The sequence below is a fragment of the Calypte anna genome, chromosome Z (genome assembly GCF_003957555.1).
Source record: "Calypte anna isolate BGI_N300 chromosome Z, bCalAnn1_v1.p, whole genome shotgun sequence".
Classification (NCBI taxonomy): domain Eukaryota; kingdom Metazoa; phylum Chordata; class Aves; order Apodiformes; family Trochilidae; genus Calypte; species Calypte anna.
In genome coordinates, this window is record NC_044274.1 from 43425876 (window position 1) to 43497964 (window position 72089).

Consider the following 72089-nt stretch of genomic DNA (forward strand, 5'->3'; position numbering starts at 1 on the left):
GAATAATGAAACTGGTGATTCAGATAAATGTGTGATCACAGAAAGTCAGTTACTGCAAAAAGTAATTATTCCGTTAAAAAAATCCCAAACTCTTAGTAACAAGATAAGGTAAATACTAAAAAAAAGTTTTTGTTGATTGTTTGCAGAAATCACTGCTTGTGAAGGAATGGAGCAGACCAGCTTGTTGTATTCCAAACTAAATACACTAAACAAGTATCCATTATTTGCTAGCTTGGTGGTGCCTGATTTCAGAGTTGGTGGTTTTAGCCCGTAAATATCCTGTAAATATCTCTATATCAGTCTATTTATTCCAACAGGATCATATATCAACACTGATTGTCCTTTTTCCTTTTTAGTGGTAGAAATACTTCTACTAGGCCAGGACAGCCTAGAGTGGTAATATTGGATTAGTTTGCTTAGAATGGGTGGCTCTGTGGATTACAGAGGACTCCAGATTAAGGGAAAATTCTCCACAGAATTTTTTTAAAATCATAGAAATCTGTCTGATTTGATCTGCCTTTTGTTGAACATTAATGTTTCTTTCTACAAGGAGAATGAATAATACAAAATGCAAAGAAACATATATGTAAAGCAGCATTCAAATAACTGGTTTTGTAAGCAAAGAATCAAAGTTACTTTAAAGTTATTTATGGAGGAGAAACTCTAGAGTTTATTCAGATCTTGCTTCTACACAGACTTTTGTTTCTCTGTCCTTTCACATGGCTCACATGGAGGCAAAGCATTTCATCCACATCAGTGCTCTTTCAGTGCAGTAACTGCAGTGTCCTAGATTCTGCTTCTGCCACTTTCCATGGATGCCCCACTTTTTTTATTTAAAAATGTTAGAAGAAAGGCTCTTTCATAACAGATGTAAAATTTTATCTTTTGCCTTTAGTTTTCAGCTGTGACGGTTGAATATTCTAGTCACCCCAAAGTGAAAACAGAACTCAGGCTCATTGTAGCTTTTACCCCTTTTAAGTAACTTTTATCCCAGTCAGGGTGATTATTTTTGTGCCAATGAACAGTGGATGCTATTGAGATACATTGTCCATGTAGCTATAATTTTAACCACAATATAGGGTGTTTGCATCCCTCAAACTCAGAATATACAACTCCATAGGAAAGTATAGTAAGAGTGTTTATTAATGGATATGGGGAGTCACACAAAGAGAAGGATGTCTCTTTAATCTGCTGTTCAAAGTGTGAGGTCACAATGCCTGGTGCTTATTCAGTGTGTTTATTAGAGGATTAGATGCTTCCCACACGTCTTCACCTGAGTTCACCCCACAGTCTTTCTCTCACCAGCTGTCAGGCAGAAGAGTCTGGTTACTGAGCCTGTGGCAGCTGCCTTGCTTGTGCTGCTGGTGCCTCTACTGCTACAAGTCAATAAACCGCCCCACATATTCCCACCTCACTGTCACTTTTCAGCTCTCTGAAGCCACGGCATTTCATCTCTTTCTTCCTTGTTTCTTAAATCACAGGGTATTTTATTGTTTTGTGAGTCCCAGACAACTCCTCCAGCTCTGGTTTAAGCTCAGTGCAGCAGCAACACACCCTGCTCTGTGCAGCCACAGACTAAGCTGATTTTTTAAGACAGATATTCTAGAGTGACAAAAATGAAAGTTTCCTTAACTCACTCCTTTATTTCATCTTTCTCAGATACTGGAGACTTTCCCACAGATTTAGACTGCCTTCTGAGCTATCTTGAAACTTTGCCTCTCTGTTCCAGATTTTCAATAATAAGGGAAACTGGAGACATCTGGCAAATACTACATTCTAAAAGATACCCATAAAATTCAGTTTTCTCTCAAAGTTACAATGATGAATTAACCAACTGTGTTACATACACATCATTTACAGACTGCAAAAATTCCTTTCTGTGTGGAAAATTTCATATTTTGCTCTCATGTAAATTGAAGAATCTGAAACTTAATCTGTTCAGGAGATGCAGATGTGCCAAAGAACTGGAAAAGAAAAGGGGAAAAAATGAAAAGAAAAAGGTTACAAAGCTTTCACTGTCTAATTTATTTCACATACATCTTTGACTACTGCTTTGACTGCTGTTTTGAGAAACCTGGCATCAAATTTTTCTGGTTTCCTTCTGCAAATCTCTTTGACAAACCAGTCAGACAGACATTGTAAAACTCAGGATGGATAAGCTTCTTCAGCAATGGCATTTCTGGTATTTCAGTGTTTATAGAGAAAGGACTTTCAGTCCATGTGATTCAATGGAAAAAGTATGGGGGCTGTGTGCTTTTCAGACTTCTAGTTTCCTGCACTGAGCTGAATGTTAGGTTCATAAAGGCAGAGTGTGAAAGAAGAGTCAAGACATTTATCCCAACGATGCAAGTTTTTTTCATGTTACATTGTCAAGCTATGAGGCTGTTGCACTTCCAGACAGCAAAACACAGTGGCACTTTGAAGGAATCCTTAAGAGACAATTGGTGAAGATTTATCTTCCTAAAAGTTGCTCAGTCCATTTGAATATCATTTGCATTACTTTGTGTTAGTGAAATCGTGTGTAGCTGTAGGGCTACTGAAAAGGGAGAAAAAAAAATAAATTTGCAAGAGGTGCATATGAGGGGTTCTTGAAGTCAGGTTTTGACACATGTCATGGTAAACAGATGGGCTTCAGGGGCCTGCAATGGAAAAGCTGTTCAGATGTGGTGCAAAGCTATATGTCTTGTAGGAGGGTTTTTTATTTTTTTCAAAATTAAAAGAAGCTTTGGGTGCCTTACTCTTTCCCTCCACTTATTACACAGTAATTAAAGGCCATTCCTGCGAGGTGCTCAGATCCTCAAAATCGCAGAATTGTCACAGTTGGAAAAGACGTCAATAATCACCATGTCCAAATGTCAACCAGAAAAATATCCATGTAAGCGGACAGTGACATTTTTTTAGAAGTGTTCAGGTGACCTTCAGAACAGTGTTTATGAGTAGGTTGATTTCAATATGTTCCTTAATGTCACTGAAATCTCTTAGAAATGCATAACAAGATGCTTCTCAAACTCTGGCTGAGGGCCTGGAGGGATCTTCAGATACCTAAATTCATTTTCTAAATATAAATAAATCTACTCATCTAAAATTTCCTTTCTTTTTTTCGTATAATTGAGGATAGCAAACACACATCAATGTACTGATATCGCATCAGTAATCCGTCTGTATTCCCTGTGAAAGGACACCACAATCTTCTAGGAGAGCTTACAGACAGGAGAATCCCATAATCTCTGCCACTGGTACTTGAAATCAATGTGGTTGACCCTGAAGAAACCCATAAGAATAAAAATGATTGAAAAACTTTAATATTAATATTAAGTAATTATCATTATGATTAAAGACTGTTTAAATCATAATATGGAAAAAAGAACCTTGTAGCTTTTACATACAGATCTACATCTCTATGTGGGATAAGGAGTTCTGAAAGAAAGAAATGTTTTAATAGGACCTTATACAATTTTTTCCTGATAATATGTTTGATTCTGAAGGGAATATTTCAATTATTGTTGTCTAGAGGCTTCACTGGGTGAGCTGATATGGACATAAGCAGTGGCCACACCTGGAAGTTCATGTTACAGAGGAAACAAGTGAAATTCTGGAGTATTTTAAAGCCAGATGCTTTGTTGGAGTTTACAGATGAAGGGCAGGTTACATTCTGTAAGTACTGTATCTATTAAAAGAGAAAAAATACAGTATGGATGTAAAGTAATGATTTTTGGCAGGAGTAGGAATCTGTAAAACTGCCTGAATCACAACTATTGCTTTATGGCATTAGTAGTTAGGGCAGTCATCAATTTTTGGTTGCTTTGAACATTAGTTTTCTTCTAGCTCTCCTCCTACCCATTGCTTTCAGAATTACGACCATTCCCATTTTAGTTCATTGGAGTAAATTTTATAATATCTAAAACAGCAGGTAAGGGTTACTTTCCAAGCAAGTTCATGGTGTGCCATACTTTTAAATGAATATATTTTTGATCAATGAATTAAAAAATTTACTCTATCTGCTGCTCACTAATCACTAGTGATGAGAGAAAACCTGGAAAGTGCTGTACCAAGTTAATGCTACCTCAGTGATTTACATTACTTGGCAGCCTGCAAAAAATATGACTAACTGGTAACTGGGTCTCCCATGCTAAAGGCAGAGAGTCTCAGGAAAAGCAGCAAAATTTTATTTGTGCATCCTACCCAGTTTAGATTGAGAAAAAAAATGACATCTGACAAATACCAACCTTCACTTGTTACAAAAGTGAAAATCAGGTAGGGATACAACTTGCTGTTTACAAAATTGAATTCACAAACTTGAGTTGCTTAAAAAAACCAAAAAAAACAACAACCGAAAAGACATCTTTTGCAGGAAAAATTTGCCCAGCAATGTTTCCTGGAGAATTCCTGTCCTAAACTACAATTATTTCTTTTTTAAGCCACAACTGAAATAGCCTGCCATTTCTTTTTTCAATACACAGACTGTTTTACTCAGATTCATTGCTGAAGTACAGGTCAAGGTACTCCTATTCATTCTGTAGAGGAGAATTGTGAGGCCACATCTTTATGTTACCACTGATGTTTTTGAATTTCTGAGTCTGGTGACCCAGAACTCATTATTCAAGAAACTGCAAACAGCAGAAACTAAGAAGAAAAAGGATTATACAAAAACCTTGTGAACAGAAAAACAACTCTGTCTTGCCTTGAAATGGCTAAATAACTCCTGCTTACTTTTAAAGCCTCTCATCATGTTCTTGTATGGTTGTCTTAGGAAATGTGATGCATACAGGTCTTCATAAGAAACAGACCAGACCTGTGTTTGTTGATACAACCTAGAGAGTCTTGTTAGTCTTTTAATATTTTCTATTTCAGACAAAATATTACAAGATATTACATATCATGGATATATTGCATATCATGGAATATTACATATCATGGATCTACCATGAATGGAATTTCTAACATTGTAAAATTCTTTGAATAGGTAGCGATTTATTATGCTTTACTTCTTATACTTGTACAATAGACCTATCCTTGTGAAGCATTAGAAACCTATACATTATTTGCCATTTCCCAGTGTTGGAAAAATAAACATGATTTTACACATGACAGACAGGTTACATTTGGAGATTAAAATACTGGTCTTTTCAGAGGATGATAAAAATATTATCAGTTTTAGAAATGAATTTAAAAATGCAAAATATTATAAAGATGCACTCCATGTGTTCTTAAAACAAAGATCAGTGATAACAGCAAACGCACCCCTGCATGAAAGTTACAGAGGAAACAACATTATTCAGGTTCACAAAAAAATTGTGTTACAGTTCATTGGTCTACTCAATCTATTTTTAATTAAAACTAGTTGCTACTCTAGGCTTAAGCTAATCCTCAGAATTATAGACACAGACATATAAACCAGAAGAGAGAAAAAAGGTACTGACAGCTACTTATGAAGAACAAATCTGGGCTCTTCAGGTTATCATATTGTGTTTTGAAAGTGCGAAATAAGACACGGTTGGGCACCCAAGATTTTATTTCAACCTGTAACAAAGTAACCTCAAAGCACAAAGGCCTGAAGTTTCTCTCGTCTTGATTTGAATAGTTACAGCAAACCACTAGGAGTGAGAAGGATGAGAGGCAGTGGAGGGAGGAAGACAGGAAAGAGGCAAAGGAGAGAAGGATGCTCACTTAACAGCACATTTGATCTTTGGTATTGTATTAAATATTCCTAAGCCTAAAACTAGAAAATGTCAGGTAAAACAGCTATCAAGACTAAATTGCATTTACTACATGGGTACTTTTAACCAGTTATGCCAATTCACAGCATAATGATATCTACCATAGAAAGCCTTAGTGTCTCACAAACACAGTAAGGATGATAGAACAAGAAGGTGAAAAAAAAAAAAAAAAAAGCAAGGAGGAAGTGTTAAACACTATTTATTATAAATTTTAATATCCCCAATCCTATACCAACAACTAAGATTTATGTGACTCTTCTCTGCTATTGAAAATCACAATAATATAATAGCCCTGTCCTCTTTACCAGTGACTATTAACTCTTTAACTGAAGTAAATTGGAAAAATTTGGGGACAGAGGTTGTAACTTTCAGGTCAATGAATTACTTTGTGTGCATTTTGAAAGGCTCAAATATTGTTTCTAAGAAAGATTCAGAAGAAATTTATTCATAATTTTCTCTAAGATCCATCAGTGAAGGCTTCCATTTCCTCAGAAAATGAGGAGCTTGCCTTTTAATGTTGCTCTTACTTATGGCTCTGTCTTTATTTCAAAGTGCACATCATTGAGCATACTTGCAGTATATTCTTTCCTTTTTCTTATGTTGGGATTGGAAAGGATGAGATATGTAGCACTATGTCAATGTAAGGCTGACTATAAAATCTTCATGTCACCTAGGGGCATACTCTGAGAAACATAAGGTGAATTCAGCCACAGATATGAGCACAATGGTGACCTCATTTATATGTCCACAGTATTTTGTTCCCCAGTGATTCTCATACTGACAGAGTCAACATGCACAGATTACTTCAGTGGAGAAAAAGGAATAAAGACATAAATTCATACTATTATATTTTAATAGGATAATATATTAAAATGAGGCCTTGTTCTTGATTTTAAGCTAGAAAAACTCACCATGCCTAATTCTAAAGACTAGCTGAAAACTGTACCTTTTGCTGGCAGTAGAGCATAGACCAGAGAAGAAACTGCTTTTGACAACATATCTTCATATTTTCTTCTCTTTTGTTGAAGAAAGCATTGTACACAAAGAACAGATAAATGGTGGAAAAAACCAGAGTTGTCCTTGCCTCTTTATTAGATGTTTATCAAGGAAAATCTTTTATATAAGTAAAAAGCTTTTGATTCTCCATGGATGAACAGCTTCTATAAGATGTCCTCTAAAACTTTTTTTTATTTAATTAATGTGTTGACTAAACTTGAGACTAATTGGCAGCAAAATTTTTGATGTTTGGTGCCAACATGTAGGCAAGAAACAGAAACATTTGTCACTGTAGAAGCCAAAGGAGCTGCTAAATGAAGAATTACTTCTATACTGTTTATCATGTCACACTGCCTAAGTTTTTTTTTAAAGGAAGGACAAAGTAAATCTGACATCAAATAATCAAGAGAAACAGAGAGTAAAGACAAACCTTGAAACAAGAAACATAGATGAATTAAATACCTTTATGTCCATTCCCTGCTCTGTCTTGCTTAGAATCTTTCCTTTCATAAGATCAAAAAACTCCTGAGTGGATCCTTGGAATGCAAAGCCCATCATTTGTTTAGCTTCTTCACCAGCCACTAGGATGCCAGCTTTTGATAATTATACTTTATTAACTGGAGGAAAGGTCTTCCTAATGATCCCTGATAAACAGCTGTGATAGCAGCCTTATGAGACCACTGTTGTCTGTCAGACCTTCTTTTCTGCTCTCTATGTTAATCTTGTAGGTAAAGATATGGTCTACTGACCATTGAGTAATTGTGCCTTCAAGTGCACGAATGAAAACAATATAAGAAGCAAGAGTTTATTAATAAGAAACAAATTAATAGGGAATTAATTACACTACTTTATTATTTTTAATATCCTTGTTACTGATCTGGAATACTAAACCAACACCAAGAACATCTGAAGCCATTGTCAAATAAAAATAAAATATAATTGCATGAGTTATGTCATTGGTTCCTTCACTTTCCACCATACAAATAAAATTATCTATGGAATTAAAAGCAATATGTTTTTGACAGCAATTCAGTAATTCTTGCTTGCATGAAACATTTTACTATCTCCGACTCCAAACTGTTACAAAAGAAAAATCTCATAAGCACACAAGATGAGGATTAGGACCACTTATAGATAAATACCTTAAAAAGGAGAGATATAATGTTGTTATTTTCAACATTCATTGGCAATTGAATATTACCTTTCAGAACACTATTATTATTTCTCTTTAAATTGAGTGCCTTAGAAAGACTACCTGGAAACAGATTAAAAAAATCCATGTAAAACTTATTTATAAGATTATTTGTCTAAAGGATCTGTATTTGTACAAAATGACAAGAAGAGCAGTAACTGAAGAAAGGTGTTATGGGTTAGCATCTTAGTCTTCCTAACACTTGAGATGTATGCTTTATGATCTCTAGGTTTTCTGTTGTTAAACAGATAACCTACAACAGGCAATATAGCAGCTATTCTCCTAACAGAAATGGCAGATTGTTTAGTATCAGAAATGTTTCAGAAGAAGGAAGAAATCCTCCCAGAAGCCACTCAGGACCCTACGGCTGTTAAAAAGTTGAAAAAACAACAAGCAGCTATCCATTTCTGGGGGAGTGAATAGACATTTGGGAAAGAACCAGACCCAGGGATACAACACCCCTGATACTACACAAATCATGTTTTTCAAAAAGTTCAGAGTCGCTTTTCCACAATTCCACCTCCATTAGCTCTCTTTTGGGCAAGACTGAAGTGAATTGAGAGCTGATTCTTAGGGTTGTCTCTAAGTCAAGCAAGCAAAGCCCAAATGATGTCTTACTACCCGTAGCAATTTCATACACCTTGATCAGTGACTTCTAAAATAAGGATATACCTGTTAGGTAGCACGAAAGAAGAAAAACACTCAGTGTCTGTGTCATACCTTAAGTGTTGCCTTGTAGACATCAGAAACAGCACTGTACTTGGCAAAAATTTGTAGGGCTTCTGGCCTGTGGCTATCTCATGAGTTATCTGATAAAAAAAGAAATGCCAGGAACAGGCAGAGGAGCAGGCTGAGTCCTGAAGTACAATCTGGAACTTTCCCAGTCCACATAGGAAAAATTAAGTTTTGACTAACTGCATAACACTCGTGGTTTTGCAATAAACCTATCAATTTTTTTTTTTTTTGAATTATAGTGTATCTTTTGAAAAGACAGCCTGTATTGATTTAATAGTTTCAGGTGTCATGAAAAAACTCTACTGCTAATACAGTGCTTTATTTTTAGTTTGCATTCACCTCCATGATCTTCCTTCTTCTGATTTCTTTATGCTTTTTTTCAGCTAAAATCCATAAATCTCTCCTATGTAGATACTACGAAAATGAGATCAAGGAGCTAAAGTCCTGTTGGATTATTTGATGGATTGATACCTTAAATCTTCCACAGCAGAGGGGTCTTAAATTTTACACTATATAGTCCATAATTCAGACTTCAGACCATCTCAGCAGACCATTTTCCATTTTTTTATATTACCTTTAAATATGACTGTCAGACACAGTAATAGCCTCATGGATGCTATAAAAGGTGAGAGAGTTTTCTCCTCCTTTAAATATTCTCCAACTGCTCTGTTCCCACACCATCTTTGAGGCATGTTTCTCAAGCTTCGTTTAAAATCAGATGACACATTTTTTTTTAAAAAATATTCCAATAGGGATGTAAATTTGTATGATATTTTTTTTTAAATCAGAATATGTGAATTGAGCCAAAAATGCTCCCGTTCTCACTCCCTCTAAGGTGAAGATCTCATCCTACTCTGCAGTGCTCTTTTTTAAAGTATTTTTAAATAAGCTATGAGGTCTATAAAGGACCACAGTGTTACTCTGAAGCACTTTTCACATGCAGGCTGTATGTACTTCTGCAACTCCAGACTCATGTGAACCACAGAAAGAAAGACAATGCAGTGTTTGTATTGGAGCTTTACTGAATACATACAGGCTGTTCCCTCAAGGTAGGAATGGAGATATTCCAACCAGGTATGGTTTTTAACCAGGTATTGGTATTCAAATAAAGAGGAGATGGTATGATGTCAGGAAGGTTACCTGGTGTGATTGTTCTCTCAGAATTTTTTCTCTCTGGGTGCTAAGAGAAACAGAGGAAAGCACAAAGCACTGGGCCTGAAGTTTCACACTCAGCACTATCATAGCTGAAACACCACAGAGAACAGCAGTTTGTACTTCCCTTTGCTTTGAAAATGAAAGCAGAACGACCCATACCCCATCTTGCCTTGTGAGTGGGAAGGAGGTAGCAGTTGTGCTTGTACTGTGATGCGGTGTGAGACTAAGAGCTTCCTCCCTCTGCCTACCAGAAAAAATGCGGTGGTATGTTGCACTCTCCAAGAAGGCAGTGCCTCACTACATACCTAGAAGAATGATGAAAGAACCACAGGTGTTTTATGAGACCAAGAAGAAAAAAAAAAAAAAACAAACCATGAGGAAAACTGTATGGAAAGATAGCAAAAAAGCCCTTTTTGAGTTACACAGCATAAGCGTTTTGCAGTTGTGCACTCTTGTACCACCACACTGCAGCTCTGGAGATGAAACTATGTGTCCAAGGTCTGGGAAAAAAACTCTACAAACTAAGGACAAAGCTTGCTACAGAAGCATTCAAGCTTCAGGACCTTCCTTCAGAAGCTTTCAGTAGGACTGTAAATTAATCAGATTTACTTCCCTAAGAAAAAGAAAATTGCTCTGGGATATTTGAAGAACCTGTGTTCAATGTAAATATGTAGTGTGTATGTACTAGTAGCACATTATAATTAAGTGCCCATGAATAACATCTTTCCACAAAAGAAATTTTTAACTTCCTGAAGTCCTTTTTGGCATGTTATAGGATTTTGGCAGTATCTGTGACACCTTGAATCAAATTCCACGCGAGTAGTTAAGAATGTTTTAGAACTAGCATTTTTAGATGTACAACTTTAAGTTTCCAAGGCTCTATCTTTTTTATCTTTTTTTTTTTTTTCCCCTCTGTAAAAAAACCTCACAAACCAAAGAAAAAACCTAAACTACAAACAAATCTACACTTCAAAAAGTGAGCTTTAAAGCATCACCATTTCATTTTATTTCCTAATGAAAAAAGTGGTATGTTCTATACTGATCAAGTAACCTTCTAAAAAATTTAGGAGGATATTTCTGCGTTATATTTGTAATGGAATGTCAAATAAATGTCTTCACATCTTCATCAGTACTTCTCCATTAACAACAAAGTAAAACCCAGACCTGTACTTAATAAAGCTTTCCCACATTCCAAGTAAAACTGTATCAACCACCTCTCTTTTCTTAAAAAATAACAAGTCTTTCCATGGTTATTATTCACCTACAAAGTCTTACAAGTACTGTTATTAAACTTCTTTTGATGCTTTCTCAAGTAGTGGTGATTTTGCATTGCCTGGCCTCTTTTTTGAACAAGGCAATGATTGCAGAGTAAATACTTTGAAGCAGCCCTTGGAATTAACATTCCTATGGGCAAATTACACCTTTTTGTAACATTACTCTTCTTTCTATACATGAATACATAGATTTTGCCTCATTTGGGAAATTCCATATAGTAGGAATTGAAGCTTCATCATGCTTGCATTTTCCAGGACATCTTTTTGGGCAGTTTAATTATTTCATTTTAATTAAATCATATTATCCATTCTCTCCAATGATTCCAGTTTCTATGAGAGTTACTTAGGAGGAGAGCTCCCAGTTTATTAATATGATGTAGTGGTTACAGTCCAAGCATGGCAAACCTAGGTTTCCTATTAGTCATAGCTTCAGTCTTTTGTGCCCTTGTCCTGCATTTGCATTAGGACAGTAATAATGAAAACTTAATTAAATCTGAAATTCTGAGCTTCTCATACGCAACAATAATATGTACATTTGAATTCCCAAGGTGGACTACATAGACTCAGTTGTGCCTCTAAGTTCCAAAGTAATCTGCTAATTTGAATTCTTGTTTAACCAGCTACCACAGGAAAGAAATTAGGCAAGAGGAAGATACCTGATAGCACATACTCAGAATGTGCCAAGGGTTAAAGTAAAAAGGTTAATAAACAATCCTTTCAATCACAAAATAGCCAGTGACAAAGAGAGTGATGGACACAAAAAATATCCACCCTAAATTTTATCTCATTTAATTTGCACATTGGTCAACTAAAAATGAGACATGGAATTTAAATGAGATTTATATAGAAGGCTTAGTGTGGTAAATAAAAGAACACTAAACAGAGAAGTGAATGGAGAAAGGACAGATACCTGGGAAGGAAATAAGAAAATTATGACCAGACTGGAAAATATGCAGGTTATTGCATCTAGGGGGAAAATAACCTGAAACACTGACATTTAGAAGTAATGAATCAGCAAAAATCCCCGAGGGTGACACTAGATAGCAAATTTTAAGGGAGTTTGCAAAAGAATGAAGCATCAAAAAACAGCACATAAATTTAGGATATACATGGAGAGGCACAATACTGTGAACTACAGAGAAGACAGCTCTAGCCTGTATAGTATAAAGGAGACTACACCACAGATAGTGCTTATGGTTACAAACAGCTCTGTGCCAAAATAAATTCAGCAAGCTGGAGGCAGTTCAGACAAAGAAATAGAAATAAACATGGTTGTAGGCATTAATTTATGAGGAAAGTTCAAATGAAATGAATACTTTGGTTTGGCTAAATAGTTACTAGGGGGGGATATGATTACATTCTTCAAACACTTTAGGGCTGTTATCATCAAGGAAGAAGATGAACAGGATGCATAAAAAAATCTGGCTCTGTATCTATTTTCAGAATGTCTATGTACTGAAAAAGACTTCTGTGGTGTCTTCCAGATGACCTCTTTCATTTTATTTGAAATCCTTCACAAAAATGGATGTGTTCGTATAGAGCTCAAATTGGTAAAAAATAATAATAATTTTTAGTTAAAATTGAATATTTTATCCAGATTGAGATATTGTTTAAAATTTAATTCTCTTTTAGCTTAGTCTAGAGAAGACAGGAGGATAAAGACTAGCTGTGTCATGTACCCTTAGAAATGGATGAGGTATTCTATATGAGTCTCTAAATTTGTTGTGGTGATGTGGTTCCATTTTGCAGAAAATACACGAGTTTATTGACAGAAGAACCCAAACTCAAGGAAGTACCTAGAAGCAAAGGAATTGAAATCAGAGGTAGAATGGATCTGAAGCAGTATTTTTACATCTGTATGGTAGGCTGAATAAGGGTCTTGAAGAAGAAAAAGTCTATTGGAAGAGAACTGGAATCGTTTTATTAATTGAAAAGGTGGAGCTTTGGTCCCCTTTCTAAGACTGAATTGGAAACCTGAAATAATCTGTTCACAAAAGTAAAATAAAAAATTCTTGAGATCTCCAAAATAGTTCTCCTTTCTGTTTAACCTAGGCTGTTAACTGAATTAAGGTTGGAATTATAAATAACTGAAATGTGGCAAAGTCGACATTTCTCAGCAAAGGTGACTATAAAACAAGCCAAATAGATCTCCACTATAGAACTTGTCTAGGCTTTAAATCCTTCCTCCTCTACAAATGCATTTCTCCAAGTCATATCCACAGCTTGGATAATGCTTATAAATTCCAAGTCAATTTTTAATTTGATGGAGTTAAATCATTAAGGAAGCTGTTCAAGCATGTTTATGGTTGATTGATTAATATGATGTTGATAGGCTTTCTGAACTTAGCTTCACCACTGTGGATTTAAGGCTCATAAAATTAATATGTCTTAGTGGAAAGATCTTTGATCTGAGTATGAGTCATGCAACTAGCTGCAGTTTAAAAAGTAGCCAGTCATATTAGTAGGACTACTAATGAGTCAAAATATTCAGTTTGGGAAAACAGGCATCTTGACCTGCTTTATAGAAAGCCAGTACTTCAGTATGAACACCTTATTTGTGCACTTGCTACACATTTCCAGATACAGAGAATTAAAGTTGTTAGTACCTTTCTGATGGATGTTGGAAATGCTTTCCATTAAGTAGAAAGTGTAATTGTAATAAGCATGCAGTTTCACATTGCTGCTCAGTGATTTGGGAAGCTGAACCACTTATTTGTGTTCCTAAATATAGATTTATTGCTGAGTTTTAGGCAATACAGTTTTAAGCTGTTGATCTTTGCTTAAGGATAACTTGTTCAAATCAAACGTGAACTTTCACTGAATTCAAAAGAAATAGTTAAAATCTATCTCATAATATTGAAAAAAGAACCAACAATATTCACCTGTTTCTGCTGACAGAGGAAGACAACCAACCATGTAAGAGATTCATATTGAAAAATAATTGACTGTAGTTACATAATCTTTTAAAAGCACTAGGGTACATAGCTGTGGGGAAAATATAAGTATGACCCTCAAATACAAGTATGACCCTCACACACAGAAATACCTCCAAAAAGCAGTACAAAAATGTCAGGGACACTGTTACACCTTGTTTTTTTGAGAGGATATCATAGTTCTGTTTTCTTTTTTTTTGGCCAAGCAAATTGTATTTTGTCTCTCTACACAGATATTGTTTGTGTTTCAGTCCTATACTTGGGTGGATGCCGGCCCAAAATTGTTCTGTGTTCTTCCACAGTTATCTGGAAATATTTCCTCTGTAATTAGCATGTGACCCCCTGAAGCCATTTTTCTGCATAGCTTTTCAAAGAGAAGTGAGTATAAATTGATGTTTTTGTTGAAATGCAAGCACAGACATTCCAGCTCTTGTCAGACTAGATCAGGCTCTTGTAAACATTTATACAATTCTGAAAGCATTTATACCAGATGTGTTTTTTTCCACAACGATATTATCATATTTTGACAAGAATAACTGCCTATGTATTGCTTCTCTATCTTAGTGAAAATACCAATCAGATCAGAAAACAATTCCAAGGTTTTTTTTCTACTATTGGGCTCCAGTGCCTAAATAGAACAAAGTTTCAAAAGCTTAAATACTTTCATATGCTTATAAGCTTAAACCCTGGGGATGCAATCCATTTCAATCATTCTTTTCTCAACAGCCATTGATTCCTTCTGCACTAGTCAATACCTATTTAATTCCACAGCCTATTATACAAGTTTCTTGGCTCTTGCATACTATGTGGTAGCATTACCCACTAAATGTAATCCAGCCAACAATTTGTCTGAATGTCCTTGAGCTTCACAGTGAATCAAATGAGAGTTCCCTAAACAGTCCTGCATTTCCATGGAAAAAAAAAAAAAAAACAAAGCAAAAAAGATACAGATTCTGGAAAGCATGAATCACACTTTTAATTAAAATGTCAATTATATTAAATAAACTATTATTTTGTAGCTGGAACTTTCCTTGCAAGATAGTTTTCCCTTTAAAATAAAGCAACCAATGTATAACAGAAAAATATTTGATCTGTAAATGAAGGTTTGGTTCTCCTGAGAAGACCAGTAGCTCCAAGACTGCCAGCATCCTATGGATTTAAACTATGTCCTTACACTCTCAGATTAAGGTTTGATTATCCCTATCAGGTCCATGCTTTTTGAGGGTGGCAACATGCGCATCAGTTATTCTGACTTCTAAGTCAGAATAACAGAAAACTTGAAAGTACACTTATCACACTGTGGGACCAAACTTTGGCATCTGTGTGCTGTTTATTGCCACACATAGGTAATTTTATCACAGTTCTCAGGACTGTTCGGATAAATAAATCCCAGTAAGTGTGTAGCTATTGTCAGAAAGATGGGTCTATTTTCATTAAAAATGCCAGCTACACATTTCTGCTTCCTCATTTCAAGAACTACCAAGTCTACTTATTTTCTACTTGTGGGGTCTGTGAGAGAACACAAAGATAGGACACGTTTAACTTTTTTTTTTAAGAGTCAAAACAAATCTCTTTCTGTTAATCTGTACCCAGCTCCATAGACACAATATGAAAAGTCCAGTAACATGTTTGAACTTTTTGATGCATATCGTCCACAATAGTGATACTGCTTCTTTTGTATGTTCCTAAGTAGAAGGATACCATCTGATGCATTTCTTTCAGTTTGTCTGTGACAGTCTCAAGATTTCCTAGGTTGATAGGCTTTCTGCCCATAGATAGTTAGGAGATAATTAAAAAGAAAAGGCCTCATTTCTTATTTTGTGTAGATAGACGATGATTTAACTCCAGCAGTCAAAGAAGCAGTAGCAAAAACTACAAACATAAAAAACCTTGGTCTACAGTCCTACCTAAGTTGAAATTCATGTAATGAAGATGTCAGTAAAAATGTAACAGGGACCTAGCAACAGTATTCACACACACAAGTTAGAAAAATACAAATAGATTTATCTTTCCTTTTCCTGTTCTCCCTCTCTAGATTTTAGTAAGATACAATGGTCTCAGGCTCAACATTAGAGTATGTTTTTGTTGGAAGAGTTGAGAAGTAGTCTCTATTCAGTATGATGAAACAGCTTTCCTTATCCTTAGGAAAAAAAAAAAAAAAAAAGCCGTTGATAGTTCATTTTTTCATTTTTTTTTCATGGGCTACTTTGAAGAAATCTGGCAAGCTTACAAAGAAAGTAGAAGTTGTAAATGTATTAAGCAGGTGCCATGACATAAAGTAATACTGACATAGCTGTGACTGAAAAATTATTAGCATTTTTACCTAGTCCTGGCCCTATATATATTTTACATTTTTAAAGAAAGACTGACTGAAAAACTGGCTTAGATTATTGAACTCCTTAAAGCCAGTCCTGGCTTAAAAAGTAAAACTAACTCATACTGACTGATAAACCCCTTGCTTTCTGACTGACCCTTGGTATGGTCACAACTTCAGTGTCAGAATTGTCAGAGAATACTGCTACATCCAGTAGCATCTCTGTAAAGATTAATGAGGAAACAATTGAAAGTTGAAGTATCTCCCAGTTATGTGATGATTACAGAGGCATTTCAGAAGCAGTGAAAACAATGAACTGTGGATATCAACTGAAGACCTTTTGGTAAAGTTTCATTTGGAAAGATTCAGTGCCTGCACAGAGTTGGCACTGTGCAGGCTGAAAGGATAACCAGGAAGATTTAGATCCTGATTCAGCCAGGCATTTAAGGACATAAATAGTCCCACTGAAGTCAATGAGATTACTCACTTACTTGAAGTTAACCACATACTTAAGTATCTCTCTGAAATGGACGCCCACACTTGCAGAACAGTAGCACAAAACTGGTTTGCCAGAGTCTGGCTAGAATCAGATTTGTAATGTTTGTTTGGAAAGTCTGGAAGAGCTTTCCCATGAAAAGGTACATTTCTCCACCCCACTGAACTGACAGAATAGCTAGGGGCAAGAAGGTAGAACAGATAAAATAGTCCTTTGCCTTGCTTTTTAAGAAGATTATGCTGGGGCATGGAGTAACCTCATTCCACTTTGCCTTGTGTGTCAAGAGAGCCAATTTTTTTCTGGGCTTGATTTTCTTACATTTGAATTTTAATGAGTGAGCTTATTACTGCAGCAAATCCTCCTCTTGGGAAGTACCTCTAAAATTAAATTAAAAAACAAGTGCTGATTGATTTGCAAGATTTGAAAAATGCTATTCTTATGGTTGTTTTTCAAAAAGCCCAAAATATCCCAACAGAATTGTTTCAGAAGTTCAAAAGGAAGTTCCCTATCACTATCAATGATCAGCATCTCAGATGAAAAGAAATTGAAGGTGAATGGAAAGATGAGCAACAAATTAGAGCAACAAAGAGGGAAAGCAATGTCCATGCTTTGGTGCTATGAAAACAAGATGCTTCAAAAAAAATAGATGAGTCATTCATTTAAAATTATTTTAAACACTGCAATGCCTATGAGCTTGTACACAGGAAAAGAATCTGCCTGATTTCCAAAGTAAGACTAATTATCCAAGAAATTACTATGATTTTTTAATCCGAAACAACACCCAAAACATAACTATTCTATACATAAAGGATAAAATACTTAAAACACATGAAATGCATCACTTTTTTACCCCTTAGATCATTGAAGTCTTAAGCCATGTTGGAAAATGAGAACCGAACAGCAGAGAAGAGTATTTTGTCAATAGAAAAAGTAGTACTTGATAAAGTTACATGAATTCAGGTACTCTGAACTTCACTCCAAACCGTACTTTGATCTTCCCTCATTATCAGGAAAATGTGACAAACCTTTGTACCTTACTGCTCTATATCAAAACTATAGATTTTTTTTTTCTTGATTTCTTCCTGGAAGAAGAAAGCCTAGTCTTTTTTTACCTGCTATTGCAACGTTTGGACAAAATAAAAACCCCTTTTTTATACAAGCTCTTGAAACATAAAGAGAATATAGACTGTTGTTGAAATAAGGAATTACCAGAGCTATTTTTCACCTCTCCACAACTTTTTTTGACTATTAAAGCTCTATTTACTGTACTAATTAAAACAAATTATCATCTGGCAAAGCCTGCAGTGCAGTTCTGAGAATGAAAGGTGGGTTGAGTAGTGCTCAGCTCTCTCTCTGCCAGATTCTTTCACTGAATGTTAAAAGAAACAGGTTAGAATTATAGAATCTTTCAGGTTGGAAAAGACCATTGGGATCACTGAGTCCAATCATCATCCCTACTCTACAGAAGTCTCCCCTAAATTGTATCCCTCAAATCCACATCTAAATGACCCTTAAACACATCCAGGGATGGTGACTCAACCACCTTGGCAGCCATTTCCAGTGTCTGACCACTCTTTCTCTGAATTTTTTTTCCTGATGTCCAGTCTAAACCTACCCTGCTAAGTTTCTTCCAGGTTCTTCACAAGGTGAAAAAAGAAAGTGATTTGGGGCAAGATGTAGAAAAGGCAATGAAGCTGTAGAATTTTAAGTAGCTCATGAAATTTTCCCCTTCATGTGTAGAAACAGACAGTGAAAAAGAATGTTTGCTTTTGTTTACTATACTACTATTTGCATTTTGTTTACTATAGAGTGTACACCAGAAACTGTGGGAAGGAGACAAACTGGACAAATGAGATGCAATTATTTTGCTGGTTCCTGTCTTTCGTGACTGATCATGCTCAGTGCTCTTGATTTGTCAGCACCTGTATAGAACACAACACCAGCACCTTTTGCCATTGGCTATGTTATAATTCTTTTCCCTTTGTCTCTCCAACTCATAATCTTTCTTACTAAACAGTTCTCTTCAGTGCCATACAAACGCCAAGTTTTGCATCAAATAGCTGGGCACTGGTGGAAAAGTGTGTTCCTTTCCTGGATCTGGTTGTGAGAAAACCCAGGAAAGCAAGCTGTGAGTTTGCATCTGAGAACATGGCTTCAATCCAGTAACATGTCAAGTTTGTCAAAATCGTCTGACTGAAGCCCTTTATTGTCACACTGGTGAAATGATTTGCCTGAAGGGGAAACAGAGCATTAATAAATTGAATGAATTGCACATTGTTCATGACAGACTGTGATGTTACAGTCTGTGTACTGTACATTCCGGATACCACCCCAACTCCTATCTGATTAATATTCATATTTTGAAGACCATAACAATCAACTTGGGATTGGTAGCACAAATCAGCCATTCCTAGGATGCTTCACTGAAAGCTTTTCCCAGGCTAGATCATGTGCCACCTAGTCCTAAAGCATGGCAAGATACCATGTTTACATTGTCATTGGCTTATCATTGTGATGACATGGCAAAACTGGCAATTCAGGATTTAAAAACTACTGTCAAAATATCAAGATTAACATCCACTTAGATATGTGTAGTAAACTAAATTCATAGCTTTTGTTGCACTGATTGCCATGGTAAAGGATATGAGGACATGGTTGCAAGTCCTATACAACTTTTTAACTCCTTGAGAAAACACACAGTAAATCTCTTTGTCTTTCTAAATAATTGTTACATCTTTATGAAATAAGAATAGTTTAACAGTTTTGCTATAATTTTGTTGGTCTAAATACAAAGGGGAGGGGAAAAAAAGCTCTATAATTTATTATATCATGGATATACTGTATTATGGAAAAGAGCTACAAAATTCAAAGAATTCACATTGTGCAGAAATGTAAGGAGACCTTGGTACAAGAATGACTTCCTAAGCAAATCTGCTTTAAGTTGACTTTGTACTGAGGAAATACAAATACCTACAGGAAATCCAACATTTTAACAGGATGTCCAATTCCAGTCAGGGTGTTAGAGATAAGCATTATTCAATGAAGGCCTCACTGGCTCTGATTACCAAGTATCTGATTTCCTAAACCACAGATTGGTAGGAATATGTTACCATTGCAATAAGGAAAAAACCAAACCCAACACACCCTAACACCCAACAACAACAACAAAAAACCAAACCAAAAACCAACCAACCAAAAAAAACCCCAACAAAACCCAAAAATACAAAACACCAGGTCAAACTCCAAAACCCACAGCCACCAAATCTCTACACAGAAGGAAGTCTTCACAAATACTGTATCAAATTCCCCGTACTTTGTAAGGCTCACCTCTGGAAACCAATTCAGATTTTAATTAGCTACCAGGACAGTCACTAATGCATACTTCATTAGGGCAAGTGGCTTACTCCTTTTTCAAAGTATTATTTTCTTATTCACTGACTCCCTCATCTGTATGTCTCAGTTTATCAAGAAACTTTTATCTGGAAAGTTTGTATTTCTGTTTAAAAACAAACAAACAAACAAACAATTAAAAACAAACAAACAAACCCCCCCCAAAAACCCACAAAAAAACCCTCCAAACAAACAAAAAAAAAAAACCAGAAAAAAACCAACAAAAAACCAACAAAACCCCAAAAAACAAAGAAGGAAAAACGAAAAAGAAAAACATTGACCTTTGGCAAATCCAAGGGTGTATTTTGAATTTTAACTCATTTCAGAGGAAGAAGTACGATAATAATTTCATAACATTTTTGTGGTATCTTTCTCTTTTACCCGTGCCTCTGCATAGTCACCACTAAATCACAGCTTTCCTGTTACAACCTGAAGCTAACCCTTCATCTTTCTTCAGTTGCCAAAGTAATTTAAGCTACAGTATGTACAGTATGACAAGTGGAATGATGAAACTGAAATCCCTAGGCTTACATTTATTTTTTTAAAGAGCAATAATTGTCCAAAAGACGTTCTCTCTACCTTTCTTTACGATGCTGCTCTGAAGAAGCAATCTGTTCTGTGTGAAGTTTAAAACAAGACTGTGGCTTCCCATACAGCACTATGACTAGTTTTGGAAATGTCTGCTGGTATCAGCACATTGAATACCAAAGAGAAAGTGACCCAGCAATGACTTAGGGTAGCTTCATGGACTGAAGCAAATATTTACATTACTTCAGGCAATGAGGAGGTGGGGTGGCATAATGAAAGCCATATTTGTCCTAAGGATTAGGTCACTGTTCCAAACACAGCCCTTCTGTGCAAAAAAGCAAGGAGAGTTTTAATTACCCTTCTCCTCCCCCATCATCAAAATATTTTTAGGATTACTTGACTGTGCAAACTGTGTGACAGCCAGTTGTCAGGAAATAAAGACCACTGTATTCCGAAGGGAAAGAGCTGTTTTTCTGATCAATAAAAGTTCTCAGAGTTGCAGAAAAGGTATATTTGTTCTTCATGTAATTTTTGATATCAGCTGGGCAGTTAATGATTTTGCCTAAAGAATCTGATTGTAAAATGTTTAAAAATTGGGAGAGTCCTCTAATGCTCACAGGAAAAATCTGCTTCTTATTAAACGTGGTCCCAACTATGAGCAAGATATGGCTCTCAAAAAATGGATGGTCAAAAAATAAAAACCAAATGCTACAGTTAAATAGCTTTTTATATTCATGTACTACCCCAAAACAACTGTAGCACTTCTTCTTCAAACATTTGAGAAGTCCCCTGGAAATCAGTGTGTATAAGGCCTAGAACAAGCAATGTAGGAAGACAAACTGCCAAATGCTTGGTGTATAACTTTTTTTTCACTTAGTTTAACCAACACTTTTAGGTAGACATACTGAGATCCACTATCATTTGGATGCATGCAGGATTGGGTACATCAATAACTACTATGTTACTATCACTCTCCTTCCCTTTCTTGAAAAACATTTTTGTCTTGTTTTGTTTTCTAAAAAGGAAGCATAACTAATTATTTTATTACAAGGAATACTTCATGATTTATTGCTTGATTTTCACTCTCCTTATAAATCATATAGTATAGTTTAGACCCTCTTCTGGTCAGAGGAGATGAACATTTCTGACAGTAAAACTCAAAAAAAGAATTAACCAAGTCATTTCCTATGAATGCTCTCATGTATAGCATTTGCTTCCCTTCTGCAGTGTTGATTCATGGAATTTGACATGGAGAAAATAGAAGCAAATTTGAGAGTCAAAATGAGATTTTTTTTTCTTTAAAACAGATTAGTAGTGATAGCCATATTTCCCAACAAGAAAGTTAGTTTGCAATTAGGTTTTCTAAAACCTAGGCTAATTTTTACTCAGTATTCTTATAGTCTATTCTTTTAAATAAGGAAATACAATTGTTTTCTCTTACAATTTTGACCAGTTGTGACAAAAACTCATGTAATGACATCTGAAAAAAGTAAACTGCCTTTTATTTTCAAGTGGTATAGCAAACATTGTAGAGAAACACAGCCTAATGAAATACAGGTCTAACACAAAAGATTTTTATTTCATACTTCATTCTTGGAGTTCATTATTCATAGGCCCAAACTATGTAGTTCTAACAGTACCATTTTCCTTCACAAAATCATATCAGTATCCTTCCTAAATTAAAAAGGCTTCAGTGGAATTACAGGTATCCAGAAGATGACCAATAGAGTGATCACAGGGAAGGGTTTTAATGCATTATGATAGCTGCCAGCTTTAAAATTTTGGACCAAGTAATGCTCACAAGTTTGCATTGAGGATAAGCATGTTATACAGTTCACAGGTAAAAATTATTCAGCACTACCAACATATTTTCTGTGGCCACTTTGGAGAAAAAAAAAAACCCACAATGAAGCATTTTGTTACCAATATTTATTCTCAGACATTTGTACCATGTCATCCCTCAACAGTAACTAAAAGACCTATTTTGTCAAAAATGCTTCTTCCAGGACTGAGCCAACAAAACCAAACAACACTACTGGGAAATACGTGTCCTGTAGACCAGACATGTTTCCTGGAATAGCATGCTTTTAAAAAGACTTAATAAAGATTGTTTATCTTATTAGTGGTATGCCATAGCACAGAAAATTACATAGGAGAAAAAAAAGAAGTTTAATTTTCGCTCTAGGTATACTTACTAGGGAAATTTAATCTCTCACCAATGGAAAGGTTAAGTACAGACAGTAATAACCTTTTTTAAATTTACTTAAGGGAAAAGCTTCCATTTGTTTCAGTGGAGGATTCTCTTATGTTGTTTCTATAGTAAATTCAAAACAGTAAAACTAATTCAAGAAAGACAAACTTGCTGCAACAAAGCACATTTAATGTGAAACAAAGACTCCTTTGCTGTGAGGTGATGTGTGCTTTCTACTGAGCTCATATTTGTTTGGTGTATGTTAATTCTTTATATCAAAGACACATCTTTTATGTTTGGTTCAGAAGAAGTGTTGGCAACATTAAAATACCAGCACTGGATTTTTAGACAGCTTAGTAGCTGCTTAAGATTACTAAACAAAACCCCAACAGTTTCACAGTGCATTATATAAGGTTATATGAGACGCTGCTATGTGTTGTAGTCAGACTTTATTGCAGACAACACTTCACCCTCCTTCACTAGCCAGTTCTCCTCAAAGGGAAATGCAGATATAACATTTTGAAAATTCAGACTTTCAAGCATGTTGACAGTGCTTCCAGCATTTTCCCACTCCCTTCAAAAGTCAGGGCTCATTTTAACATGATATGTGAAGATCCAGGGAAGGGATTCTGCCCCTGTACTCAGCCCTGGTGAGGCCACACCTTGAGTCCTGTGTCCAGTTCTGGGCCCCTCAGCCCCTCAGGAAGGAGATTGAGGTGCTGCAGCAGGTCCAGAGAAGAGCAAGGAGGCTGTGAAGGGATCCAGCACAAGTCCTGTGAGGAAGGGCTGAGGGAGCTGGGGGTGTTCAGTCTGGAAAAGAGGAGGCTCAGGGGAGACCTCATCACTCTCTACAACTCCCTGAAAGGAGGTGGGAGCTGCCAGGGGGGGTTGGTCTCTTCTCCCAGGCAGCTATCAGTAGGACAAGAGGGCATGGACTCAAGTTCTGCCAGGGGAGGTTTAGGTTGGATATTAGGAAGAAAATCTTTACAGAGAGGGTGATCAGGCGTTGGAATGGGCTGCCCACAGAGATGGTGGATTCTCCATCCCTGGAGTGTTTCAAGAAGAGACTGATGTGGCACTCAGTGCCATAGTCTGGTAACCACAGTGGGAGTGGAACAAGGGTTGGACTTCTTGATATCAGAGGTCCTTTCCAACCCAGATGATTCTGTGATTTCTGCCTTTTTTTTTTTTTTTTTTTAACTATTTCATTTACTTATTTATTTATTTATTTTTTATTTTTATTTATCATCCTGTTTCAATTTGCAGGAAAATGGTATTGCACTTTTCAAAGCCAGAGATGCTCTTCTGTCTTCAGCGTCCTAGATCAACATTTCTGGCTTACTGATGGATACAAGAGCTCCTGCTTGGTTCTTCCTCCTCTCGTAGCATTTGTGGAGACACAGTCATGCAACTTTGAGCTCAGTAGTAGATCTAACAGCTGGCAGAGAGATTTCAAAGGATTTTAATTGCTTTTTTAGAAGTGCAACAAAACTTTAGAGCTCATCTGTCTTGGCAGAATCTATAAAATGCTGCACTTTTCAGATGTGAAAGTCTGAGGTTTTCTTCTTTCTTTTTTCCTCCTTCAGTTGTTTATGAAAGAGAGCACAGCCATTAATAAGCAAGCAGTTGTTTTAGAACAGAAGCACACTGAATCTATTTTCTTTTACTGCCCCTTATTGTTTCTGAAATCCACAGCTTATACAGTAGAACATCTTTCAAAGACAAAATTTCAGTATGGGTATAAAAATGGACTTGGTGTTACTATTTAACTGTGATTTCACTAATTGTCTTGGAAATGTTTGTTGTGCCTGGAAGCACAGTAAATGACAGCAGTCCTAGAAAATGACCAAGACTAAACAAATCACATTTGGGGTTTTTTCACTTCATTTTTTTTTTTAATTCTCTTGTTTGTATCCATTTGAAAATCGCATAGCTTTGTGAAGTGCTTTCATTTACTGAGTATTTGAAAGTACCAGAACTAATTATTGTTTTTCTGTTCTGTAGATCAGAAAAAAAATTACAAGGCAAGGGAAAAAAGAATCCAGCTCTGCAAAATGCTGGAAAAAAAGCATAGAGATCCCTTTTTCCTGGACAAGATTTTGCAAGAGAAAGATTGACCAAGCCAAGAGGAAGCTGGAAGAAATACATAAGCTGTTTGAAAGCAAAATTAATTACTTGGTAAAAATATTTTTCAGTAGTAGTTAAGGTTTTCCATTCCCTAAATAGTGAAGATTTGGTTCAACTGAAAATTATTTTCATTTTAGGAGACGACAATATTTCATGGCCAGTCTGAAGTGGCAATTCAGAGTAAATTATTATCTTTTGGCTATGAAGTCCTAATAATGGAATTAGGGAATCTAAGTCAAACTTAAATCTTCAAAGCTTTTATGTTTCAAAAATAAACTCCAAGCTGTTCATGTTCCTGGATATGAGAAACACAACACCTGGAAATTCTTGCTTTCTTCTAATAGTCTGCTGGCATCTTTATTTTGTCATTTGTACTTTCTTCACTTCCAGTCACAAGACATGCAGGAATAAAAGCTTCTAATCACATAGAGTTTTTATTTTATCACTTCCAGTAGTAGCCTTTTTTTATGCCAGCTTTGATTTAGACTTAATTAAACTTTTTAATTGTAACATGATAAATCTATCACTCATGTTATTGCTCTTTATCCAGTATTACAGCTCTGACTGGGTGGGTGACAGCTACAGAATATATTTTCCTTGAAGTAATTTCAGCATAACTCTAGGGAATACTTGAGAAGGTATGTAAAGAATATTTTTTAATTTCTTTCATAGTAGAAAAAGTTTATATGTGTCTTGGCCTACTGCCCAAAATCTCAGTTGGAGAAGAAAAGGCTGTATATGTTGCACACTCATTTAGAGGCAGCATACATCCTGAAGTCTAACTTCCATGCCAAGCAATAAAGATAGAAAAACTTTCAAGAGAGTTACAGATTTACACCATGGAAGTTGTTCTATTCTTCACATTAAAATAACTTAAAGTATAGCAATAAACCTACTTTGAGTTAACAGTTGATGTTCTATTTAATGGTACAAGGGGAACTAATTTTTTTAATTTTTTTTTTTAAACTTCTTCTTATCAAACTACATCCAGCAGTCATCAGCCAGGGCAGGAATTAAAAAACCTGAAAATGTTATGTCAGCACAGCCTTATGATTTGAGGGCTTGCCTCTGTTAAACTTCAAGCTGATCTGCAACATCCTCGTTCACTTCAGAAGTTGAACTGAGAAGCCTCTTGGTAACGAAACATTTCTTCACTCTCATTCTATCTTAATAAATTGTGATGTTGGAAATAAACTATACATACTTTGTCCTTTTAAGGGACATCTACTGTACTGAGATGTTATGGAGCTAACCACACAGCAAAAATTGCCAGTTTTAATTTCTTGAGCTTTTACTTTTTCTCCACATTTTGACGTTGACCAAGGCTGAACAAGACAGACGCAGGAAAACATGGCTTGGAAGACCAGAACTTTATTGTATTACTACTATATCCCCAAATGAACCAAACAAATTCATTATTCCTTCAGAAAATGTAAAACACATTTTGAATAGGAAGCCTCTAGTATCCTTGACAAACATTTGCTTCTTTGGTGAGACAATTTCAGATGTGGCAAGACAGGACACTTTCAGATCAAGTATCTCGTTCACTATCTCTGAGCTTGAAACATACATTCATTAATCTGTTAAAGTGTGCCACTCCATTCTTTTTATTGCATTCTAGAAGCAGAAGTCCCTTCCAACACAAACCATTCTATGATTCTGTGGTTATTTGCAAAATAGGAAACAAAAAGACAACAGGGCAACACTTATCTTAGTAGCAATATTTGGTAAAAAAATAAATTGTTGAAGATGAGAGTGTGGATACAAAAGCAAAATAGGACGTGACTACTAGCATGTTGACACCTGTTACATGTTTCACCTCTGAATTCCTCAAAATTTTAAGGTAAAAATCATAAAGACTTTAAATTGTATTGTTTGATCTGCTGAGAAATTTTGGATTGTTATCCAAACTATTATAATTGGATATTTTAAATGTGGGATTCCTCTTTCACTTTTTACAGATACAGATTGTGCCCATAAAACAGCAGGTTCAAAAAAACCAAAAGGTATGAATTATAAAAATGAAATGTACTTTCATACAGAACTTTCAGTTTTTAGAATGCATTGCTGTAAAACATCAATGAAGCCTATAATTTACAGTCATAATCAGACAAGAAGTATTAGAACATTCAGGAAGAAAGCAAATCCACACAGAAGAGTTTACAATACTTTCTATTCCAAGTGAAGACAGCTTAATAGAATCAAATATCATTGCTTAAAAAAGGAAAATTATTTCACAGAAGTATTTTTAAGATTTGGATTTAAGGCTCAATAATATCAGTTTCTTCGGAAAGGCCAGAGCTGGTAGTCAAGAAAATTTATCACAACATATACTCATCAGAACATATTTTATTGCCAACAAATACAAAATTGTTGCTCTCATTCCCTGATGTCTCATTTTAATGATAAAGCTTTTCATTCACCACTTTAAAAGACCTGTAAATACAGCATTGTAAAAAATTAAGACAATAAAAGAAAAATTGCAACAATAAATTAAGAAAAAGTGAGGAGGAGGAAAAAAAGACCCACCAAGGAGAAAATCCACTAAAAGCAACAGAAAAGTTATGAAGTAGAATCAAAGTTATCATATTGTTTTCCTTCCAAGAGAAGCTTGAGGGTTTCACACAAGAGATAACATAGCAGCAAAGAAGAAGGATAAGTACAAGTGCATTTGTGTCCCTCTGGAACTTGTTTTTATTAACCAAAACAGTAGTACTCATCAGAATCAATTTTGGGATGCTTATGAAGAGGCTGTGAGTCCTCCATAACAGAAGAATCACTGAACTGGTCGATGTCTGAAGGTGTTTGGTGACCAGGGACATCATCCACTAAGGTGTCCAAATAACTCCCCACTGATATTCCATCCAGTCCATCACTACAGTCTTGCAAACTGCTGCAGCTGCCATGGAGGGATGTCTCTTGACTTTCCAGCAAGCTGCAGAGGCTGCCACTCAGACTGCTACCTCTGCTGGCAATGGCCTTCTCCTCAATCATCCACTTGATCGATTCGATGCTCTCATTGATGATGAGCAGCTGGCGCATAAGCTTCACGTCAGTGGCTCGGAGATTAACCTGCAAGGCAAAAGTGATTAAAAAAGTTTACTTTTGTTTTCTCCAAAATCAAACTCTAAATAGCAGGCTGGAGGCAATGAATAGATTAGGAAAACAAACAAACAACAAAAACAACACCAAAAATCCAAACAAATAAAAAATACTTTAAAACCCCACCTCTTACACATACAAAAAATCTACTTGAATAAGAAAAAAAAAAAGTTCTGCTTTACTGATGCTTTAAGTAAAGTTCAAGTGAGAATATTATACAGCTACAGAAGCAGTCTGTTAACATAAACACTAGTCAATGACAAGACGTGTACACACACTAATACAATGCTATTTACACAGCTACTATGATAACCCTTGGGATAGCTTTTTCATTATTCAGAGATGAAGAGACAAACTCATTTCCACTTACAAATACTCTAAACTACTTAGCAGCTCCAGGTACTCACTCCAACTTTTCCTTATTACAGTTACATGGGTAACCAAAAATTTTCAGATCTGTATCATCTGTATCATCATCTAAGAGGCCTCTGGACTTTCAATTCTTATTCACACTACACTTGAGTTTACGCTTGAGTTCACAGTCAACTACTTATTACAGACTAACAAAGAAATGAAGAACTTGCAAAAATAACCTAAATAAAAAGACACATTAAGGACAAAGCCCTGTCCAACTTAGTTGCAGTGGCTCATGCATACAGAAAGAAGTGTTAATGGTAAAGCACAGTGAAAAATTACAGTGCTGACTTCATGTTGTCCTTAACAGACAAACCTAAGAAGCTTGTGTTTTACTTAAATTTCCAGAATGGGGTGACACATAAAGGTGAAGTCTAAGGGTTTTTATTTGTTTCTTCTCACATTTAATCTGAAGAGTCATCAAAAAAAAAAAAAAAGTAAAAAAAATCTGTCACCTGCTATTCAGCACATGAAACAAGTAGAAATACTAAAAAGGCAGTCTGAAGACTGAAAAGGATTCTGTGTTTGATGATAATAACAAGTGTGGTGAGCCAGAAGCTACTTCCATCCATAAAGTGAGAGCATAATGCTAGTTTGTGACCTAATCAGTGCTCCAGCCCTTTCCAACAGCACCTCAGAATTACTAATTGTTTGACATCACAACAGGTGCACTTCCAGTTGAATTACTTACAGAGGAACACCTCTGGCTAGAAGAACTTTGCCTATAGTACTAACACTGTGCATGCCTAAAACCAGTGGAAAAGAGATGACAGTTTTTTCAGATCAACTCATAGGGATACCATGTAAAGCATGAGATTTGTGTCAAAGTTTATCACATGTTCTTACAACCTTTAACTGTACTAATGGAATATTCTGCGTGCAGATATGTCACTGATTTAATATATGCACTTGGAAAATACTTTCCCTTGTATATAACTACAGTATAGTTCTCTACCAAAAATATGTGTGCTGTAATGTTTGATATATTAACACATGGTTTCCTTCCACAGAACATTAACATCTCAACTTTCAAGTTATTGCTGGAAAAAAGACAATACAAGATATCGAAAATTTGAACATCTTCACTTAAATGAAAAATAAAGAAGAAAATAAGTAAGATCTGTTACACCAGACAATAGACATTATGCTAATATTCAAGTCCATAATCTTGACACAGAAATACAGCACCTGTATTGTTCACCCACAATGGACTGAAATGGACTCAGTATTGTCAGGAAGAAAAGATTCTATCTTGTACATGTAAAAAATACAATCTGGACATGGTTCTTTCCATATTCTAATGCCATCTTCTCAATATCCTTATACTGGGCTGGCATAGTTGTTAAAAAAAATATTTTAATGTATTTTTGTTCTGTTAGATACTGCAGAAGATTGTACTGGTACTGACTTCTCTATCTGTGGCTGGAGCAGTGTTGCTAGAATCCCAGTGTTCCAGCTTTCACTGAGCAGTGATTCTGCAGTATTAAGGCCTTTTCTGTATTCCACTTTGCACCCTCAGTAGGCTGGGGCTGGGAAAGATGTTTGGAAACGACAGAATTCAGACAGTTGACTAGAATGAACCAAAGGGATATCCCCTGTCATGTAATGTTGTGCTCACCATTAAGCCCTATGGCTTTTGTTTGTCATTATTGCTTGAGGATTGACTGGGCATTGGTCTACTGATGATACAGATAGCGAGTGACTGAATTTACATCACTTGGTTTTTTTTCTTCTTTCTTTCTTTCCTTCACTTATTCATTACAACCCACGAGTTTTTCTCCTTTTTGTTCTTCCACTTCTTGCCCCAATTCAACTGGAGGGGTAGGAGAGAAGTGAGTGAGCAGCTGGTAAGACATTTCAAGCTTTGCTTGTAAAAGACAGGCTATGGAAGTCTTGTATGTATTCCTGGTATCCTTCTCCAATCCCCAGAATGACTTGTGAAGTATTCTCAATCAAGTATCACAGGATTTAACATGAATAACCCAGTACTGTGCAAAATAGCTATTCACGCATTTAACAGTACTGCCCATTTATCATTGTTTCAGATGTTAGGTTCTGAAAAAAGATTGACCATTTTGTAGCCCCCATGCTCAAGCCAGTTCTTCTACTCCTACCCATAAATCACTACAAACCATTTGCTCAGCAACTAAGCTGTCATGAAAGCAGCAAATTACCCCGCTTCTCTAATGCAACTACAGACTTCAGCAACTTGCTGAGTATAAGCAAGCTTGGAGACAGCAAATTTCCCAAAAGGCTGATTAAGGAAATGCTTAACAGAGCTAGCACCAATACACCTCTAATGAAACAGTCCCTATAAGATAAAGCAGACATAATACATTTCAGATACAGTTCACGGGTAAAATAAATTTTTGCTTTAAATATACCCAGAGCTTCAGCATTTCTGTGGAACAGCCTTACTGTGAATAACTCTTTTCATTCCTTCTTACATAAGTCCTCCTCCAAGGCCTCCTCCTCCAAGCTACCATATCATCCCAAGTCTCCCATATCAAGAGTGTGATTTTCCTAAAGAAAACATTAAAAAGTAGTCCACCAAGTGTAATTTGCTTGACAATATAAAAATGTCACTGACATTTCTTGCCTCTTATCTGCTTAGTCCAGACACAATCACATTGATTCAAATTCACTTATGTACCTGCAACCCATGTAACCACTGGAGTACAGGATCAGTGCCAAGATTGTTCAAGGTAAAGGGACTAAACACAATAAAATCTCAACTTTGAAAGCTCCACTCCTTGTGCACAGTAGAAGTTGCATTTCAGAAATAATATGAACACAGTTTATCATAGCTCATATTGAAATTCCAGAACAGTTTCCAAGGCTGCTTCCTGCATTAGAGGTGGAGCACAGCATCACACAGGGGAGGGTGTGTAGATGTTTCAATCCTCAGCACAAACTTGTGTACTGGAGGAAAAAAATTGTGACAAGAGAGCTAAAAATGAAAATCTGGTTACAGACTAGCTTTTATACTGTATTGCTTAGTTTTGAGGATCACAATAATGCAAATCCCCCAGAAAGCATCAGAAATGTTTAATATAAAACAGCTAGTCATGGTAAGAGAAAACAATGAAATTAAATCGATACTGAGTATTTTTCAAATAATGCAGCCTGGTAGCATAGGTGGACAGAACAGATTAGCATTCAGACATCTGTTTGTGTCTTCTTCCCTCTCAAAATGGTAGTTCTAACAAGACATTTCTTCCTTATGAAATGTCAAAAACGCTGACATGATTCAAAAACTTTTTATTGAGAGAGATGTAAGTAAAGCAGCGTGCTGCAGCACGCTGGGCGGCCGGGGGGGCCGCAGCCCCACCACCGGCTCGCACCTTCAATAAGGTGAAGCCGGCCCTTTATACTTTTCACAAAGCCCTTCCCCTCAGTCTCCCATCAGTTCATCATTGGTTCCCAAACCGCGGGCTCTCCCAGCACTGGTTCGTGCTTCGCGGGCTTCTCTCTGTTGTCGATGGGAACGGTTTCACATTTCGCGGGCTTCGCTCTGCTGCTGAGGGGAATGGTTTCATGTTACGTCCGTTTCGCGGGCCCCTGCAGTCGGCCACTCCTCCTGTTTGTCTGGCTTTTGTTCCTTAAACATACACTTAAAAATACACCCCAAAACAACAGGACACAACAAACTGTCTCAACAAACTGACCAAACAAACACTACCAAACTGAAAGATACACTCAACAAAACAATAACCTACAATTTTAAACCCATATTTTTCACATGAAATTAGTCTTGTTTATGGTTTTTCATAATAACATATACAAGCTGTCACAATTTATTCAAGAGAATTTTTATATATACCAACTATAGACATCTATGTGCATATATCTACAGACAAATATATTCAGATATTCATGTTATTTTATATATATGCAGTGTTTTTAAAAAAGGATTTGACTAGAATAAAAACCTTAATGACCAGGGCTGTTCACAAAGACAACTATTGCTTCATGGCAGTCACCCAAAAGTACACATTACCGGACCTTAGACTGGTCACTTTGCTTTTAGATCAGTGTCACACTTCTGCTCAGACTAAGGGCAGTAGGGACTTCTGATTCATTCATGCTAGTTCTACAGACATGGATCTTCCAGTTGTGCCCCTTTCTCCTCCAAAAATGACAAAGCTACAAATTCTGTTTAAGCTTTAAGCTTGTAGCTTAAAGCTTATATCCCTTTAAGCTTTTGAAGCTGTCTGCAACTCTAGTTCCCTTCTGCAGGTTATTTTTTGTCAGATTGCTTGGAGTAGTAACATGCTGATGCTTATTTTAACTAGAGGAAGTTTGCGGGAATATTAATGGTAACCACAAAATGTGGTCTGAGGGTAAGATTTAATTATTAGTTTAATTTTTTTCATCTACACCTTTATATTGTGTACTGTAAAGAGACCACTAGTAAAATGAAAGTAAATTAATGAGCTTGAATAACCAAGCATTTCTTTCATGACAAATCTTTTAGCCAGAGCACATTGAAATAAGTCTCTACAAGACAAAATCTTAAATTTGCAAGTTAGTGGATTCAGGGATATATTTCAGTCATTCAGATCAGAAGCTCTGCTCTGCACATGACTTGAGCAGAACTGAGACACTGATCTAGGGCTGCCTCCTATGGAATCTGTGTTTCTAAGGAACACAGTTTCTGAGTTTTGGACAGATATTTCACAATACATGGATACTGGGTGGAAAGAATAGCAAAATATGGTACCACACTGAAAGCTGTTCTGAAGCTCTGTGTGTTAGGAGTCCTGCAGAAGAGAATTAACATGGGGAGAGGTGAGATGAAATGTGCACTGGAGTTGGTTCCATCTGCTGCTAAACACTGTCATAATAATCTCTATCACCCACTTTACAAACAGAATTTCAGATCAGTAGAAACTTTCCATATCAAATAGGTGTGCACAACCACTATGGTTTAGGAGTCATAACACTACTAATGTTTTTCTTTCTCTAGGGTGTGTCTCTACGGAAAGCTTTCCATTTTCGCATTAAATTTCTTCTCTTTCCCATGTCATCCAGGATAAACAGCTTTATGGTTATCCAGCCATGCCCACCTCTTTTTTTTTTTTTCAAATGGTGGATTACCTCAGTTTTCCACAGAACAACAAATTCCATTAATTCATTTGAGATGTAACAATAAAAAAATCTAACAATATCCAAATATTGAGAAACAGATTTTTTTACTAACTAACAATTTTTAAACTAATATGAAAATTCATTCCCAGGAAAAAAGGTGAAAATGTGAAAAATAAAACAAACATTGGTTGGTGATATTGAATTATTAGTCAAATTTAGCAAGAAGATATTAAAGGACATAAAACTCTTCTATAAAACTTCATCAACCAGTTCTTTGAGAGAATACACAAAACGAGCTAAGAAGACAATAAACTACCTATCCAAAGTCAAAATTCAGAATATGCAACTAAAAGCATTATTTAATTGGAGCCACTGAGCTAACACATAGAAAACAGGGAGGAGTGTGATCACACACACAGACTTTGATTATTAAGTAATCACCATAAAGTATGAAGGATGCCACCTGAAGGCTGGCCAACTCAGAATGATATTACAATAGCCTCTCAACCCCAGCAAGTAAAAGAAATTTTAGGGCATTTTTCCATTTAACATGTCCAAAATACAACCACAAATGACAGATAAGGGACAAATATCTGGTCCTTAAACACACGGGATGATTAAAAGGCTCTGCATGAGCACACTCCTACTCTTATTACTACATAAGCATGTGGAAGATTTCAAACCTCTTCCCTACTTCAAAACTATCCCACTCAATCAGGATGTTTGCCTCAGTTTCTTCATATAAATAAGCCACTTTGGGCAATAGTATTTCAGGATCAATTGAAAAAGCAGAACGCTTAGTTTGACTTTTGAATTTGAACCCAGTCTTCAGAATCACCTGTCAAAAAGCCAGGGAGCTTTTATGTCACAGAGCATGAGAACTGAGGCTTACTACCCTTAGGTGGGATCATCTAGACACAAATGGCACTGAAACAGCTTGAGAGGACACTCTGCAGGCAACTAGCTTGGGTTAACTCAGTCACTACAATAATTGAAGGTAACCCAGTCAACCTGACACTGTATTTGAGTTCTACCATTCCTTCATTTTCTTCATATGCATAAACAATGGAGGTGGGTACCAAAGTCTGGCAGAGATGAGACTCAGTGAGTTGAGGCAGGGGCTGCAATCATTATGTCATGTGTGTCCAGCTGAGATTTAACCTACTGATACATAGAGATCAACATTTTGCATGTCTGATTTTGGTTTGGTTTTTTTTTTTCACCATGGACTTGCATTATAATACATTACTGGAACATTTTCCCATTTATTGCTTTTTAGGCTTGCGGTAATCTTCAGATAATGAGGAAGCACCAAAAAAAAAAAAAAAAAAAAAAAAAAAAAAAAAAAAAAAATTAAATATCTCTTAATTTTTGGTTGAGGTTTGGTTAATAAGGACCCCATTATCTGCTCATCCCTTAAAAAATTATTAGTTTTTATATTGTGTAAGTATGTTCAAAAGCAGAGAACGTAAATAAAAGTGAAAGAAGATCATGGGTTTTGCTTAAAGGGATATCCAAAGCTTGAAAATGTTGCTTTTACAGATTATTATTTTGAAAAGGAAAAAAATATCAGCAAAAAAACCCCAGCTTGCTTCTTTAAGTCAGAACTGAGACACTCCAATATTATTAATGGAGACAAATTTTTACTTCCTTGAAATTCAAGTCTGCTTTTGCAATACCACTAGGGAAACACATTAAAAAAAAAAAAAAAAAATCATTGTCTGAATATCCCTATAATTCAAAATGGGATTCTATTTGTAAAAATACTGTGGCTCTGGAGATGGGGTAGGTCCTGTCAAAAGCATTTTTTCAATCTAACAACCAAGTATTTACTAATAGCAAACTTCTGATGTTCTGAGTAAGAATTACAAAGGAAAACTAGAAAGTCTTGTAATTGCAAGTGATCACATGTCCTCTTAGAACTCATTTAATAGAGTTACATAGTGATATGCTGATCGCTGTTTGATTTTCTTTCTTGCCTGTAAGAAACATCATTTTTCAGTGCTAAGCCTTTTAAAACTTCTTGGATAAAAATTAGTTAACCTCTTATCAAAAAAGCTGTTTTTATTTTCCTTAAGTTTAATCTGTGCACCATCTGAAGTTGTACATGCATTTCAGATTCACAAAACTTCATCTAAAGCTACCATTGGTGCAATCACTACGCTACTAAAATACGGTTCATACACAGGCTCTGAGCTCACCTGGATGTATTAGCAAATTTGAGATCTTTCAGACAGAATGAAGCAAAGTTGCCTATTTGTATTATTTCAGCCAAAAATACCCATCCAAACTTCCTTCTTAATACCCATTCAAACTTCCAGGTATCTGTAGAGAGTTGACTAATTTAGTTTTTTCTCACCCACTAAAAACTTGTCAAACAGCCAGCAGCTGACCTGCATCTGGGTTCTCTGGGTTAAAAAGCTAGAAGCACAAAAAACCCTAGAACAACTTTTATCAAGCTGAAATGCTGAATTTGGCCATCGTATGTAGCCAAGCAGGCTGGTGCAGGCTATATTAGCTGCAGCTTTTGAGCCCTTTTGTCTCAAAAAGCCAAGAGCCCCTTTGGTTCCTACAGAGCCAAAGTGTGGCTCCCGAGTAATCCATTCTGGAGATCACAAAGCAAAATTATACAGGTAAAAGAGTGAAAGAATGTATCACAAATTAGACAAATAGAAAACCTATACTTCTTGCCAAGGACATCTCATGAGAAGGCAGCAGCAGTCATGAGCTATCAGCTCCTGGGCAAAACCAGGCATCCTAGATACCAGACTTTCTGCCTCATTTGATCTCTCCTCTGACCAATAACCATCATCCAAACCAGTGCAGACCTCAGCTTCTCCTGTACCACTGTAGCCCATATCATACTGCTCTTTTTGCACGTAAACCTACTCTTGGCAAAGGTTCCTACACAGCTAACTACTGAGGCAGTGTGGATTGATCCTAGAAGAATACTAATCATGACTATCAATGCAGTAACCAGATGTACCAGTAGAGCAGGAAAGGAATCAAGGTCACAGATAACATTTCCCAGTTCTCCTAATACAGAAGTACTAGCCACTAAGGTTGCTGGGGAGAAGAAATATGGTGCAAGACTTGCACCAGATGGCTATGGAAAACAAATACGGTCTTTGTTAATAATGAGGAGTGACCTAGTAAGTGAAAGAACTAGACAAGGAAGTTTGGGACATAACAATCAGACTAGAGAAGTATGGTGGCATTTGAATAGCGGTCTTCTGAAGTAATTTTCTAACTAAACCTCAATAGAGTAAGAAATCATAAAAATTATGGAGAGGAATTACCAAAAAAAAATAAAGATACCATTGTTTTTTGCATTGCATTACAGGTTACCCTATAGCCAGAACTGATTGTATGAACTGATGGTCACTGTGAGCTACCTCAGCTGCCTATGGGAAAAGAGCAACTGAGCTTCTGCTCCATTTCTCCAGTCACAGCAAACAGTGCTAAGCGTTAATGAAGGAGTATGAATATTCCATGGGTGTTTGAAGTTGAAAAAAACTACTGTTGCTTTGGCATGCTAGAAGTCCTGCTCTTCTCTTGCAAAGAGGCTTTCTCCTCTGCTTTTGCAGGATTTAGTTTTCTCCTACAAACCCTGTATCTGTAGGAAACTGTCACATGCTGCTACTTGAGACTAAAATATTTCAGTGTACAGCACAACTCTACCATGACGCATGGATAGCTCATCAATGGCTACAGTGGCTGAAGTGAAGGCAAAAGGCACTTGCAGACACAGGTATGAAAAGTTCTCTAAAAATTATTGTTCTGGTTTCATGTTTGTACTATATAGTATTGTACTATATAGATATACTATGTAGTATATCTATAAAGACTAGATCTTTATAGTCTGAGGTCAGAGCTCACAATGACTCCTCAGATTACTTCATAAGTTGCTGTGGTTTTGAGCACACCCATCCAAATTCTGCAAGAAACCTTTCCTGCCCATGGAAAGGATTCTTCAGTCCCAAACTAGAGAAAAGCACCACATTGCCACTGTTTTGCTATCATGTTCCTAGTTCTAAACACATGTGGTTTTGCTTTGCCCAAAACGGAAAATGATCTGTATTAGAAACCAAACTTGGTGAACAAATTCATCTGGAATAGGCCTTCTCCTGGCACCCTTTGTAACTCATGTGTTAAATTCATCTTAGGAATAATGCTAGGTATTTACTTCACTAGTTGCCTGAAGAGGTGGTAAACTAATGAAGACCCTATTTCTGTTTAAGCAGAAATGTTTCATTTTCCTCTTTACTGTCAGGAATGTTTTTCCTAGTCATTTATAATTCCTGGAGAACTCAAGGTCAGAATCTCAAGCTTTGTAAATTAAAATCTTTTCAGCAAACACTCAGTATTGAGAGTCACGTCCAACGTTTGCTAGGTTTCATAAGCACATATATATGTTCCAAAAAGCAGTGCAACCATTTCAGATAGAAGATTTCTTTAAACCAGTGAAAATTCTGTAGGAAAACAGAAAAAATAATACTCAGAAAAATGCAGAGCAACGGAGCCATTCCACCTTCGTTTCTAAGTTGGGGTAAAAATGTGGGAGTTTGGAAACACTCAACAAATTTATTATATTATAGTTATCATAGAATCTGCCTGGTTGGAAGAGACTGATGAGGATCATCAAGTCCAACTCCTGACTCTGTGCAGGGCACCTGCCAGAATCACACCATGTGCCTGAGAGCATCATACAAATGCTGCTTGAGCTCAGGCAGGCTTGGTTCCCTGGGGAGCCTGTTCCACTGCTCAACAGCCCTCTGGGTGGAAAACCTTTTCCTAGTATCTGATCTATCTATATAGTTCTTGAATGTGTGCTTCCTCTGTATCTACTGAGAGAGTTTCATAACTGAAGAGGTAATGCAATAAAATCACTCTCCTTCTGGAAGCATTATAGTCATGAACACAACTTGCATATAACAACAAAATTATAAATTAAAGCAGTACAGTGTTCATAAAATCTGAAACTCTCTTTAGTTAAATAGCAATTCAACATGGCTTTACAGGCACTAAATGCTTTAGTTTCATCTTCCACTGCACCTGGCAGGGACATCCAGTATTGCAAGAAGTTTATTTTATAGCACAGCAAACAAAGTGCTCAGGTAACTTCTCAGCTTAGCTTGTTTGCATTTCCTGTTTATTAACAAATGTGCCTTTGACAAAATGCAAATATTAACAAATGCCATATTGGTAGGGAGTAAGGAGAAGGCTCAGATTGCTGGGAGCAGGGTTGCATAGCTGTCCCAGTATTGGTCTTGCCATGTTTAAGGAAGATCTGGCAGAGGATGCATATGTGACAACACAAAGCAGCAAACTGTAAGACCTGACACATAGACTCTTCAGTGTTCCCTCCTCATCTTTAATGGAAGGAGGAAACATCCTTTGAAGCACCTTCAAAGGTAAGTCATCAGACACATTTTATTCCATACTCTAATCTGCAGGTGGGCAGCCAGAGGGACTCACCACTGGAACACAACACAGAGTATTTCTGAAATAACTCACCATCCAAGTATGCTTCTAGATTTTAAAAAATTGAGCTGTGTTGTTTCTAGGTTTCAAAGCTTTAATACAAGGTGGCTTCCAAACCCTCTGGATGTATTTTGGTCATTTATTTTGGCTATCCAACACAGTAGGGTTTCTTCCAGTTGGTAATCATAGAATCATAGAATCATATGAACAATTGTCCAACACAGTAAAGCATCTCTTGAAGCTTGCAAACTGCTCAGGTATGTGACTGAACAGCTTTTCAAAACTTGTTAAAAAGAGTATCTCAGGATGTACCTATACAGCCCAATGGACACAAACCAGATCTCACTAGAAACAAAGAGAAACATGGAAAGACATCCACTGACACCTAAGCTGTAAGTGACTGATGACAAAGAGAAAGAAGCTAAAAGCTGTGAAAAAGAAGAAATATTAATATGTGTAGTTAAAAACATTCCTCAAACCACATCCTCAAGTACTGATTATTTTACAAAATGGAATTCTGATGTGTTTCAGGCACAAGCCTCAGTAATATTTTAATTTGACAGAAGCCACTACATAGCTGCGAAGTCAACAGCTTCAGAATTAAGTATCCTAGTCAAACACCTATCTGCTACAGGAAAGCAGGCTGCAATACCATGTGTATTACAATGCAGCTGTTTCCATGGATGTATACAAAAGTATGGCTTCTGCCATTCCAGGTTTTACTCCAAGCAGAGCTACATCTTGCTATAGACTCAAAAAAAAAAAAAAAAAAAAAAAAGAGCATACTTGGCTCTCTAAGGATACTAAGGCCATTGTATACTCACATACCTTTGTTCATCATGGCACAGAGTATAACCAAGATCAGATACCAGCTTACTGGGCAAGGCTTACTACTTCATAATCAGCATTAATATGGTGAGTGCAAGCACTCAAGGTTTCCCAGCTACATCTGGTCTGCAGCTATTCAGCTGACAAAGGAAGAGCCCCTCAGTCATGTAGTTAACTGCAAAGCACAGGTGTGAAGGAACATTTATCTTCTACATTGAAGATTCATCACTGTTTTAATTATTAATCTTCTCTTTGGCTTTTATTGCAGCCATATATTTCAGAATAAATAATTCAACTTCTTTCTCAAACTCTGTCATTGTCACCCCTATCTAGTTTGTTCTCCAATCCTTCCCAAGTTCTTGAGCTACTTATGCTGTCTGCCACAAAAATATGTTTCTCTGTGGCCAAAAAGCGTCTAAAAAGACCAAGATTCATAGGTTTAAAAATCTTAATACTATGATTCCTTTTGGCAGTAACTGAAGTTATCCAATTACAAGGATGATATTTCAAAACTGTGCTTGAAAACAACTCCATTACATGTAAGGCCACAGAAGAGCAAGATAAAACAGCTTAAGTGCTCAAAATACACCCAACCCATACTTCCCGAACAAGAAAACCAGACAAATTTGTTTTACAGTTTGATTTTTTGTTTGTTTTCCCCCAAGCATTCAGGAAATAAGCCTGGCAAAACTGGGCAATCTTGCTCTTCAGATTTGCTGTGTTGATGGAACAGTTCAGTTTAAATTCAAGTTACTCCTGCCTCCTGCTTTAGTTGATTTTAACAGCTGCAATTAACAGTTTCTTCAGCATTGTAAATAATGTAACAGCTTTCTGAAAGGCCTGCAAAAGCCATATTTGTTGTAGTTATTTTAGAGCAACATTTGGTCAAGCTACTTCTGAGTCATCACAGTTTATGAAGTCATCATTTTCTTATATGTCTGCAGCACAGAAGGTTTGCATTAACAAAAAAAAAACATGCTAAAGTTTCAAGAACTGCCTTTTACCTGTGTTTCAGTAAGATTTTAAAAATATTATACAGAAGATTACAGCTTGTGTAGGGGACAGATCTCAGCTGGCTTTTGCACTGCTATCAAAACAGTTACAGACTTCTCAGATTAAGAAACTAAGTGATAATACTGGCACCATCTCAGGCTCCAGTTGCCCTACTAGGGACCAGCTGACATTTCACACCAGTAAGGATACATGTGTGGTTGAAGCTAAAACCCAAAACAAATCAGAAGTGGTAGGAAGGCAAAAGGTAATCCACCATGGGAAAATGCTTATAACCAGCAGCCCCACTTATGAGAGGGAGGCCTGAAAAACAAAGGCTGCAAGTCTGCCTTCATAACCAAAAAAGTTCCTCTTTTATCATGAGGATTGTCCATAATTTTCTGCTCAGACCTCTTCAGCTTTACAAACAGTAATCTGAGAACCATCTTTGGAACTGCTCATATATGAGAGGCCCAGCGTCTGTGTACAAACCCAAGAGAACAATTTTCCTCAACTTAATTGAATTCTGATTGCTTTTAAACAGGTCAGCTCCTCTGTCTTTCTACTCCTGTAACCTCACCCTCATTTTGCTCCAGATTCAAGATTCCAACTTGTCTTTCAGGATATGGACAGAAATGAAACATAGGAAGCAAACACGCCCACCGAGGAAGGTTACCAGGTTTTGAGCTTGAAAGCAAAGGTAGACAGAGAACCTTTTAAAAAAAAAAAAATTATAATATATTCTTTAACTATTTGCTTTTAGGGCAAAAAAGTATCAAAGAGTAGAAATGCTTTTGTTGGCCATCATGTATCTATTTAGAGCTGTGCAATTTAAGTTTTTCCTGCCGTCACACAGAAGCTACTTTTTAATTACTGTTAGCAATACACATCCACAAAAAAAAAACCCAAAAACAAAAACAAAACCCAACAAAAAACCCCAACACAAAACAAACAAACAAAACAAACAAAGAAAAACAAACAAACAAACTAAAAAACAAAAAACCCAAACATCTCCACAAAGTTATGACGACCAAAGGACTTGATAGCCTGCTTTATGAGAAAAGATTGAAGGAGTCAGACCTTTTCTCCCTGGAGAAGTCTGAAGGAAAGGAACCTCATCACAGTATTCCAGTACTTAAAGAGCTGCTACAAAGAGGATGCAGGCTCTCCCTTCTCAAGGAGTCACATCACGTGGAGAAGACAAGGGGCAACAGGTACCAGAGGTTTCATCTTGACATAAATAATTTTTTTTACAATGTGGACAATCAGCTACTGGAACAACATTCCCAGGAATGTGATGGAGCATCAATTGGACAGTATGCTGAGTAATCTCATCCAGGCTTCCTTTCCCATGAAAGGATGAACTACATGATATTTTGAGACACCAGCCAGCCTGCCCTATGAAATCTTGCTGTTCTGTTGATTTATTCAGAAAGGTTGTAATCTATTTGCTAAAAGCTATTGCAAGCCACTTAAACTGTAGAGCTCTGTGGTCTTCATGCCTTTTCATTACAAATTGTCAGCAATCAGACACTGAAAAGCAACTTGAAAGGCAAAATATTTCCTCCAGTTTTGAAACAAAGTTATCAGGAATGAGACACAGGAAATGTTAATATATCACCTTCCAAATTAGGGCTGGGGAAAGTCTCATTGTCCATGGGCAGTCTAACCAGGATCCTCAAGTGAAGCATCTCTGCCACTGCTGTGATGACCCACACATGAGACGGCAGCACTGGTACTGAAGTGTTTCACACTGATGTTGCTGGGTAAGGTACCAGCTATAAAATACAGCTGTTATAAAACATCAGATATAAAACATATGCAGTAGCTAATAATGTGAGCACATACTTGTGTACTTCCTGAGGACTCAAACCCTTCAGCAGGTGCTATAGCAGAATGAGAACAGCCATAAGCATTGACTGAGTGTAACAAGGAGATATTCCATAATTCCAAATCATTTTACCAGGCACTGGCTGAGATATGCCAGTAAAAATATATATTTAAATATCATTAATTTAAATAACCCTTCTCATTTCATCCTTCTGAAGATAGCCTGAAAAGATGGAAAACTTGGCAAAGTTCTGGTACTATAATTAGGCTGCTATTTTTTCTTGCTAGATTTGATTATTTTCCCTAAGGATCAATCTACAGATCCCTTTTATTTTCACACGAGTATCCACATATTACAGGTAAAAAATACAAGCTCATCTATCACGTCATCCAAATTGGAAGGTATAAAGGAGAGAAACCACTAGTGAGATCCAAGATTACCAGCTTTTTCAGTGAAGTTCAGGAGGACTTGGGGAATTAACCTCATCTCTATTTCTGTATGCCTTCTAACAAGAGCCTTCCTTCAGGGATTCACTTTATAACTGCTCACTAAGAAACCAAGGTTAATCTAACCCTCCTACACAGGCTTGAGGCTTAGCCACTAGTAATTTTATACTTAAGATTTTATCTTCAATCAAGTTTTAAAGCAAAAATTCCAATTAATCTAATAGAAAATCAGCATCTGATACACAGCTTTGCACTGCTGACTAGACACACTGAATCAGATCTAGGCTTCAATTAAGTATATTGATGTTATCACACAAAACAGTGAATGTAGCAGCCTGTATGTACAGCACGTTAAAGAGATGTTTCCAGTCACAGTTGTTGACTTTTTAAAAAAGGTCCTTTAAGAAAGCCTAATAAAGTTAGATCCCCCCCAACTGAGAAGCTAATAAATCTAAACAAATCTGAAGTTGTTCAAACACTTGAGAGCTGGTAGAATAGAGCCACAGCAGCTCTGTTCTCCAGCCTGCACCATCATTCACTTGCATGCTAAGGGTACATTAGACAAAAATAATAAATAAATTAAAATAAAATAACTAAGCTATATAAAAAATAAAACAAAAATAGTAAGAGAAGGCCTTACACCATAATGACTGTATTTCCCTTAAATCCAAAAAGTAAAAAGTACTTTCACTTTTGCTTCATTTTTTTAGGCCTCTATCTAAGTCAGACTTTTAAAAATTTTTATGTTCAAATAGAATTAAGACAGCAAAGGAGGAGAAAAGTAAACTAAAAAGGGAGCATAGGAATATGCCTCTATCTCAAATAGCTTTAGCCTAAATCTGACACGTTCAGCTTCTTGGCAATAGGATTGTTTCTATTTCTTCATCCTCACACCCTAAAAACTGCTGCACTCCGAACACCAAGTTTGGCCTCCAACACCTTATATTGGATCCTTGACAGCATTCACTGAAGGAATCTCATCTAAAAGTCTTAGCACTGCAATTTACATTTCCTTTCCAAGACAATTTATCTTTTCTGCCTGAAACATTTTTGTGCTAAGCATGCTATTTTTCTTATTTATTTGTTTGTGTGTTTATATATTGCATGTATTGCAGACTATATCTTTTTTAGCAGTGAAAAAGTTGATTTGGGAAACTTCATGGCCTTGTTGAGGAAAACTGAAGGTAAAAAAAGAGGAAGGAGGCCTGTCCAAGAAGGTCCGTATTTCAAGAAAGACACTCTATGGTGCCTTGTGTGTGATTCTAGTGACTACCAGTCAATTCAGGCTTGAAGGTAAAAGAATCATTCCCTGGAAACAGCAAAAGGATCTGAAGAAACAAGATGCAAGCCCCAAGGCCTTTAGCCAGCAGATGCATAGTTGCCACACACCACCAACCTGTCAGGTGCTTCTACTTACAGTCAAAACCAGCATTTCCAAGTCAAATATTGACATGATAATATGTTTATCTCTTAAAATTCCCCTGCAGCACATGACACAGGAGAGGTAATCACTTCCACCATTTCATTCATGCTTTTTCAGCCCAAGGCAACTTGATAAAAGAGAGTTCTTAAAACTTCCATGATCTCTCTCTTCCAGCCTGATAAATATCAGTAGTTTGTTCTCAAGCAATATAAGCACAAGCTTCACATATACAAGATGGATGGGAGAAGTTCAGTTCTTCTGGAAGGAGAAAGCACTGACAGGAAGAAGATGGCCCTCTGGTTTTAAATGAACAAAAATTTCCACCTACTTCCACTCCTGTCTTAGCAGCCTGAGCTAAGGTTTAGCATCTACTCCCAAGCAGTACGAACAGGTTCAGGTATGCTTCCTCTGTTCTTTGCTGTCAGGGGCCAAACAATAGGATGTTGGGGGAACACAGAGGTATTTTTAATTAGATATAAGCTGGAAAATGGATATGGAAAAGTGGTTAAAAGTACAATATATCCTTAGCATAGTCAAAAGTTTTCAGATCACCACAATTTAAATGCAGTGATGAGTCAGAACACACTAAGGCGGTACGTACAAAATTGCTTTGTTTGTCAAATTCAGTTTAAGTTTGTCAGCGATTGTAACAAACAGCTGTGGGAAAGAAGTTGAGCTGCATAATTGCACTATTTGTATAAAGCCAAGTTAAAAAAAAAAAATAGCCACAGAAAATAGCCACATCTGTCCAAAGTATCTCCATTAACAAAAATAAAGACAATGAGACAGTGATGCTCAGCACCAAAGATCAAGATGTAAGCACAGTAATCAATGTCAATTTTTTACTATTTGATTAGAAGAGTCTGAATAACCTTGTTAAGTAAACACAAAAAGTTTGTCTCAAGTCTGAAGCAAGCAAGCAAGCAAGCAGAAAAACCACAGTTGTGCCTAACCAAAGTTCAGTGAGTGGGCTGCAAAAGCTGCCAACACAGTGCAACTAGAAAAAAATACCTTGATGGATGACACTTAAATTTTCTAAACTGCTAATCTTGTCCATTTTTTGCATCTGTTTACTACTGCAGCAGCTATAAACTACTTTTCTAAATATTTTTTCAAGGCCTCTTAGGCCTTGCAGTGTAGCCAAAGAAAAATATGTTACAAAGAGTGAAATACGAAGCTAGTTAGAAGTCTTCACTTCCTTGGTTTTAGGAATGATGTGCAGAAAAAAAAGAAAGTAAAAAAAGGAGAAAAAAGAGAAATAAACACAGACAGAAACAGTGTGATTTTTACTTCATACTGTTCTTAAATTGATCAGACCTGCACAACGAAAACTGCAGAGGGGAAAGTAACATATTAAGAACCTGAAGAAACCTTAAGGAAGGAGGAAAAATCTGCTAAAAAACCAGAGGAGAGCCCCAAGAAGATCGTTCACTTTCATTCTCTGGATTACAGAGTGCCAATACTCCGTCTTTCCAAATAGTCCTCATACTCATGGTTTAATGGTCATACACAGACTAATAAGCCAAAGAGGAAAAAGTGTTAAGAGAACTCCCTTAGTGTAAGCTGTGAGTTCAGGTGTTAAAGGCAATCTTCAAAGTGACAAAGCACATGAGAGGTCAAGGATTCTGGGGCTAAACCACATTTAGGCTTCGGGTGAAGAGAAAAAGGGAGAGAAAGTGGGTGTCAGAAGGAAGAAGAGGCGAACTGAAGATAGTGACATTGAACGTGGAATTGTATAGTAAGTGAAGAGAGTAGCTCAAAAGGAAAAGGTGCTGGGGACAAGTCACTCAGTTTCTCCCCCTTATCAGGCCTAACAGTCATGACAAGAACTCTGGCTGCCTCATTTCTATTCTTTGCAGGCTGACACTCCTAACAGTTTCACATTATAAGCTATCTGTAGATCACTCTACAACACTTCTGCAAGCTTAAAATTAAAAAATTAACATGAGATACACTGACAATGTGGAACTTGGTCCTAAAACTGTAATTCAGTGATCATTATACTGAAATACATTAATAGTTTGGTATATGAAGATCTCTACATATGAAGTCATACATTAAAGCAAGTGTGATTTAAAAATGGCCTCTTAAGACTATGTGCATAATATTGGCCATTACCTCTCAGAATATCCATTCTTGATTTCCCTTTTCCCCAAGCAAGCTCATTTTTAAAAAACTCCTACAAACCCCTCCATCTCTTGCTCATATATCTGTAAGGCTTCACAGGGACTGGTGATAGGGCATTAGACTTGTTCACACAGGATGAGATTGTTCTGCTTGCTGCCAACAGCTGAGTTCCAAGACAATTGCAAAATGTCATCTCAACATGTTGCCAGCAAAATCCACATCCCAACAAAGTCAAACTCCATATTGCTTTCGAATAAACTTGGTGGTAGGAGCAGTGGAAAGTACTGCTACATAAAAGATTCTCTTGAGATCTCACACAACAATTATACCCTAATGAAAACAGAAGCCAACTCTGCTCACTCATCTGAAGTACTCTGTGTTGTCAGAATTATATCTGCTGAGTGCTCACCAAATGATTGCTCACTTGCTTGCAGAGTTTTTTCTGGGGTTTTTGTGCTTTTTTGCTTTGCCACTAAAAAATGAAGCCAGTTTTGTGGCATCATCAAAAAATAAATTTATTGACATGGTAATGTACAAAATAGGACAAGCACCTGCATTAAGGTAGTATGTCAGACTAAGCATAGGCCCATCATTAACCACTGGCAAAAAAATGTTCTTAGCTAAACTGAAAATAGTTGCTTGTTCAAGAGATACTGTGCATCTTCAGCACAGTATGTTTGGAACTAATGACATCCCTGAAGACCAATGTCCAGAAACTGGGTCACTGACACCAGGCCACATTTTCAGCCAGAAAAAAACCAAACCAACGGAGTCTCTTTAGGTGTTAGTCAACAGCAGGAAACAGGTGCGATGTAGAAAATGTCTTTCCGAGAGAGATTAGAGCATTATTTTGTTTATTGATACACCAGCTTTCCGTGCTTTTAACGAGCGGGCAGCGGAACAGAAGCCACCAGCGAGTCACTGTCACTCTTACACGCCGAGAGGAAAAGGGCAGCCACGTCTGACGCAGCTGAGCGGCCGCCTCCTCACCTGGGCAGCGGCACCGCAGCCTCCCCGCTGCCCTCCCGGCGGCGGGGCCGGGACGTGGCGCGGCGGGAAAGGCGTCCCCGTTCCCGTGTCCGACTCTACGGGGGTAGAGCTGCCCTCGAAAGGGCCGGTGCCGCCGGGCGGGAGACGGCAGTGAGGGAGGGCTGCAAGTGCCCTAAGCGCTGCCGCTGGGCCGGCGCCCGGCTACTCACCATCTCCTGCTTCAGGAGGTGAAGTTTCCTCTCCAGCCTGGCCAGAGCGGCGGCACGGCGACGGCGGGAGCCGGGGGCCGCGGCGGCAGCGGCGGGGCGTCCCGGGAGCTCCTCCCCACGCAAGGGCCGCGCCAGGCTCTCGGGCACTTTGCGCCCCAGCTTTTGCTCGACGTCCCGGAGGTCTGGCGTGCCGCCGGACTCCATGCCTCGCCCCGGAGGGGGCCCGCGGAGGCGGCACTACCCGCGGCCGCCCGGGCGCTGCAGGGGCGCGGAGGCGCGGTAATCCGCGGCAGCGCCGGGGCTGGCAGCCGAACCATGCAGGTGACCCGCCGCAGACATGGGGATTTCCTGGGCGAACCAGGTCCGTCCTCCCTCCCCCTTGCCCCCCTCCCTTCACGAACCCCCGCCCTTCCCCGGCCCTCCTTTGCCACCGGGTGGAAAGACAAAAGCAGGCAGGCGGGGGCGACGAAGAAAAGCTCTCCCTAAGCCAAGGGGCGGGCGCGGCTGCGGGACCTCGATGTGCCCCGGGATGGGGGTTGGGGGGGCGGCTACTGCTGCTGTTCCCGCCCGTCCCGGACACCGGGACCCGAGTCAGGGCGCCCCTGGGCCGGCTGCAACTTTAAAGCCCGCTGGCAGGTGGAAGAGGCGCGGCGCGGCCCTTCTACCGTAATGCCTGGAGAAGAGGCGCGGCACGGCGGCGGCCTCCGCGGTGCGGGGAGTGCGCCCCCTGCCCGGGGTCTCAGCGGCAGGGCTGGGAACCAGCGGGTTCCTCCGGGGGATGGGGAGAGGGGAAGGGAGAGTGATAGGAAGCGGAGGGGCAGACGGAGAAGGAAAAGGAGAGGGGGAGAAGGGAGCAGAGAGAAAAAGGACGAAAGTGAAAAAAAGATATAAAATAGAGCTCTGTGACCAGATTACTTTTAACAGCAATAGGAACATACATGCTGACGTGCAGTGTGAATGTTATTCCTACTTGTCAGTCAGTGGGAGGCTACTTCTCTCACACAATACACCACCCCCAAAAATAATAGTAATAATATTATTAATAGTATTAATATTATTATTATTAATAGTGGTGATAACAATAATAGTGGTGATAACAATAATATTAGTAGTAGTAGTAATAAAACATCCTCTTCCTATTCTTTGAAATCCCAAATTTGCTAGCTGACCACAGCTGCTGTAATTCCTGACAGCGAGGCACATGCTGGCTGTGCAGATAGCAGTCTGGAAGTTCCCTGCCGCTCCTAGACTCGGAGTGTTGCTGCATAAACCTGTCACAGTGTTGAAAAACCTTGTAGGCGTAACACTTGGGGTATGAATAGCTCTATCCTGAGTAACAGCCACATCCATGGGGCTTCAGAGGATGCATGTCAGGGCACTGAGAGAATGAGGCCAGCCACCCAGTTCGGGTTTCAGGTCAAGTCGGATCACAAACTGTGATGTGAGAGTAGGAAAGCAATATATTGTCAGAGTAAATTGGATGTTCTCTGTGAAACAATTTCACCAGTACTTCAAAGAGTTATTGATCAAAGAACTTTGAGAGGGTTCAGCACAGTAAAGCAAAGATGTGTGATAATCTTACAGATGCATCTGTTTTAAGCTAGGACTCTTACTGGGTCAAAATACGCAGGAAGCTGTCTGCTTGAGACATATGCAAAGACATCTATGTCTCTCATATTTGCCAGTACTGTTTAGTTCAGATGACAAAACAAAACCAAAAAAACCACAATATTTTTTGGCAGTCAGAAACAGCTACACACAAAAATCATAATGCTCTTTCTTACTGCCATCACCCCCAAATGTGTCCTACAGGTCCATTTTAATCTCTGTATATTTGGAAAACAGCTTCTATGTAACCCCAAATTCATAATGATTTTTGTCATTCTGTAAATTAGCAAGGATCGTGTTAATGTTCTTTTATGAATTATGAACATCACATTACATAGAAGTTTATGTTTGAATTACAGTTGCTGTATTGAACTAGAAAAGAAGCGTGTTATAAAAAGGTTATGATTCAACTATATTCAAACTTTGTTTTGAAGATACTTTATAAAAGCCACATCTGAGAGATTATTTTTTAAAGATTACCTGAATTAAGCTTTTAAAAATGACAAGAAGAAATAATCCAAAATTTTATTTTAGTTTAAAATAATATTCCTATTGATGAAAAAAATTTTCAAACCATGCTGTAAATAATCTTAAAATAATGAAATTTTCTGTTGTTCCAGAAATGCAGCATTCAGAAAGTAAACCACACAATCTATCCCTATGCATTCATGAGTTTATGCCTGACTCTCACCTCCCACAAACTTTGCATCAGTTTAACAACATGCAAAGCTTTTACTCTTGATTTCCAAAGATAGAAAGATATGCCTATGCTAAGGCCACCCTGTTAAATCTTCAGAGTTAGATTTGTTAAGCTAATCTGTGTTTCAAGGAAATAGGTTCTCTCTAAGCTAACAAACACATGTACATCAAACAGTATCTAAACTGTATTTTCAACATATGACATCCTCTGCCTTTGTTTTATAATAGGAGTGTATCCCAAGTTGGATAGGACTCGTAAGAATCATGTAGTCTAACTTCCTATTCCTTGCAGGACTACCTAAACCATATGACTAAAAGTGTCGTCCAGATGCTCCTTGAACTCTGACAGGCCTCGTGCTGTGCCTACTTAGCTAGGGAGCCTGTTCCAGTGACTGACCACTCTCTCTCAGTGGTGAACCTTTTCCTAATTTCCAACCTGAACTTCCCCTGATGCAGCTCCTTTCTATTTCCTTGTGTCCTGTCATTGGCCCCCAGGGAAAGGAGACTGCATTGAGCTCATGCCTCAGTGTTCTCTTCTCCAAGAACAAGTGACCTCAGCTGCTCCCTACTGCATGTTGGTCATCCTCCTCTGGATGCACTCTAATGGTTTCGTGTCTTTCTACTGTGGTGCCCAAAGCTGCATGCAGTACTCAAGGTGGGGCTGCACTAGTGCAGTGCAAGGCAGGACAATTGCCTCCTTTGACTGGCTGGTGATGCTATGCTTAATGTACTCCAGGAGGTAACTGGCCCTTTTGGCTGCCAGGTTGACTTAGAGTCAACTTACCATAAACCCAAACCAGCAGCTGTCTTTCTGCAGGGCTGCTCTCCAGACTCTGGTTATAGATACAAATTGGAGGGGGACTCTTCCCACTAGATCAGGTCGCTCAGAGCCCTGTCCAGCCTGGCCTTAAAAACTTCCAGGGATGGGGCTTCCACCACCTCTCTGGGCAACCTGTGCCAGTGTCTCAGCACCGTCATGGTGAAGAACTTCTTCCTAACTTCCAAGCTAAATATACTCTCCTCCAGTTTGTAGCCATTCCCCCTAGTCATATCACTACCGAACATCCTAAAAAGTCCCTCACCAGCTTTCTTGTAGGCCCTCTTAAGATACTGGAAGGCTAAAATAAGGCCTCCTCAGAGCCTTCTCCTCTCAAGACTGAATAACCCCAGCTCTCTCAGTCTGTCTTCATAGGAGAGGTGCTCCAGCCCTCTGATCATCCTCGTGGCTCTTCTCTGGAAATGCTCCAGCACCTCCAGCACATCCATGTCCCTCCTGCAAAAGGGGCTCCAGAACTGGATTCAGTACTCCAGGTGGGGTTTCATAAGAGCAGAGGGGGAGAATCACCACCCTTGACCTGCTGGCCATGCTTCTCTTGATGCAGCCAACGATGTGGTTGGCTTTCTGGGCTGCAAGCGTACACTGATGGCTCATGTTGAACTTCTCATCCACCAGCACTTCCAAGTCCTTTTCCTCAGGGCTGCTCTCAAGCCTGTCATGGCGCAGCCTGTACTGGTACATGGGATTGCCTTGACCAAGACGCAGGTTTGCTGTGCTTGCAGTTGACTGGGACATCTCCAGACCTCCAAGACTGTTGAAAATAATGGGGAGAGATCCCGTGTTGACATTGGCCAGCTCTTTCAGTACCCTGGGATGAATCACATTGGGCCCCATAGATTTATGAGCATCCAGCTGGAGCAGCAAGTCTTAAGTTTAGTGTCAGCTGGGAGTTTACCCTTCCCCCAGTCACAACATAGTCTTCCAACACAGGGCTCTTGGGTTCTCATGGCCCATAATTGTTACTTAAGACAGAGGTGAAAAAGGCATAATCTGTCTGTTTTGTCTATGTCCCTGTTTGTGAGGTGAGTGACCTCATCAAGTAACAGACCAACGTTATTGCTGGCCCTCCATAAATATTAACATATTTAAAATAGTCCTTTACTTTGTCAGTCAGATCAAACTCTAATCAAGCTTTTTCCACATGAATTTCCTCCCTACAGTGGTGAAAAGCACCCCTGTAGTTCTTCCATGTCACCTTGTTGTTTTCTGCCCTTTGCTGTCCATTATTTGTGTGGGATCCAGAGCTTTCTGGATCTCTTTCTTTGAATCTCTAAATAAGGCCATTTAGATTAGTCTTTGCTAGCATTTTTTTTAAAGACCAGATAGACATATTGAGTGATTTTAAGACCTTGTGAAATGCTCTTATTAACCACTTCATTCATTCTTTAGCCTGAAGTCTTGACAGCTAAGTCCAGAAAAGTGTGAATGCTTATATAGTCAAGAAATGAGGCATTTCAGCTTCTTGTTGGATAGGCTCTCTGTTGCCACACCGTCTCATCTGCATCTGCTTCTGGGTATGAGGGCCCAGGCATAAAAATTTCCTGATGTGACTCTACTGAGCACTGCCTTAGACTTGCCTCAGGTCAAACCATGACTTTACATAAGAACTTGGAGAGTGGATATTATGCTAAACATTTTAAAACTAAACTGGTAATCTTAAAATGACTCCACTCTAGTTTTTCTCAGTACCTTAAAGCTATGAGGTTTGAACATGATACTTTGTCTAAAAGGATGAAAACCGACAACTTGATTTTATGAGCCTTGAGCATATAGTTTAACCATATAACTCCTTTTCAAACTGTATGGTGGGATCCTTATTTTAATGCTACTACTTTGCAGGTTTAGTTTTTGAATGACTGCTGATGATCACATGAGGGATCAGAGGACAGAAGTCCTTATGAAGGACAACAATGGGAAGCTTGAGAAGGAAGAGGCTTGTTTTGAGTTAATGATTTCTTTTGCTTTCCGTAAAAGATGGTGCTTATTGAGGAGTGCTAGAAGTCAAAATGCACAGAACAATAAAAAAAAGGGAATTTCTTTACAAGGATGTTATACTCAAGGGATGAGACACAGCAGGTCAAGCTATTTAAATAATTAATAATATTATTTCTCTTTTTAATATATTTATCTTCAATTTCTATTAAATAAAGTATCTAAGATGTCTGAAAGGTCAAAAATAGCTGCAATGTGATCTTGCAATATAAGAATTTTCCTGGAGCCAGACCCAAAGGGGATACATATAGTCAGACCTTCCCTCAGCCTGGGTGCAGTCCAAGATAAATTTGACTCAATGATGTTGGAAATATTAGCCCAATTCAGAGACCGCTCAAGGTTTCCACTTAACTGGGTGGGCAATCAGACAGTTCTTGCCCTTTGGTCAACAGAAAATGCGCAGTCCTGCTGAGCCAAGTGCTCAGATGTTGTCACCACTAGTTCTCCCTTAGAAAAATTATGGAAAGTAGCCAGCAGGTTACCTGGTTTCATACAAATTTTCTATTTCCTTAATCTGTTTACAGTGTTAGACAGGTTCCTACAGTACAGCAAAAAGTTTGGTTGATATTTAACCTTATATCATATCAGAGTGCAGATGAGTAACGGTTAAAAAAACCTGGAGAACAGATAGTTTTCTGGAGGTTATTTTTCATTATGTGATAAAATAGCCTTTTTTTGTTTTTTTTAATAAGTAAACTAGTCCTAATAATAAAGTATAATTCTTTTGAAAGTTGGAGAAAGACAATACTATATATAATGTGAAGAAAATATTCCTTACATTTCTTATGCCAAGTTGTTCAGGGCTCTGATTATTTAATAAACCACAAGAGATGAGGTTTCAGTAATCTGGATCCTGAAGAAATTTCACAGTCTCAATGAAGTAAATAAGACTTACACAAATAATTGCTGTAAGCAGAATTCCCATGGAATTAAAGGCTATAAAAGTTGGACCTTCTTCTCTTCAAAGGCTGCAGGAGCATTAGAAGAGTTCCACATACATGACAACACAGGGTGTGGTAGGCAGGAGTCCCGCCTTTCCTGCTTTCAACTAATTGCCTCCCTAATGCCAATATTCTTTGTCAAAAGCTTCTAGGAAGCAATCATTATTTGTTTATTCAAATCAACACCCAGAGGAGGGTGAGTGTTTTGTTGTTGTGTTGCATGACTCCTGCTCAGGCAGGATAGTGCTTAACTTCTTAAGGAGGTACCTTAGAAGACATAAAGATACTCTAAAATTGAAGAACTACTGCAGATGAGTAAGGCCTAACATGAGTAAGGTAGGCTAACAAAAGCCATCAATAACAATCATCAGGGTGATTAATACTCAAATCAGCTGGCAAAATAAATCCTGGTGCATGTTTACAGAGCAGCAGAAGTTTTGACACATTGTCTCAGCAATGCTTTCTAAAAATTAAGATGCTTTCCTGAGCTCCTTGCTATGGGCTTGGGCAAGAGGGCAGAAAAAGGAACACAGGATCAGCATTTAGGAACACAGAATAGTGTGTTCTTGGCTCCGTTTAAAGGGAAGAGATGAGACTGCTGCATTTGCTGTTTCACAGGCTTGTACAAGAACACAGATTAATCAGGACTGAAGGCACACAGAGAAAACCCAGTTTTCCATCTGTTCACAGCAACTTGTACTAACACACCCTACTGATTTTCGAAGCATTAATCATTGCATGTGGGGAACACAGAAGAGTATCTAAAGCATTATTATTCGTTTTCTGCTGGTTTGCCCATGTACATTCATGATTTCATTAGCCATTTCCAGCACTGAGAAAAGATTGCACATTCCAGTTATACAACCCAGACTATACTTTCAAAATACATGGAACAATGAACTGCAGCTATGGGTAAAGCTTAACACAAAATGTTGTGGCAAGCATCTGTCTCAGAGTTGCAGTAGTAAATTTATTGATTTATGTAAGGCAACCCTGGAGACTCTCTGGAATTCTGGGCAACAACCAAGAGCACGCAACCATCTGAGCAATGTCCAAAGCAGTGGTTTAACCTTTTTTCCCAGCTGCAAAGGTCATATTTTCCTGCAGAAAGATACATCACTGTACAATAGCTTTAAATCTACTGACAGTAGTTTTTGCAGTCTCCTTAGCAAAACAAACCTAACAACAAAGAAATAGTGCACTGGCCTCCCAAGGTTTGTGAGCCACTGATTGAATAACTACTTCAACCGTGTTCCCACTGCACCAACAGAAGAGGACTTGAGCTGGTCTGAAATTAAAAATATGTTATCAGTTTTACAAATAAAATAAACAAGAGAACTCTGGTCAATGCCACAATCTAGACTGAAGACCTTTTTCCTGCAGCAAGAAACTTCCAACCATCGTTTTCTCAAGTTGCAACAAAACCTTCTTACCAGGCCCAAGCACTGGGTTACATTACAACAGAAAGCAAACTAAACTTTTAGAAGCAGTCAGATCTGATGCAAAAAAGCAGCAGAATAAGAACATCCTAAAAATCATGCTTATTTTTGCTTGTTACAGGAGGAAATGGGAAAGTTGGGAAGGCTCAGAAATCACACACTTTTTTTGTCTACTGCTTACTCTAAAACCGCAAAAAAACAAGACAGAAGAGTTATTGGAGAACTTATCCTGGGCACTTAAGAACATGCTACTCTCCCACCTTTTTGTTTTCCTTCACAATTCCCTTCTTGTCAGAGGTGTGTCAGCAACATTGCATACAAAAACACAGCTTTACTCAGTTGAGTCTTAGACACCAACAGTGCCAGGCTTAAACATATTATGAAGAACAGCTGTTGTGATTTAGCCTTCCTTTCTACACAATCAACTTCCTACATTATCAGAGCCATCAGTGCAATTGCATCACTTCCTACTATGTATCTAAGAAGTATATCTCTGTAAAAAGACTGGGGAAGGTAGGTCATGGGATAAACATACTCCTACAAATGAATCCCTCAAGTGCCTCTTGCTCACTGTCTCCAACCCTATGATGCATGACAAATGGTATATCCTTGTAGCATATAACAAAGATGGTCAAATCACCAGGACTGTAACACTGGAATTTAGTGTCTGTACATAGTGTCTGTACATATTGCTTCAAGTTTTTGGAGAAAACGTACATTTTCTGCTATAAAAACTTCAATTAAAGGACAGTCATATAGGCAGCATGATATTTCAATTAAGATTTAGTCCCGCTACCTCTTTTTTTTGCTAATAAAATGAACCCTAATAAAATACTAGGAGAAAAATAACACCTCAAAATTTCTCTTATTTCAGCAGCTGCCATGAAAATTTACTATTTTACTAGATAACAAGCTATGAAAAATTGCCTAAGGTTGCTGCAGATGTATTGCGGTCAGCAGGCCAAAAGGGCATGTCAGTGCCGTGACTAATTCTCCTTGGCCAGTCCAGAAAACACATTATATTACCCCTTAACACCTTGCACTCTCTTTTAGTGATGCTAATATCATTCCAGGTTTCAGCCTTGCTACTGAAAACAGCCAGACATCTGGTGATCTCATTGGTGTAGTTCTGTAAAGCAGTGTAAAGTTCATATTAGATTTATAAAAATAAAAAACATTCTGTGGCTTTAGATTTTTCAATTTGACCCTGGAGAGAATTAAGAATAAAAGGCTGAAATTTGCCTCTGGGATACAGTGAATTACTGAGAAGTCGAGCAAGATGCTTTACTTAAAGACTAGCCATTTTTACCAAATATTAAGTGTTTCTATATTAATTCACAGATACTTATCCAGAATGGACAGAGGTGAAGAAAGAATGTATTTTAAGAAAGGTCTGCAGTAGTGGCTGCAGACAGTGTGAAATTACTCAGGCTTCAAGAAATGCTAAAAGGAGCTCCTATGTTTAGTAAACTACTCCTGGGAGCACAGCCATTCTACTACTGTTGAGAAATTCCAAAGGAGCTAAATGGTGTTAGGTTCATGAAGGGCGAGTCCAATTTACTGGGTAAGCAAGAGAAACCACACCCTACTTTCCACCTGAGAGACCTGAATTGAAGCCTTATTTCATATTATATTGAAATGAAGTCTCTTTACTTGGAAAATGGTAGCAAAAGAGTTAAATCCTGCCTGGAGCATGAGATGAAAAGAGAAAGTATGGGAAGCAAGGTTGTTAATGTGAAGAGCCACAATAATAGGACATACTTGTGCCAATCTAACCTATAAGCAAAGAGTAGTGTAAGTTTGTCTTTATTACACTGATTCATAAGGACCACAAAACTTGCAAAGACATTCAAATTTATTTTTGTTATGCTTGGCTGGACAGAGAAAATGTTGTGGTTTTTAAGCCAACTGTGATTTTTTTACTACTGGCACCATGAAGACATCCAGGATCCTGAAACTTTTGCATCACATGAACCTGAGTTATGTGAAGCGGTATGTTTTCAGTTTCAGCAAAAGCACAGGGAACAAACTACCCAGCCCTAGCTTTATTGTTCCAGCAGCATGCATGTAAGATACTCCCCACATTTGTCATGCTAAGGTAGGCTATTTAACATAGGATTGTTCATCTCAATTATAAATTTACCTCCAGCATTATGTTCCTTTATAGACTTCAAAATTAAAAGACTCAAGTTAGCTATATTCCTAACAGTAGACTAATCACATCTTGAAGGTAAAAAGCTCAAAGAAAAATAATCACAGTTAAAAAGGATAAAACTACAACACGAGAGTTTACACAGCCTCAACGGGAGCTAAGGAATATTATTATTAGCCTTCATCAACTCAGGTTTCTAGGGAGGATAATTTCCAGTTCTTTTTATACGATCAAACTATTGAGATCCAAGCAGTAAAACTCTTAAAGCAAAGAAAACATGGAAATGTAACTTGACACTGAGACACCTACTAAAACTGTCTGAATACTTTTAGGATTACTCCACATCATGCAAAGATCCATATAAAACCTTCTACGCTCCACAATTTTGGTATTGTTCCCATGCTTTTACTTCACCTTCCACCCCAGGAAACTGCTGATCTTCTACCACTACTTCTTTCTGCCTTCCTTTAGAGTGCCTCCACGCAGTGCAGTTTGATAGATCTCTACATTCCCTGTCGATCTTCCATTGTCAGAACCTTTGATTGTTCTTCCAGGGCCATGGCTCCTAGATAACTCCACTTAAAAAAAAAACTTATTCTTATCCACCAGCAAGAAACTGTTTTTCAGGTCACATTTTTCAACAAAACCATTCCTGTGTTTGTCCACTGTGGGATGGATGAGGGGTAGAGAGGGTAAGCAAAACTCAAGAGTGACAAAATATTTTGACAGCACCAGAACCTGTTGCGGGAAGGAGAGTCTTGGCGATAATGCTAAGTCCGGTGTTATGGCGATGTTGCCACTGACGGTTAGGGATAGCTTAGCTAAGCCAGCCGAGTACCTACTCTCAGAGGCCCTTGCTCAGGAATGAGCGGCCTGGTCTTGCTCAGCCTCACCCTTTATTGGCCCAATGATCTCGGGCATGCCCACTTGGGTCAGCCCTAATTGGGCACAGGTGGGCTGAGCATCAGCTGAGTGCAGGTACCTGTTGCCTACAAGAACCTGCAGAGGTGTAGTAATTTTCCAGTCTGTCTCCAGTAACTGAAAAAAGTTTTAAAGTATGAAGGATTTTCACTTTTACATTAGAAATGCAAGTGAATCAAGCTGTTCCATTTTTGAGACACCATACTGGATTCTTTTTTTGTTAAATCCTCTAGATTTGGATATTATAAAATTTGACTTCAGGTATTACATATATTTATGTTGGTACATATATTTATGTATGGCTAAAATAGTTGCTTGGATTTAAAGGATTTAATAAAGAGTATAAACTAGTGTGGACTGCAGTTAAGAAAAACCTTAATTCCTCAGAAATTCTGATGCGATAGCAGAAAGAGAACTAGGACAACAGTACAATTGTTGAGAGCTTATTATTAGCTTTGCTACCAGTTCTGAGGTTTGCAAATAAATAGTCTCTCAGGCAGGTGATAGTAACCCAAACCTAGTTCTGCTATAACTCTTCTGGGCTCTATTAACAAAGGTACCACACTCATTATTCAAAGCACAAGGCTTCTCATCCTCCCCTGGCAGACAGTGGAAGAGCATGGGAGGTCAGGAAGTATGTGTAAAGGAGGTCGTGATTAATGTCCTACTTTTTAGCTTGCTGTTGAAAGACTCACTTTTGACATCTCATTGAAGACAGTCCTTGTGCAACCTCTCCCCTTTTTTCCTTCATACACCACTTGATGTCAGCTAGTCTTTGCTTATTAGATAATGGGGATAGATGTTTATTCACTGCAGTAGCAGCTATGCAGACAGGCTCAAGACCTGTCACATGCACACAGTAAGGTCTGTGTTTAGCCTTGTACTGATAGAAAACATAGTGTCACAAGATAAATGCCAATGAAAGTAGTGTTGAAGGCTGATCCTATTTATTATGGGAAGTGAACAATGTTATCAAAGCTGCCAGTTGTAGAAGAGTTATTTAGTGTAGGCAACTTCTATATCTTTGAAGGAAAAAAAAATTTAAGTTAATCCATTCAGTTATTGCCAGGAATCGCTCTTCACCCTCCCCCAAGACAATTAGTTTAAGTGCTTGAAGGAGAGGAAATAGCTCATTATTTTAAGTGGCTTGAATTGCTTTCCATCCCTCCCAGTTCTACGTGGAAAAATATTTAACATGGAATAAATACAGTGGAATCAGGAGTCTTAACGGGATGAGGTTTAACATGGCCAAGTGCCGGGTCCTGCACTTTGGCCACAACAACCCCATGCAGCGCTACAGGCTGGGGACAGAGTGGCTGAGAGCAGCCAGGCAGAAAAGGACCTGGGAGTCTGCATCGACAAGAAACTGAACATGAGCCAGCAGTGTGCCCAGGTGGCCAAGAAAGCCAATGGCATCCTGGCCTGTATCCGGAACAGCATTGCCAGCAGGTCCAAGGAAGTGATTCTTCCCCTGTACTCAGCCCTCGTGAGGCCACACCTTGAGTACTGTGTCCAGTTCTGGGCCCCCCAGTTCAGGAAGGATATCGAGGTCCTGGAGCAGGTCCAAAGGAGGGCAACCAGGCTGGTGAAGGGACTCGAGCATAGACCCTACGAGGAGAGGCTGAGAGAACTGGGGTTGTTCAGCCTAAAGAAGAGGCGGCTCAGGGGAGACCTCATCACTCTCTACAACTACCTGAAAGGAGGGTGTAGCCAGGTGGGGGTTGGGCTCTTTTACCAAACGACTTTCAACAAGACAAGAGGGCATGGACTTAAGTTGTGCCAGGGGAAGTTTAGGTTAGATATTAGAAAGAATTTCTTTACGGAAAGAGTGATCCGTCATTGGAATGGGCTGCCCACTGAAGTGGTGGATTCTCCGTCCCTGGAGATATTTAAAAAAAGACTGGATGTGGCACTCAGTGCCATGGTCTAGCAACCGCAGCGGTGGTTCAAGGGTTGGACTCGATGATCTCTGAGGTCCCTTCCAACCCAGCCAATTCTATGATTCTATGATTCTATGATTCTATGATTCTTCCTGCTGTCATCTTTCAAAAATAGTTTCACTAGCATTGATGGGCAGGGATCAAGGGGTTAAAAACAAATTAGGTTGATTTATTTCCTGCCTAGATAAGCAAAGCACACCAAAACACGAGCACATGATCAATTTGATCACATGCAGTTTCCAGCTGAAGTTTATAACCTTGCTATGTATAAACAATGTAATGGCAATCACCAGTGTCCATTAAGGTCAACCAAACTATCCTTTTCTGTCCATGATGCTTCCTTCCTTCCCTTCCTTTCTTTCTTTCCCCTCCTTTCCTTCCCTTCATTTCTTCCCTTCCTTCTTCACCTGTCCCTGTTTGCTTCTGCATCCTGGGAGGATTCCATCCATTGGTCTGTCTATGGTCCTTATCTGTACCAGCCTGAATCTGTGTGTTCCTGCCTCCAGCTCCTGATTGCTGCTGACCCCAGGAGTCCAGCCTGGACTTCACAGGGCTGCCCTGCAGCCTTGGTGGTGGCGTGAGAGTTATTGGTGGGGGGGAGGAACATAGTATCAACTTTCCTGTATATTTGTATAGATTTAGTAATTTTTTTCCTTTTTATCATGACTATCTCATTAAAGCTGTGTAGTTTAGTTTCCAACCCATAAGTCTCTATCCCTTATTCTCTCTCCTTTCTTTATCAGGAAGGGGACGGGGATTAATAGAGAGCATCTGTCATTCAGTTTAGTTGCTGAGCCACTGTTAAACTGTGACAAACTTTCTACAAAATTAAGTAATACCTGGAGGAAATTTTCCAGACCAGTTATAATACTGTACACAATACTCAAGTCTGAGCAAAGTCTCTAGTTACAGCACTGGCAGCAGATAATAAAGCTCAAGCAAGTAATCCTCATTTCCTGCAGTCTTCCAAGGGTGTTTGCCTCCATATGTCTTACCCTGCTCAATTCAACCTATCAACAGTAGTCTGGAGTTACATATCAATGCACTGATATTATCCCTACTGCTTTACCTTAGCTGGTGGTGCTTACATGGCCTAGACCTGGAATTGTGTAGTTAACACAAGCCACTGTGTGCATTAAACTCATCTGAACAGCCTCCACAAGGTCTAACTTTCTAACTCCAGCTGATCCCCTCCTACTGGTTTGAGTTGGTTAAGTTTGCCTTAGTAAGTTGCCTGGCCCTGGCAGCAGAGGTTACGCAGAAGAGCCTAAATCACCTCTCCTAGTATTTCCTACTGTTTTGATAGAAGAGATGGATTGCAGCCTGACGAGGTGACTAAGCCTAAAGACTGGGTGATCACATTGAGGTCTGATTTCAAACTAACGTTTATTGCAGTCAGCTGATTGTTACTACTACAGACACAAATTTTCCCAAGCAGCTCTAGGTGGGTATATGAAGTGTTAAATACAGCCAGATATGTCAAGCCTACTTTTCCTGTCTTTGTGAATCTTAACTGCAGCTCCTGGAGGATGCGCTGGCAACAGCCTTTTTCTGGGTGACCTGCTCTGTCTTATTAATCTTTCTCTGGTAACCTGTACCTAGCAAGGTGATGTCTGAAAACCTCCATTTTAGATGGAAGAACAACACATCTAGCCCCAGCTGAAGACTTTGTCAGTCCAAATCCTTACCCTAAAACAGATCTAATCATCTGAATTATCTTCCTGCTTTGGATGGAAGTTACTTTCTGTGCCTCATGCAAAGAAGACCAGAAGCAAGGTCTATGCCAAGGAATAGCCTGTGGTTGAGAGATGTAAAGGTTATAAATGCTGACTCTGTTTAGACATATTCTAAGTCCTTTGACTTTGACAGTGATTTCCTTATACAACGATAAATTCATAAAAAACTCAGGACCTTTAGGGAAGCAGTTCTTCACTTAAAAATACATGGTGTTGTCAAGTGAAGTCATGCAAACATTTGGCTTTTGAGGCCACTAAGCATTATTCTGAAATTGTTTTGTTTTTTAAAAAAGGTATTTTTTGCACTCAAAACCTTTCCACTGAAGTAAATCCAAGTCCCGCAGGAAATAATAATATCTCATTACTTAGATTAACGGTGTCAGAGAAACACTCCCAGTCTCCTGCTCCTATGGAGGAAGCAAAACCCTCATTAAAATACAGTGATGATTTTGCCCTTTTTCTGGTATCTTGGTCTCATTCCCTTACCTGCTCCAGGCCGTGGGCACTCGGGACCACGACTGCTGCTCAAAGCGGACGGCGAAACCCTCGGCAGGGCCCACCCGACGCCGCCGCAGCGGGCAGCAAGCGGAGCCCCGGGTCCCCCCTGCAGGGCCCTCCCGTGGGGAGCGGCGCCATCTTGCGTCCTGCCAGGGACAGCGTAGAGCGGCTGAAGGGACCCGAGCGGTGGCCCGGAGGGCGCCCAGAAGATTCCGAGGGAAGAACCGGGAGCACCTGGCGCTGAGCTGGTTTTCTGCTGGGATTTTAGGAGAAGCTTTTTCCCGCAGAAAAGGGAAATTAGATGAGGCTGTTTCGGTTTGGATTTGGAGCTTTTGAGAAAGTTGTTTGGAAGTGTAAGCACGTTGCTTTTGGCACAAAATCCCTGGATGCCGAAGCAATAAATTGGATTGTTGGTTGTCCTGAAAAAAGTCTGTGTTTGAGTGATGGAGTAAGGGCTACTTGAACAGAAAGACTTGTGCAGGGGGGAAACTACAGCTGTTTTAATACAAGCAAATGTTTCCATGACTATTTGGAGTATTTGGAATGCTAATTACTCCTTTTAAAGCATCTTCCCAAAACTTGATAAAAGCAAGCGTAACTCATTCAAATTTTAGCACTGATTTCCCTTTATGGCCTCCCTCTTTCAATCTTCTTTATTTTTTTCTCTTCTCTTTTGTCAGCAAAGCAATAAATTATCCCACTTTAGATGGAAGTTCTCAAGTCAAAACTTTGGATGAAAATATTTTTGCAGAACCTGAAGTTTCTCCTCAAACAAGAAGGGACAGAAGCTCAGACAGGCTGAGAGATTTGGGGTTGTTCTGCCTGGAGAAGGCTCGAGAGACCTCCAACCAACATTCCAGTGCCTGGAGGGAACTGCAGGAAAGCTGTGGAGGGGCTTTTAACAAGGTCTTTTAGTTTTTTTTAGTTTTAGTCTTTTATATTTATATACATATACATATACATATACATATACATATACATATACATATACATATACATATAGCACCTGTTACCATATTGATAAACATTCTTTGGAACCACTCTGGCGGCAGAGGTAAGAACAGGAGTCTGCAAGGTCTTTCATTAGGAAGATGAAAATACTTTTGAACTAGAAGAGGGTAGATTCAGGTTAGACAATAGGAAGGAATTCTTCACCAGGAAGGTGGAGAGGTGCTGGCACAGGTTGCCCAGGGAAGTTGTGGATGCCTCCTCCCTGCAAGTGTTCAGGGTCAGATTGGATAAGGTTTTGAGCACCGTGGCCTAGTAGAAAGTGTCTCTGGCCATGCAGGGGATTTGGGACTAAATGATCTTTAAAGTCCCTCCAACACAAACCATTCTATGATTTTATTGCTTTCAGAACTGCGTGGTGCTGATGGCAGTTAAATCAGGGACAGCAATGCCAACCATAACAAGTCCTTTGAAAATGCTGATAATGAACAGATATAATACACAGATAACTTGCCACCTGAATGAACCAGAGGGAAAGTCTTCCTCTGTTCCCCGTTTATGGAATTCTGAGCTGTCTCTGATACTGGCATCACCAGAAATTCTTTGCAAGTTTCCAACCTGCAGACCAATGACACATATAAAAAGCAAACTTTCCTTTTTCCTGTGATCTGACACATTAGCCTCCAAATGGCAAGGCTGCATCTGAATAAGGGCTGAGAATGGAGCCAGAACAAGTTGGGGTTTTTTTCCACAGTAAAATAGGGTGAACCACTGGATATCCACTAGTCAGGCCTGGGGAGGTCCTCCAGCCTCACATGACTCAAGCAAATGTCAGAGCTGAGGCTTGTGCTTCGTGGGATATAAAATGCAGCCCCTTGAGGATGATACAGGACATGACCCTGAGATGCCAGGTAGGCACTATTGGTTGATTACAAGACCAGTGTTTGAACTTTGCTTTCCCTGTCATTATCTTTCTCCCTTGTTTTACCTCATCTCATTTTTCCATATACCTAGGAGGACAGATTTTATTTTTCCTGCCACTTCATGAACATCTGAAGGGTAAGAGCTGAAATTAACATTTATGGCTATTTAAGTCTAGATCAGAAATAGTTTCATGTGTAATTATGTTCAGAAACAAGCACTTGCTGTCTATGATGAAGCTGAAATGTGAAGTACTCTTCTCTCTGACCCCAAATCTTTAATCCTAGAAAAGACATTTTAAAGAGGCCATTAAAGGTAATTATAACAAGCTTCAGACTGACAACAGAACATGTGGAAAAGTTACTCAAAAAAGGAAATACCATCAGTGAAATAACTGTTTCAGCCTCTTCTGGAGTTTATGGCATAATTTTACTTGTTTCCAAATCATCTTTGATTAATAATTACCATATAGTTTTTAAAGAACTGCAATCTCTTTTGCTCAGCTTTTCAGAGAATTCCACAGGGGAAAGGCACATTAGTGGTCTGTAGGGAAGCTCAGGGAACAGATGCACTCCAGAGCACTGGAGGGAGTTGCTTGACATTGCTCCCAGCACCAACCAAGCAGGTAAAAATCCAGGCTGTCATTAAATTATGTCCAGCTGAAAAAATTGTAGCTGGCCACTTTTATGCCAGCTTGATTGTTATCACACTCACTTTTCTCAATTCTTATTCACCTAAAGAAGTGATGCTCTTTTTGCTGCTGCAGCTGCTGCTTTTTCTTCCAAGACTGCCAAATTAAATAGATTAGCAATACTAAGAGCAGATAATAAATACTAAATTCAGATAATAAATTGCTAATATCAAATACTGTCAGTGTTGGATAAGTCTTCATATTCTTCTTACTTTTAGATGCAGGGATAAAAAAGGACACTATGACAATCTGCCCCTCTTAAATAAAATTAAAAAAAAAAATAAATACAAAATCATAGAATCATCCGGGTTGGAAAGGACCTCTGAGATCAAGTCCAACCCTTGATCCACTCCCACTGTGGTTACCAGACCATAGCACTGAGTGCCACATCAGTCTCCAGGGACGGAGAATCCACCACCTCCCTGGGCAGCCCATTCCAATGCCTGATCACCCCCCCTGTAAGGAATTTCTTCCTAATATCCAACCTAAACCTCTCCTGGCAGAACTTAAGTCCATGCCTTCTTGTCTTACTGGTAACTACTTGGGAGAAAGGCCCGAAGCTATTGTGTAAGGTCCTAAGAAGATGTAAAATGGAAATTTCACCTTATTTTAAACACGAAAATTTTTCTTTATGCTCATATTAAATGCAAGTGCTTATTAGTGTTGACTTTTTGCCATACAAATGAATAAAACAAAAGTACAGATGATTCCTGGATGGATCCAGAGCCCAGTTAAACCAGCATTGTCACTTCTAATTCATGCATGACATAATAACTCAATTACTCAATACTATTTAGTTTAATTTCATTTTTTGTCTTCATCTTTGGTGTTCATACTGAGAATCATTCCTAGATATTGATTGTAGAAGGTGTTACAAAGAGACAAAATTCTACAATTCTACTTGGAGGCCTTAGGTGTAGTGGGTGTAGTGATATTGAGTGATATTGTTTGGAGCTACGTTTTTGTTTTTTTGGTTGGTTTTTTTTTTCTGATTATCTGATAGTCTGGAGAGAAATATTGTTTTTCCTGCAAACTCCAAGCGTAATAGCCTAAGACTATTTCAGCTACAACACAACTTTCAGCTTCTAAACAAACCTTCTTCACCTCCTCTCTTCTCCTGTGAGATGTTATTCTTTGGAAAAAAATCCTTCAGCACAAGGACTTTTATCTATATCAGTAATACTGTTTCAACCTTTCTGAACTCAAGCAAAATAAAACTTAACACCAATAGTAAACAGACAGGTTGTGTATACAGCTTAATATACACTTAGGCAGTCATCCCATCACCACTTCAGCCCCAGACTAAGGATGTTTAATTTTGCAACATTGCTTCTGTCTTACTTTGCAACTTTCTTTGCTTCAAGCAAATAACCATGGGTCACTGTTGTGCTGAACAGGGGCACTGACTACCAGTCTTATTCCTTGAAGAGCTTACTAGTTATAAAATCAAAATCCATGGTTGGCTGATTGCCAAAAAGTCAGTTTCTATGTGTATGCAACAGTAATTTACTGAAAAATTACTTTTTAGATCCTTCTCCTTTGCCCCAAGCATTTGAGGGGTTAAGAGGAAAAAGATATGCACATAATTGCAATTCCCAGTGGCTTACCTTTGATATTTCTGAGCAATAAGGGGGGAACTGACAGGTTGAAAAAAAACAATGCACATTTATGCTCCCTATTTAAAATAATACACAGAAATCAATCCAAGCTTTATTCTTACTGAAATTGTTCTGTTTGAACTTCCTCCAATGAGTAGCAAGAAGCAAATATTATAAATGCTATTTCCTTTTTCCCATAAAGCAGTACCTCAACAAAGTATCTGAGGCCAGCACTTTGATTCTAAGTTGGAGGTTAAACAACATTTTCAAGTTAAAATCCACTTTTGAGAGAGGAGAACCATACATTTTGCTCAAAATTAATATTTTGAAAATAAATATCTCAGTTTTAATCAGGATTCCTTGCCAAATTATCCTTTCTGTAGCCAGATGTTTAGCTGGGAGGTGTTTTTTGGTCAATAAAAAAAAAAAAAAAAAAAAAAAAAGGTTACAAACTAAATACTTTTAAGCAATAAATCTCATTTTGGGAGTCATTCCAATTCTTTGTCACCATAAAGCCATTATTAACTAGCCTTGCTTAGCTCATCCACACATAGGAGAGATGAAACTTCTGGGGTTAGAAATGTGTAAATTACAAGAATTGTTAAGCTTTGTGTCCTAACCAGGTGTTTGTGCAAATTATGACTCCAGTGCCCCACATTAAGAGGAAATAAACTGGACAGCCTGATAACCCACCATCTTCCTCTAGATTTTTCAGATTTACCCTTAGATTTAGATTTACCCTTCAAAATCTTTCTTTCATGTTGAAATATGAGTTCACATGGGACATCTTTCCCAAATTCTGGCTTTATTGTAGGCAGGCAATATAAAGAATATTTTAAACTTCCAGGATATACTGTACAATTATTGAACTATGCTACACCATATGAACAGCTGCCTTTTCTGTTTTCACATTAGTGTCACATTGGTAGCATAAGATTTCCTGTTACAAGCTTGTTTGCAATTCCTTTTTATTCCTTATTGGAAAATTCTGCAGGTAGGAATAGAAACACTTCACAAGTGTTTAAATCTTTATGTACAAGATCAGCATAGTTTATCTGATGGAAAACAGAGGTAGGCTATGACTGACATAGAAAAATGCATAGGCATAATGCAATCTTTATTCTGTATTTATTGCATTTTCATTTATATGGTAAAAAATTTCTTTCCAATATTTGCTAAGGTGAAATAAAGCTTTTGCTGATTTAATTTCTAAAATTATTAATCTATCTTGTATATTCCCAAAATCTCTATTCATTTAATATTGTGTGGACAGAATTTGCAATACTGAGTCATTGCTTGAATGTATTAGTTACTGCCTATTGACTTGCTTTTTATAAGAGGAACATAATTAAAGAGCCAAACTTAGAGAAAGCCAATACTTCTAGACAACTAAGAAGATTTCTGTTTGTTTTTTTGGTTTTTTTTACTTATGCAGTCAATACAATCTAAGTCAAAACAGTAACAATATTAGGCCAATACCTAGTTGAGGAATAAGGGTCTATCACCAGTTAAATCCCCGGGCTTTGATTTTATTAGCATCATTACCAGTATTTATTCAGCAGTCTCCAAATTTTACATAAATTGGACAGTTATAATTTGTGTGAGAGTTTTCATCTGACAACGCTGAAAGGATCTCTGCTTATATCCAATCCGTGGCTCCTTTCAGTTTTTCCTTCGTGGTGCCAACTTTTGCTACCTATGTCATAGTTCCTTGTACCTTTGTTATCAGTTCAACATGAATTTAGCTATATTTTCTCATAATTTGCAGATATCCTTTACAGCTGCATTATACAACCCTGATATGAATAAGCGTTCATGTAGAGAATACGGAGCAAAAGTCATGGAGACAAATGACATCACATATTTCATAATTGCTGCACCCAGGATTTCTCAGCACCTTTTTGCACTTTTGCACTTCCTTTTCTTCACCTCTAGACTTATGCTACTTCTTTTTGGCTCTGCATAGTAAGTGAAAGCCTGTAGTCATCACACAGTTTTATGATGTTTGTTTATTTTTCTTAATTTTCATATAAGCTGGCCATTTAAGATTTTAAACCTGAAACTATTTTCCCCCTTCAGATGAGCTCAGAAACAAATACCAAGCAACTTCAATGAATGGCAATAACTTTTTCTCCACGTTAGGCATAATTCAGCATACTGCAAATAGTGACCAAAGAAAGAAAGACTTGTGAGTCTCTAATAAAAAAATGTGTCACACATACCATTCTTCCATTCTTCAGTTTTCTTTCCCTTGTAATTGCTGTGCTTGCTGTTCCATTTCTTTTTTAAGAGCAGTTATAAAAATCTGCCTTGCTTCCTTCTCCTTTGAGTGGCATCTGTAAGTAGCAGGCAGTTTTCTTCCTAAATATGAGTTATGTATGCACAGTTTTGTTATTGTCCACGCCTCATGCTTGGTAAAATGGGTTAAGATGATAAGCAATCTTCCACTTGCCTAGCCAAGAGTACTTATCCGCCGGTTTACATAATTTTTAATGTATAAATGACACATCTCCTTAAAACTGAGTAAGTGTGCTTTAACCACACCTGGTACTGAAGCCACTGCCTGTAGAAGGCATGGCTAGGAGGAAATAAATAACCCTTGCTTTTCCTTTATAACTTCTAGAAGAGCTCCCTCAGACTGAAGGAGCTCAATCCAGATTTCTTTCCACTTCTCTTGAAGCTGTCAGACAGAGCGGCAAGAAGCAGCTTGACTTTATCGTTTGACAATTAGAGGGTTGAGTACATGATGTAGGGTTCAGTAGTTTGAACCCAGGAACATCTCTGTATGAACTAATGACTGCTAATTTAGATTCAATGAGACATCACAGGAGGACAGTCAGGTGATGTATTGGTATTCAGTTATGATGAGAGAGAGGAGGAAAGTTTTGAAGCCAGATACCTCAAGCCATACCTCAGGCTGTAAAGGCAGGTGTCAAGTTGTTGGTATTCTACTGGCTCATCTGGAACAAATTCAACAGCAGTTTTATATGGTTGTTTTTCTGAGGCTATCCTACAGCATAATGTCTACGTCCTTTTACTTTGTCCTTCAAAGTACAAGGGACATGGATTTAAAAACCTACAGGAGAGAACTGAAGCAAGGTCTCTTATTTCTAGGGAGAATGCCCTGCCATGTGGATAGTGGGAGGGAGAGAGAAAGGGAGTGAGAGGGTGAAAGATTAAAATCAAAATAGAATGAAGGCTGCTGCCAGATGTCTTTTCAAATGGATAGCCCCTTCAGACAGCTGTGTTTGAACATACAGCTGAAGTGTTTTCTTGGTAGTGCATCTCATTTCACAGATCCACCTGAAAGCATCAAAAGGAACAAAACTATATTCTGTGAATAAAGCTGGATTTCAAAAATACTGTTGCCCTCAAAATTTCCTTGTAGCTCCCTGCCTGGCACATTGGCTAGTTCGTAACACATTTCCACATGCCTGGCCAAGGTGCCTACTTGTAGGTTGGATTCTGCTTCTCTCTCATTCTAGACTTTATCTTTTCACAAAAGTACTTTGTAAAAGAATTCTGGGTGTATAGATTAAGTGAAGTCAGCTGACATTGGCTGTCAGAAAGTTAACTAATTTTTACCAGATTTTACAGAAATATACATGAGAAAGTCTTGCAGGTGAGGTGGGAAGAGTTAGTGGAATTCTATTAAAATCAACACAGAATTAGCATTGCAAAGATGATTTATTGATGCTGAGGGATGATGAAAGAGAAGGTAAAGCCTGAAGTAAATCTATCAAGACAGCTGACAGTTTATGCTCTTTATTTCAAAGCAGGTGGCCAACCACCATTTATAAAATACAGCAAAATAAACAGTTTCAGTCAGACGCAAAAAAGTGCCATCTCTTCAAACAACAGACTGGCTCGGTGCCGACATGCCATCATAATCATCTGAGTAGTGCTGATACTGGTCAGTAAGGAGAGGCTGATGCAAGTCATCTTTATTTTTCTTGACACGTACAATACATGCAGCAGCAGCGAAGATAATGGCAACAAGAACCAGTGCTGTCACTATTGCAATAGTTATCATTTCTGTGACACGGAGAGCCCGACCTACAGGAAGGAAAGCAAAAAGGAAAATAATTGAAAGTTAATGTCAAGTATACGAATAAATGTCATTAGGACAGACCAAAGCTCAGTATCTGTCATTATTCGATGGGTTGTGAAGTAGAATGAGTTTAATGTTTGGTTGATCACAGTTGTCCCAAAATTTCAAAGAATTTCAGTCTCTTGTTACATTTTAAAAACAGTATTGGACCTTTCTTATGCTATCTGGATTGTGAGGTATTTTCATTCTCTGTAGTGATTTTTTAAATGCATATAGTAAGGGAATAATGACATTCTGCAATGTTTAGATCCAAATGATAACGTTTCCAAAAACTGAAGTGGATAGTAGGAGCTTCATGCAGGAACACCAGTATCTACTTAGATCTACTAAATCCCAAATGCAACAGATTCAGAAAGCCAGGCAAGAAAACAGAAACCTGAAAGCATTAATTATTGTTTGTGAAATCTGAACCAACTTTCCTGGATGATGCATAAACTTAATGGAGAAAGACATGATGCGAAAAAAAGAGGAATCATCCAGGTTGGACAGTTTACCTGGCCACTCGACGTCATAGCTGTATCCCAGGTTTTCTGGTGCAGTAACAAACATTTCATTATTGGTAACTGGAGGCCAGAAAGGCACCATATTATACTGTCGGTTATGTCCAATAGGGGCATTCTCCAGTGGATATGTTGAGACATCTAAATTTGAAAGTCAAATCACACTTCTGTAAATAAAATCAAAGCAATATGCAATATTTGTTTTTTCCCCCAACAGTGCCATGAGGGGTGGGTACCTTGATTTTCTTTTTTTTTGTTCCTAACCTATATTAATCAAGAAGGATTAGTTTTTTAGTATAACAGATCCAGAATGGAGGGGTCTGTGCTGTCCACAAATGATATCTCTGCTTTTTAAAAAAAACACAAGTAAGTGGTAAAACTTGCAAACTATGTTAGTTTTTTCATTTCTTTGCACATAACAAAGGGAGAAAATTGTATCCTATTTGATACAATCTATCTTTATCTCATTGTAACAGTGATGAAGTCCTGCCATGCAGTTCAGGAGGGCAGCTGGTATGAACTCCAGTGGAATTTTTTTCAAACTATTGAAAATCAGGAGTAAGTCAGCTGAAG

General features: G+C 38.2%; 2 protein-coding genes across 3 annotated transcripts in view; both read right to left on the reverse strand.

Moving 5' to 3' along the window:
* Positions 1-26631: 26631 nt before the first annotated feature.
* Positions 26632-48532, reverse strand: LURAP1L (leucine rich adaptor protein 1 like). Its single transcript, XM_030466745.1, has 2 exons — positions 47984-48532; positions 26632-28120 (listed from the first exon to the last, which is right to left on the reverse strand). The coding sequence occupies exons 1-2, from the start codon at positions 48185-48187 to the stop codon at positions 27746-27748; spliced, it is 579 nt and encodes a 192-aa protein (XP_030322605.1). The 5' UTR covers positions 48188-48532; the 3' UTR covers positions 26632-27745.
* A 22142-nt stretch (positions 48533-70674) lies between these two features.
* Positions 70675-72089, reverse strand: part of TYRP1 (tyrosinase related protein 1) — a 10680-nt gene continuing 9265 nt past the window's right edge. The window contains exons 7-8 of one of the 2 annotated variants that reach the window (XM_030466744.1): positions 71511-71657; positions 70675-70961 (exon numbers count right to left, since the gene is read on the reverse strand). In XM_030466744.1, coding sequence (XP_030322604.1) covers positions 70756-70961; positions 71511-71657 — 353 coding nt within the window. In that variant the 3' untranslated portion in view covers positions 70675-70755. The remainder of the gene's footprint in view (positions 70962-71510; positions 71658-72089) is intronic. The other variant, XM_030466743.1, reaches the window with a different exon arrangement.

Coding starts and splice junctions, on each gene's coding strand:
- LURAP1L (XM_030466745.1), bottom strand. CDS start 48,187: ATGGAGTCCGGCGGCACGCCAGACCTCCGGGACGTCGAGCAAAAGCTG. Junction 28,121..47,983: donor ACCTCCTGAAGCAGGAGATG/GTGAGTAGCCGG, acceptor TTTGCCTTGCAG/GTTAATCTCCGAGCCACTGA.